Source organism: Odocoileus virginianus, chromosome 3 (genome assembly GCF_023699985.2).
Source record: "Odocoileus virginianus isolate 20LAN1187 ecotype Illinois chromosome 3, Ovbor_1.2, whole genome shotgun sequence".
Taxonomy (NCBI): Eukaryota; Metazoa; Chordata; class Mammalia; order Artiodactyla; family Cervidae; genus Odocoileus; species Odocoileus virginianus.
The window spans coordinates 21,387,816-21,459,904 of record NC_069676.1 but is presented as its reverse complement, the minus strand read 5'-3'; the positions used below and the strand labels follow the sequence as shown (position 1 = coordinate 21,459,904).

The 72,089-nt window shown below is 37.0% G+C and overlaps 1 pseudogene; it reads right to left on the bottom strand.

The window, feature by feature from the left end:
- Positions 1–26,805: 26,805 nt before the first annotated feature.
- Positions 26,806–70,779, bottom strand: LOC110133194 (PR domain zinc finger protein 14-like; annotated as a pseudogene).
- Positions 70,780–72,089: the final 1,310 nt, after the last annotated feature.

The window sequence follows — 72,089 nt, the reverse complement described above, 5'->3', positions numbered from 1 at the left end:
TCTATTCCTTGATGCAGGATTAAGCAGCACTAATACTTGGCTAAATTTTTGGAAGGCAGTGTCAAACCTTGAATATCTGTGATGTGATGAAAGCAAAAATGATATTGGGATAACTCTTGAAGATTTAGTCATTCATTTGTGCATGCACAGCATGCATTTATTTTAAAAATATGTATGAAGTGCTTTCTGTTGTTATCTAAAAAGCACTGGACAGTTGTTAGAAATAAACAGGAATAATAATAAACTGATTCTTATTTAACCCTGCTAGTGCCAAGATATGATTCAAGTATTTGTGTTTTAAAAATCCATTTACTCCTTAATACTTCTCATGAAGTAAATGTTATTGCTGTCCTCTGTTATAGATGAGGACATTGAGACAAAAGTTAAATAACTTATGCATCGTAACATAAAGTGGGGAAGTCGGGTAGTTTGGCTCCAAAACCCACGCTTTTGAGTACCACTCCATCCTGTTCTTCTCAAGTAACAGTAAGCAAAGTGGACATGGTGCTTGGCCTTCACTAGTGATAGAGAAAGAAATTAATTAAACAATCGCAGTAAATATATGATTATAAAATATTATAATTGGGTAAGTCCAGGAGTAGGAACTGTAGAAACATAAATAATATGAAAAATTGAATGAAGGCCAGCATGACTGGAACATGAAGAACTAGGGGAGAAATGATGCACAGTATTGCTAGAGAGATAAGATTTTTAGATCCCCTAAGCCTTATCTTTGCTATCCTAAAGGCAGACCTGTGTTCTGGTTCCATTTTGTCATTTTTTGGCTGTATGCTTTGGGCTAACTACTTAATTTCTCTGAGTGTTTCTTTATTTTACAAATAGAGATAATATTAGAATCTAACTTACAATGTTGCTGAAAACAACAAATGAAATATTTTATCTGTGTTACTTAGCATAGTACCTGGCATGTTTAAAAACTCCATAACATTTAGTTATCTACTTGTCTCAAAAACTAAAAATATTTACAACTTCCACTTCCTTGTACTTATTTCTTTTTCTTACCTTGAATTTATGTTCTATAATTTATACTCTTAATATCCGTAGAGCAAAATGTTTTCTCTTAAACAGAGCTTGATCTTGAAAAACATTTTAAAAGTTTAAAATTTTAAAATGTCCTGGTTTCTTGAGACAACTGAATTTCCCAACTACATAACCTGTAGGTGTGCACACATGCACACACTTGTATATGTGTGTGTGTGCAAACTTTTCATATCCCAGTGGGAACAAAACCTGTAAGTCTGACGTAGTCCAGGTCACCCATGCTATTCCCTAGAGAACAATTATGTTTAAGTCCCAATTCGCTATCTTTACTGCTCCAGAGTTGTTAAAACAATCCAAGGAGAACCAGGCAGATGAATGAATTTCCAAATTTAGCTTTAGTGATTGTTGAGAGAAGTGACTAGCATTCTCAGGAATGCTGTGGTTTAGTGCAGTAGATTGCCAAAGTAGGTGGCACATTTTATCCTTACACAGGACTAAGGCTGTTAGTGGGATCATACAAACTCATTGATAATACAATTCTTCATTTAGTTTGTTCCATGTAAGTAGCAGAAAGGAGTGTTTATCTTTTGTGATCAAGGGAAAAGTAGCAACTATACTAAAATCACTTCTCAAAAAGACAAGTGGCCTGAGCTAACCCGGTAGCAGAGGCAGTGGAAGTCTACCAGGCAACCCTGAACAAAAGGCTTTTTCAGTGGATGGAAAAATCAGATGACTTCCTGTACAGGTTATTGCCTTACTGGGTCCACTGTAATAAACACCGTAGGAAACATTTATTGATAGTCAGCACAAAGTTAAAATAGGCAGAGGCAGCCAACTAAGTAGGTGAGGAGGGGGAGTCTGAGGAAATACTACACTCATAGATAAGGGAGGAGTGCTAGCAAATTGGGCACCTGGGAAGATGCCGTAACAAGATTTGGCCCAGGGCTGTAGCATTTAAAAAAAAAAATTAGATGCCTCACTTGGGAAAAGTTCTCCCTTTCCTGATCCCTGCTATTGAGGGAGGCCTCTCATGAGGCTATTGTCATATGTAGTCACTTCATCTCAGGAGCCACTAGCGGCACTATGAAAAGCCCCACCAAAAGGTAAGTATTAATTGTTTCTGACTGGGTATATGGTCTAAGCAATAAGCTGTGCAAGTTCGAGAACTTGACGGTGCCTCCAGGAAGATTTGCTGATGCCTTCTCTCCCTTTCTAGTCTCTAAATCTTGAGTTCTGCATGCACCTGTCCACTCAGTGTCACTGGACGCGTTGTGGGAGAGACCATGGAGTGCAGCTGAGTACCAGATTCCTCAGTAACTGTTCCAAATCCAAGTATGACAAAATTTGTGTTTGGAATAACAGACCAGAAACTCCTAGTATCAACTTTAAGTAGTAAACATTTATGGAATGTTGGCACAGTTCCAATTAAAGTGTTCTATCTTTTACTTCGTTAAAGAAAACTTTTATCTGATGTTTTTTTGGAAATTTCTGATCCTTATGTTTACCTGTCCAAATTGTCTATATAGAGTCAAACAGATCAGTCTTTTGCTACAGTTAGTAGTAGTAGTGTACTAAATGTTTAAATATCGAATGGCTTTCTAAATGCAAGCATGCATGCTCAGTCGCTTCAGTCGTGTCTGACTCTGCAACCCTATGTCGTCTCCAGGCAAGAATACTGGAGTGGATTGCCATACCCTCCTCCAGGGGATCTTTCCAACCAGGGTGTCTTCTGCACTATACTTTAAAAGTGAATATGATTTTAACAGAAATATTCTGCTATTGGTAATATTTGATGTTCCACTAAATTGAAAATAATGGATATTCTTGCCTTTAAAAAGGGCTGTAAGTCTATTGAGGATTTGAACTTCATTCTTTCTGAAATGTGTACTTACTGATTAATTCAATTTTGAATTGAAGTAATTTATCACTTTTATAAATTAAGTGACTTTCCCCTTTCCTCTCTCACAATGAAGTTGTTAATCTAATGGTACTGCAATGTAATGGTCTCTCTAGAAAGAACACTTTAGTCAGTTTTATTCTGATATGCTCCTAGTGCCCAGGAAATTTGATTAATTTACAGTGCTCATATAAGTGACCTGTAAAATTATGAAAAGAAAAAAAACCACTCTAATTTGCCCTTTGATTGGTTTTTTATTATTCTGTCCAAAAATTCATTTGAACATTCCTGATAATATTTTAAAATGAAAAAATCTTTCTTGACTCTTATCATGATTCAGTATTTATGATTTGTCTGTGATTTTTTTGAATATTATTAGTGACAATAATAGTGACCATTTTTGAGGAATTGCTATATGACAGATACTATATTTAGTAATTGATGCAGAGCAGCATTTAAGTTCATTGGTTTTAAGTCATAAAAATGCTATTTTTCATTGCAGCTTCAAGAAGTATGTCTTCATCACAGTACATAGTTTTAAGAGTGTAGCATATTCATGTTTCAGGTGAAGCCTGTGTAATCCTTTGCAACTCAGTTTCTTTATCTGAAAAATGGAGATGATGACACCTACTGTATAGGTTGTTTCTTTGGTAGGGAATTTATGCACAGCAATAAGCAGAGTTTTTAGGAAATGAAATAAATGAAAGACAGACCAAGTCTCCTTTTTTTTAAAGGTGAAATTGAGTTCAAAAGCCATTTGCTTATGAAAGAGACAAAAGTAGTGTTTTGGTTTCAGTTGTTCAAATAATGACAGTACTCTTGCATTTCAGTTCTTTTACACAGCATGGCATTTGGCAAGTAGGCAATTTCAAAGTGTTAAATTACTTGCTGGAATTCACTTGTGTCTAATGACATGCTGAAAACTTGTCCAGCTCAGTAGTATTAAGTTGGTTAACCATATACCTGCTGTCTGGAGTAATTATTTTATATTTTGGGCAAAAATTTATATCGCCACTCTATATATAGGCAGTGTTAAAATACTGAAATAATTATTAATAAGCTTCTTCATGCTGAAACTGAATACTAAGCAAAGAAGATAATACTGCTATGCTTTTTCAGTATAATTGTACTAAACCTAATTTTATTGAGACTCAAAATCACAAGAAGTACACAGACAATATTACCCCTTTTTTAGATTAAGCGTCTGAGGTTCAGAAAAATAACAACTGGTCTGTGTTGTTTAAGAACTAAGCAGAGCTGACCAGTTGGCTCCATGTCCAGAGCTTCTTAGCCCCATTGTTTGTTTCTTCATTCTTGGAAGACAACTAAACAAGACAGTGACAGAAAGAAACAGAGAAACAACGAAAAACAGGGAATGGGCAGTTTTTTGTGTAAAATTGTAATCATTAAAACTATGAGCCACACTGCCTTCACAGTGTATACAGAACAGATATGTCCTTTGGTTCTGTTCATAGGCTTTTTAATGAGGGCAGTACTTTTCCTCTTCCCTTCCCTTTTCATAATTTGCTCAAAAATTATAGATGGCTGATCTAGAGATCAGAGGCCATCAATGCAACATCCAAATCATGAGAAAATGTATGATGGCGTCTAAAACAAGTTACACTTTATGTTTGCACTTTTGGTTTCCCTTTGACTTTATAATTTTTGACTTCCATGATGACTGCAGACTTTCAAATGTTGAAATACTGATTATATATAAGCAAGACTAGGATTGTCATTAAGCAAATAAGAACAGGTACATCAATCAGTCACATTTGTTTTCATCCTCCTGTTAGACTGTTTTGGTTTTGGTATTTAATGATATGTAAATAGAACTTGTATGAAAAGAAAATTTCCTCATTTTTAAAACAAATTTTAATGAGCTTTGAAATATTTTCACCTGAGCTTTGGAACAGACCAAGAAGAGGCAGTCATTGTTTTCTGAACTCTTATTGAAACTAAGCATAGAAGGACTAAGAAAATTTAGACACACTTTAAAAATTATTAATATTTAGGTGTGTATTAGAACTGTGAGCCACATCTTAATTTGCATAATTAAGAAAAATAAAATTCATGACTCTTAGTACAAAATGTAAGGAATGCAGTAGATCTGTACACTCCAGCTGTGTTAACTATACTAGACTCCTTACTATTTGTATGCGTAAAAAATAGTAGATATAGATAATATTATTGTATTGTGATTACCTTTATTTTATTACTTACATAAGGAAAAACTCTCAATTAAAATAATTATGTAAAAACCGAGGAGAGCTAACCAAACCTTCCAAGTGAGATGATGATACCTGACAAAATTTACGAAGAAGGGAGCAAGCTCATTTCCAGGGATAGATTGTTTTGGTATTGTTTCAGTTGTCAGTAGCCTAAAAAACTGCATTTGAGTGTTGTGGAGTTTTTTGTGAGCTGACACATGCATGACACTCTTTTGCCTCTCTTGTATTTGATGGTAGTATACTTAACTTTACCTCGATTTAAGAGTATACAAAAAATATGGAGTATAGCTATTGGGGGAAGCAATGTAATGTCAAATAATTCAATTAATTAAAGAAAAAGATCTGATCTGTAACTTGGGAAAATAGCAGAATGATTATTTGTTATTCATTATTGATCAACTGAATGTATTTGATTCATTTAAATCCAGGCTAAAGAGGAAGCAAGTGAGATAGAAGCTGAGGGGACTATAAAATAATCTGTCTTGAGAAGAGATAAGTAAATGCAGGAATGTTAGATAGTATCTGGAAAGGAAATTAAAGGGATACTTTTACATAGCCTAAGTGAGCCTAAAGAAAACCTTACATTTTATACAAATAAAATATGCTGTAAGATAAATTATAAATAATTTTTAAGATACAGGAAAATATAAAGAAAAGAACTATATCATTGGTGTCAGCTCCTAAAGAAAACTTCAGTAACTGTGTTGATGTGTTTCTATGCATAGATTGTGGCTTACTTTACATAGTTATGATCAAGCTTTACATGTAAAATTTTTTGAGGTAATTTTTCTTGGTTTATCATTAGAAAAGTTTAAGATTTTCGAATTACCCCAAGTTTAATAAGCATTTTTAATTCCTATACCATATTTCTTTGAGGATATCCACAAAGATAATTTGGTCATTCCCATATTATTTAGATTTATTTCTCTTTTCAGAAAGATAAATAAGGATATACAGATATACCAGTTGAATTCATTGGGGGAAATACTGAAAATTTTCCTCATACTCTGGTTCTTGACACTATTATAAGCTGTGCACTATAATCACTAGTAAGAGAAAGTACTTCTAGTGATATACCATTGAATAGTATGACTTTTTATTCTTGCTCATTTGTACAGTGATTAATTTCATCACTATATTGCCAGTGGCATTTTCTGTCCTTATACATTTCTTATCTTGCTCTATTTTATTATTTATCTGTAGTCTGTTTTGTGTTTTCTCTATCTGTCTATGTGGGAGCACTCTTTACTTGCACCTTTATATTTCCCACTCATATTCTGAGACTTTTCTTTGGAAAACCTGAATTTATCAAATTTGACAAGTTTTGACTTGAAATTTCTTTTCCAGATTATAACAATACTTGGTGCTTACTGAGCTTCCAGTTCTGCCAGAGGTTTAGAAAATCCATCTAGGTAAATTCTTAATTAACATGAACCAGAACTTCTATATGTTCTGATGTATGTAGTCAGATTTTCTTCTTTTCTTGCATTAAGATGGAAAAAAAGGGAAACTATCTGTTTTGATATTCATCTCATTTTAGGTTTGTGTTGTTTCATTCAGCCCTCTTTGGAAAACATCCACCTACAATTACTAGTTTAAAAAAAATACTCTGCTTGAATTTCTATTTAAAATTTTAATTTTTTCATAATCATCTTTGGAAACTTTAGTTTGATCCTAGTGTATGTATATATTAATTCATACACATCGCCAGGAAGCATTGTGAAGAATCTCTAAAAAGTCATGTGTTTTTGCAAAGATAGTGTTTATAGTGCTTTTGAAATGTACATTCTTGTGACATAGAAGGATCTCCAACAAATGGCAGCAACCAGCTCAAATTTGGGGAGATAAAACAGGGGTCAAAGTCTTAGTCAGTCCAGTTCAGTTCAGTTGCTCAGTCATGTCTGACTCTTTGTGACCCCATGAATCGCAGCACACCAGGCCTCCCTATCCATCACCAACTCCCAGAGCTTACTCAAACTCATGTCCATCGAGTCGGTAATGCCATCCAGCCATCTCATCCTCTGTCGTCCCCTTCTCCCCCTGCCCCTAATCCCTCCCAGTATCAGGGTCTTTTCCAGTGAGTCAACTCTTTGCATGAGGTGGCCAAAGTACTGGAGTTTCAGCTTCAGCATCAGTCCTTCCAATGAACACCCAGGACTGATCTCCTTTAGGATGGACTGGTTGGATCTCCTTGCAGTCCAAGTGACTCTCAAGAGTCTTCTCCAACACCACAGTTCAAAAGCATCAATTTTTCGGCACTCAGCTTTCTTCACAGTCCAACTATCACATCCATACAAGACCACTGGAAAAACCATAGCCTTGACCAGACGGACCTTTGTTGGCAAAGTAATGTCTCTGCTTTTTAATGCTATCTAGGTTGGTCATCACTTTCCTCCCAAGGAGTAAGCGTCTTTTAATTTCATGGCTGCAGTCACCATCCACAGTGATTTTGGAGCCCAAAAAAATAAAGTCTGACACTATTTCCACTGTCTCGCCATCTATTTCCCATGAGGTGATGGGACCAGATGCCATGATCTTAGTTTTCTGGATGTTAAGCTTTAAGCCAACTTTTTCACTCTCCTCTTTCACTTTCATCAAGAGGGTCAAAGTCTAATTGTATCTAAATTTAAATTGTATCAGTGGCACCAGTGACATTTCTTGGCCTATTCTGAAGGGCAGTGAGTGTCTGTTGCAGATTGTTAGTTTTAATATGTTCAAATGTGTTTTCATTACCAATTGGTACACAGGTGGCGAAGGGAAATAGTCTCTGGAGGCAGAACAAATGGACAAATGTGTTTTTTAGTTCCTTCTACTGGCAGCTAGTTTGATATCCCTAAGGAAATGTTTCTTGACAATAATTGTATGAAAAATACCAACATTTGATTTCCAGATATTTGACAGAATGGAAACTCTTATATTTGCCAGGAGAATGACTAATGGACCTTCTAATCTCCATATTTAATAGAGGTTTTAAGAAAAGGCTATAAAGGAGATAATACATGAATTGTGTCCCAAATAGTTTGTAAATTTACTGTAATAGATCCTCTGGATTTGTCAAGACCTATTTGTGGGTTTTCTTTGAACTTTGGGGGGTTTTTTTGGTTTGTTTTATTTATTTTTCCTTTATTACTCTAACTCATTGAGTCTTCTTTGTTCTTTTCTCTTTAGTAACTTGGAAATTATGCATTTAAAAAATCTCCTAGTAGTTACTGAAGACAAAATTTAAATATACTAATTTTGGTATCAAGCTAGCCTTAAATTCTGAAATTTAGTAACAGTTCAATAAAATAAATTTAACACATGGAATTAAAATTACTGTCACCCTTTCTTGGAGTCTTTTTCTTTTTTCCAAGTAAATGTTAATGAGAAGAGTGGCAGGAATAAAAGTAACCACAACAGTTGGCAGATCTAGTTATTTTTCTAGCTTTTTAAATAGGAAAGGCAAAAATATAGTTCAAATAAGTACCACACACCTAATGAAGCACATTTGAAAAAATCACAGTGACCTCAAGTCTTCTGTCACTTGATTTTGTTAGACTTTGCTCCTTTTTCTTTCTTTCTATTACATTTGATAATACAAATAAAAAAGATACACAAGTTGAATGTGACTCAAGATTAAGTTTTTTTCCATAAATCAGAAATCACATCACTTTCTGCAGAACTCCTTCACTGGCTGTATATAATGAACATCTCCCTGTGTGTGTTAGGTGTTCAGTCGTGTCTGACTCTTTGCAGCCCCATGGACTGTGGCCCACCAGGCTCCTCTGTCCATGAAATTTTCCAGGCAGGAATATTGGAGTGGGTATCCATTGCCTTGTCCAGGGATCTTCCCAACCCAGGGATCAAACCCAGGTCTCCTTCATTGAGGGCAGATTCTGAGCCAGGGAAGTCCAACTGAGCCACCAGGGAAGTCCAACATCTCACTGGAAAGTCCTAATTTTTATAAGTTTGATAAATTCTTGGGATCAATAGAAAACTATTAAGTTTGCAGTTTGATTGTATGAAAAATTAGCAGTGAATGGATATTAATTTATTCAGCCAGTTCATAATTATTTAGTTCATTTCTTGTTAGAAATATTGTCTGAGTAAACATAAATTTTACTGGTTTTCCCAAAATACTTGATAAGACGTGAAGCCTTGAAAGTGGGTTATTCAGAGCTTGTCACCTGGGTGATCTCACAGCTGTTCCTTTTCTACTGTCAATGTAATATAAAATCCAACGATGGCCATCCTTTGTTTTTAATACCACATTGGGTGATGGCTCTTTGTGGTAAAGAGAGGCCATTAAAAAAAAATGTACATCTCAAGATACTATACTAATTCCACATGATGAATATTTACTGCATTTGCTATTTAGATGTCTCAGAGGGTTTTCAGATTCATTTCATGCAACATAGGGAGATTAGCAAACAGCATCATTCAGCTTGGAGAAAACACTGATTAAAATAACGAAAATCAAAGACAAGCCAAAAAAGGGGACAAGAAGGGTAATGCTTTCTCACAAACTTGTTTTGGAAATTTCTACAAAAACATTCTGACCATTAGTCAGCATAGCAATGTTTTTCAGATTTTTTTGGATCCTTATATATTTACCCAATAAAATCATGCTTTTATTTTTAAAAATTGGTACATGATGATAGACTTGTGCTTAAAGCAGGAAGAGTAATTTCCCGGTGTCCATGATCATTCACATTTTGTTACAGACATTTACAATTATCAGGGAAGTACAAGGTAAATGAATGTGACTTAAAAAAATGGTAAGTTCTGTAGAACTATACTTGGACATTTTGAAAATATGCCTTAATTGGTAGGAATGCCAAATTGATAGAAATATGGAATCAATGCAAAAAAGTAAACAAAATTGTGTTCCAGCTGCTTAAGAATTCATTGCAAATGTTAGAAATGTTAAGCTTTATTTTCAGTCATTCTACAAATATTCTCTGAATATGTAGAAAGATCTTAACACTGTGCATGCATTAGGACTAGAGAAACGAATAAGTTATGGCTTCTGTTCTTTAAGAGTTCAGTATAAATGTAGGGAAATATCAATCTCACTTAGTTTTAGTCTAAGTTGGAAATTTGGTACCACATTTTAAAAGATTTTTTTCCTTTGCATAGCTTCAATTTTACTTTCCATAGAGTATCACAAATTAAGCTAATTTCACCAAATGTTCTTCGGACAAATAATTGTGTAATGGTCTGCTGCCAAACCCATCACCGGTGGTTCATTTTCTCTTCTTTTTTTGTCACACAGTTTTATTTAGCAAATTAAATCCATTTCACCAAAACAAGTTCTACCCCGTCCATGATAATAATTCATAATTAGGTAATAAGGAATTATGGTCCTAAAATGGAACAGCTTAAGAGCTGCTGCCAAAGTCATAACAAACGCTTAATACATGCAAGATCTACTGACAAATATTAGTAAATTGTGTATATTATTTAGAGGCTTGAGTATGGAATGGTTTAAGGAATACAAAGCTAAAAGCAAAAGAATTAAAATAAGTTAAAAAAAAAAGCCTCTAGTATCTTGTTCCTATGTATGACTTTTGAAATTGTGCCAGTCTACTTCAGTCCAGAGCAGAGATGGTTCGTTTTCTTTTAATATATAGTGGGAATCACTCAGATTGTACTTAATCATTGTCTGATCAAGAAGTCATATTGAATATATGGTATTAGCTTTTCCCTCTGTCTCTAAATTACTTTTGAAATTATAAAACACTGCTAAAAAAAATGAGTGGTAGAAATCCATGACCAAAAAATTAAGAGGAAAATAGGAATAACTGTATTTTGAAGAACTTTTGGAAAATAATAAAAATATGGTTTGGGATTGATAGGGAAATTGAAAATTTATCATTATGAAATGATCTTTTTCCCAGGTAATATTTTGCTCTAAAATCTAATTTATGGTAAAATATCCTCTCTAGTCTACTTTGATTACTGTTAACTGAGCATTACATGTATTTTCCCATCAATTTTCACCTAACTTCTTTGTAGCTTTTTAATTAGAGAGTATTAAATTAATGTAGTGGGCAGCATGTAGTTGAGTGTCACCTTTCTACTCAAACTGACTGTCCTTGCCTTGTAATTAAAAAGGGCTTCCCTGATGGCTCAAGCAGTAAAGAATCCACTTGCAATGCTGAAGACCCAGGAGATGCAGGTTTGATCCCTGGGTCAGGAAGATCCCCTGGAGGAGGAAATGGCCACCTACTCCAGTATTCTTGCCTGGGAAATCTCAGACAGAGGAGCCTGGTGGGCTACAGTCCATGGTTATTGGAGTGATGAGACTATTCCCATTTAATATGATTACTGGTATGTTTTGATTTAAATCTATCATCATGCTATAAATTTCCTGTTTCCCTTCTGTTCTTGTTCCTTTTTGTTCTTCTTTGTCCTCTTTGAATTACTTTTTATTCTATTTATCTCTTTTCTTATCTTACTATAACTTTTTGGGATTATGCTAGTGGTTCTTTTGAGGTTATATGATATACATAGTTAATGTATCACAATCGACCTTTAATTGGTATTATGCCATTTCACAGATAATATAAGGACCTTATAGTTACATTCATTTCTCCTTGCCTGATTTTGCACTGTTATTGCTATATATTTTATTTCTTCATGTATTAATGCATTGTTATCCCTTTTGCTTTAAATTCTCAATTATCTTTCAAAAATATTTAAATAATAATAAAAATAAATTTCACTTAAACCTTCAAGATACCATTTCCAGTGTTCATTCTTTCTTTGTATAGATTTGTATTTCCATCTGATACATTTTCTTTCTGCCGGAAGAGCATCTTTAAACATTTCTTGAAGTGCAGCTCTAGTGGTAATATTTCTTTCAGATTTTGTATAATGAAAAACATTTAGTCTTCCTTAGTTTTAAAAAATATTTGCTAGAAATAAAAGTCTTATTGAAATCCTCCCCAGACCCCTCACCTCAACCACCCCAGTACTTAAAGATGTTGCTCTTATTTGCATTGTGTCCAGTGAGAAATACACTATCATCTGTATTTATTTTCATCTGTACATTTTGTATGTTTTTCCTCTGGTTGATTTTAAGGTTATTTCTATACCACTAGTTTTAAGTAGTTTGATTAGTATGTGCCTTGATGTAGTTTTGTTTTTTTTGTGATTGCAGTTATTTGAGCTCTATGGGTCTGCGGGGGTTGTAATTTTCATCAAATTGGAAAATTTTTCAATCATTATTTCTTCAACTACGGGTCTTTTCTCCTCATCAACTATGTTATTTCTCATCTCTTCTTCTTGAACCATGTATATTAAGCAACTTGAAGTTGTTTATTAAGTCACTCATGCACTGTTACAATTCTTTTTAAGTCATTTTTTTCATGTGTTTCATTTTGTAGTTTCTGTTGGTTTTCAAGTTCAGGAATCTTATTTGGCTTCCTTATCTCATCTGCCATTAATTGCAGTATGTTTATTTTTGATACTATTTTCATTCTAAAAGAACAATTTGGGTCTTTTTTTTCTATATCCTCTTTTTTTATCTAGTTTTTTGAAAATATGAATTACAGTTATAAAACTATTTTAATGTCCTTGTTTACTGGTTCTGTCATCTTTATTATTCTGTCAGTTTCTTTTGATTGATTTTTCTCCGTATTGTGTTCCTTATTTTCTTTCTTCTTTGCCTCTCTGGTAATTTCTTACTGGAAAGTGAAAGTTGCTCAGTCGTGTCCGACTCTGCAACCCCATGAACTATACAATCCATGGAATTCTCCAGACCAGAATACTGGAGTGGGTAGCCTTTCCCTTCTGCAGGGGATCTTCCCAACCCAGGAATCAAACCCAGGTCTCCTGCATTGCAGGCAGATTCTTTACCAGCTGAGCCATGAGGGAAGCCCCTTCTTACTGGATGTGAGATATAAATTTTACCTATTTAATGCTGCATATTTTTGTATTTTGTTTATTTTTGTTTGTTAAGCTTATCACTTTGTCTGGAATAAGCTCAGTACTTACTCTCTACTTATTTTCTGGTGGTTCTTTTCTCTGTCTGCAGACAGTTTCTTTGCACAAATATGCTGATCAGTCCTCAGCTAAAGACTTGAGGGGAACCTCTGCAGATCTTCAGAGTCTCTTGTTAGTGCAGTCCTCTTGTTTCTGGGATACTGCCCTATATATACAGTTGTCTAGGATTCCCTGGGCTCACAGCTGTGTCTTCTCACCTTGGGGAACCAAGATCTAACTGAATGCCTAATCTGTGTTCTTGGCCTGGTAAACTCTATCCAGGAAGTAAACTCTTGAGTCAGGGGCCTCAGCTCATTTATTTCCTGCTTTAGGGAAACATTGTCTTTCATTTCTTAATGTTTAATATACTGAAAACCATTCTTTCATGTATTGTGTCCAACTTTAACTTATTTCACACTGTGTGTTGAATCTGCCTAGACAAGGAAATCTAGTTTTATGTTTATTGTTTGATTTAACCTGTTGAGTACATATTGCTCTCTGAAACCGTCACCTGATTTTTTTAATGCATTTTAATTTTCCACCATTTATTTTCCAATCTTCTTCCTACCCATCTTCTATCTCCTCTCTTTCTGCCACTCCAGTTACACATATACATATATTATACTTTTCCTTTGAGTCCTGTAGGAGTTTTACTCTTCTTTCTAGATTTATCATTTGTTAATTCTTTTTCTTTTGAAAAGTGCCTCTCCATACTTTCTTCTGGAAGTTTTCTTCTGACATATCTTACAGTGAGTAATTATTTTTCTAATATGCTATTAAACCCATATTTACAGTTCTTACTTTTGAGTTTATAGTTTGCAGTTATAAAAATTAGATTTTTTTTGTTTTGTTTTCTTCCATGTCTTGTTTTGTTTCCTTGTTATTTCCTTGAAGATAGTAGATACGTTTATTTTAATTATGTTTCTTGTTCCCTCACTATTTGTATTCCCTGATTATGCACTTTTATTGTATGTTGTTTCTCTTGCTTTATTTTATTCTTGAATGATGTTCTTCCTTTAGAGAGGAATTTATTTGCTTCTGTCAAATGGCTAGCAGTAACAGCAAGTCAAAATTAGAGAGCCAGTATGCTGTCACATTTATTGTTTCAAGATACTGTCGGGACACCAGCATAGAGAATGGAAAGATTCCCAGTGCCACCTCCTGGTACCTTCTGACTCTGTTTTTTTCCCCCACTAGCACAAGTGTATGAAAATCACAGTTCAGCTCTTGAACTTCTCAACCTCCTCCTTTCAGTTCAACAAACACATTTGGATAAATGCTTCCAATATTGGATTTACTTCTCTGATGTTCAGCCTTCTTTTCGATCTTGGCTTCATAATTCTGCACTGATTTCTTAGCTTTCCAATACCTTCTAGCAGATATTTTTAATATTTGGTCCAGCTACTAATTGTTCTCCCTGGAATTGTTCATATTGCCTTGCTTGTGATTGTTGGAAAAGAAAGTTCGATTGTCATTCTTACCTTTTATAAGTACATGTGACCCTTTCATAAAAATAAATTTATAATAAAATACTTTCAGAAATAAGTAAATTTTACTTGACCTAGAAGTAGAAAACCACTCTAAGTTCTAGGTAGAGAGATGAAGAAAATATTATCGGTTTAGTAGGAAAGCAAGTTCCCATTCATTTCAGTTCAGTTCGGTTGCTCATTCATGTCCGACTCTTTGCAACCCCATGGACTGCAGCACGCCAGGCCTCCCTGTCCTTCGCCAACACCTGGAGTTTACCTAAACTCATGTCCATTGAGTCAGTGATGCCATCCAACCATCCAATCCTCTGTCGTCCTCTTCTCCTCCTGCCCTCAATCTTTCACAGCATCAGGGTCTTTTCCAATGAGTCAGTTCTTTGCATCAAGTGGCCAAAGTTTTGGAGTTTCAGCTTCAGCATCAGTCCTTCCAATGAGCACTCAGGACTGATCTCCTTTAGGATGGACTGGTTGGATCTCCTTGCAGTCCAAGGGACTCTCAAGAGTCTTCTCCAACACCACAGTTTAAAAGCATCAATTCTTCGGCACTCAACTTCCTTTATAGTTCAATTCTCACATCCATACATGACTACTGGAAAAACCATAGCCTTGACTAGATGGACCTTTGTTGGCAAAGTAATGTCTCTGCTTTTTAATATGCCGTCTAGGTTGGTCACAGCTTTTCTTCCAAGGAACAGGTGCCTTTTAATTTCATGGCTGCAGTCACCATGTGCAATGATTTTGGAGCCAAAAAAACTAAAGTTTGCCACTTTCCACTGTTTCCCCATCTATTTGCCATGAAGTGATGGGACTGGTTGCCATGATGTTAGTTTTCTGAATGTTGAACCGTAAGCCAACGTTTTCACTCTCCTCTCTCACTTTCATCAAAAGGCTCTTAAGTTCTTCTCTTTTTGCCATCTGCATATCTGAGGTTATTGATATTTCTCCCGGCAATCTTGATTCCAGCTTGTGCTTCATCCAGCCTGGCGTTTCTCATGATGTACTCTGCATATAAGTTAAATAAGTAGGGTGACTGTATACAGCTTTGATGTACTCCTTTTCCTATTTGGAACCAGTCTGTTGTTCCATGTCCAGTTCTAACTGTTGTTTCATGATCTGCATACAGATTTCTCAAGAGGCAGGTCAGGTGGTCTGGTATTCCCATCTCTTTCAAAATTTTCCACAGATTGTTGTGATCCACACAGTCAAAGGCTTTGGCATAGTCAATAAAACAGAAATAGATGTTTCTCTGGAACTCTGTTGCTTTTTCTTTGATCCAGCAGATGTTGGCAATTTGATCTCTGGTTCCTCTGCCTTTTCTAAAACAAGCTTGAACATCTGGATGTTCACGGTTCACATACTGTTGAAGCCTGGCTTGGAGAATTTTAAGCATTACTTTGCTAGCGTGTGAGATGCGTGCAATTGTGTGGTAGTTTGAGCATTCTTTGGCATTGCCTTTCTTTGGGATTGGAATGAAAACTGACTTTTTCCCATCCTATTGGCCACTGCTGAGTTTTCCAAATTTGCTGGTATATTGAGTGCAGCACTTTCACAGTGTCATGTTTTAGGATTTGAAATAGCTAAACTGGAATTCCATCCCCTCCACTAGTTCCCATTAGTCATGATGAAAATGCACCTACCCATAACAAATTCTGAAGACATAAAATTGTACAACTTTTGTTGAGGGGATATTCTGGCTATACAGTATTTAAATATAGTTTTTTGATACTGAACATTTTAAATTATTTAGTTTGAATATTTCTTCTATATTTATATGAAATAGCTTTCTAAAATGTTATAACAATATATGGTGAAAATCATTTTACTGCCATAGCCAAACACATTTCATTAATAATTTCATATAAATTTCATGTAAATAATTTCATATAAATGTGTTGGGAATATAAATTGCTGTTAGTTATGTTCAAAACACATCTGTCCCATAACAAAAGAGTGTTTTGTAAGATTTTATTAGTCATATATTTTGTCCCTATTCTAACTGCTCAACATAAAGCAGTGAGCAGGAAAGACAATGTGCTTCCATAGAGAGCTGCATTCCAGGGAAAAAGAAGTATCCAAAAAAGAAACAAAAAAAATAACTCATTATTAGGGATTGTACTTTTACTTTCTTAGAAAGTGAATGTCACATACAAGAAATTTCAAGGACATTGTTTATAATAGTGATTATGCAATTTATTTTCTAAACCAGGGCACTTTAGAGAATAAAAAGAGATGCTAAAATAATTTATGTAATTAAAATCTAATTAATTAAATATAGCTGATTTATAATATTGTTAGTTTCTGGTGTACAACATAGTGATTCAACAGTTTTCTAGATTTTACTCCATTTAAAGTTACTGTAAAATATTTGCTGTATCCCCTGTGCTGTAAAATATAGCCTTATAGCTTATTTATTTTATCCTTAGTGATTTATTCCCTGGTGACTCAGATGTTAAAACATCTGTCTACAATGCGGGGGACCCGGGTTCAGTCCTTGGGTGGGGGAGATCTGCTGGAGAAGGAAATGGCAACCCACTCCAGTATTCTTGCCTGGAAGATCCCATGGACAGAGGAGCCTGGTAGGCTACAGTCCACGGGGTCGCAAAGAGTCGGACACGACTAAGAGACTTGACTTTCACTTTTACTTTAGTGGTTTATACCTCTTAATTCCTTACTCCTATCTTGCCCTCCCCAGTTCCTCTCCTCACTGGTAGCCGCTAGTTTGTTCTCTATATCTGTGAGCCTATTTCTGATTTGTTATATTCATTCATTTTAATTTTTTTAGATTCCACATTTAAGTGGTAACATACAGTATTTGTCTATCTGTCTGACTTATTTCACTAAGCATAATACCCACTAAGTCCATCTGTGTTATTTCAAATGGAAAAATTTCATTCTCTTTATGTCTAATATTCTATTGTGTGTGTATATATTTATACCACATCTTTATCCATTCATCTGTTCATAGACACATTGGTGGCTTCCATATCTTGACTATAGTAAATAGTGCTACTGTGAACATTAGAGTGCATGGATCTTTTCAAAATGTTTTATTCAGATAAATACTGAGGAGTGGAATTGTTGGATTGTATAGGAGTTCTACTTTTAGTTTTTTTGAGGAATCTTCATAAAGTTTTCTATATTGGCTGTACCAATTCACATCCCACCAACAGTGTACTAAGTTTCCCTTTTCTCTACATCCTTGTCAGTATTTGTTATTTGTAGACTTTTTGATGATAGCCATTCTGACAGCTATGAGATGTTACCTCAGTTTTCTTTTGATTTGCATTTCTCTGATGATTAGTGATGTTGAGCATGTTTTCATGTACCTGTTGGCCATTTGTATGTCTTCTTTGGAAAAATGTCTATTCAGGTCTTCTGCCCATTCTTTAACCAGGTTTTTTTGTTTTTTTAATTTTGACTTGATTTATATTTTTTGGATATTAACCCGTTATTGGTCATATCATTTGCAAATATTTTTCCTTCAGTATATATTTTTTGGTATGGGGAGTGGCTTTCTTTGCTGTGCAAATACTTATAAGTTTAATTAGTTCTCATTTATTTACTTTTGCTTATGTTTCCTTTGCCTTAGAAGGTAGATCCAGAAATAATTGCTGCAATTTATGTCAAAGAGTGCTCTGCCTAAGTTTTCTTCTAGGAGTTTTATTGTTTCTGGTCTTACATTTAAGTCTTTAATCCATTCTGAGTTAATTTTTTTTATATAATATGAGATAATGTTCCTATTCATTCTTTTACATGTAGTTGTTCAGTTTTCAGAGCAACATTCATTGAAGAGACTATTTTTCCTCTACTCTGTATCCTTTTTAATCATAATTTACCTAAGTGTGTGGGTTTACTTATGGATTTTTCCATTGATCTATATGCCTGTTTTTGTGTCAGCACCATATTGTTCTGTTTACTGTAGTTTTATAGTATGGTCTAAAGTCAGGTAGCATGATACTTCCACCTTTATTCTTTGGTTATATGGGTCTTTCATGGTTCCATATAAATTTTAGGAATATTTGTTTTAGTTCTGTGAAAACTGTCATGAGTATTTTGATAGAGATTACATTAAATCTATAGATTTCTTTTGGTAGTGTGGCTATTTTAGCAGTATTAATACTTCCAATTCATGAATATGAGTTATCTTTCCATTTTTTGTATCATCTTCAGTTTCCTTCATCAGTGTTATAAAGTCTTTGGAGTACAGGTCTTTCTCTTATTGTTTAAGTTTATTAAGTATTTTATAATTTTTATGTGATTTTAAATGGGATGGTTTTCTTGCTTTCTCTTTCATTGTTAGCAGTATAAAAAGCAACATATTTCTGAATATTAGACTTGTATCTGCCATCTTTACTGAACTCAATTTACTCTATTAATTTTTTGGTGGAGATTTTAGGGTTTTCTCTTTCTAGTATCATATCAGCAATAACAGTTTTATTCTTTTTTTTTTAAATTTGAATACCTTTTCTTTCTCATGTCTGATTGCTGTGGCTGAGACTTCCAGTGTTATGTAAGATAGAAGTGGTGACAGTGTGCATCCTTCTTCATGATTTAAGAGGAAGAACTTTGAACTTTCTCCACTGAGTATATTATCTGTGGCCATAAAATACCTTTATTATGTTGAGATATGTTCCCTTTCTTTCAACTTTGATGAGAGTTTTTATCACAAATGGATGTTGAATTTATCAGATGCCTTTTCTGCATCTGTTGAGATAATCCTGTGATCTTATCCTTTCTTTTGTTGGTGTGGTGTATCACATTGGTTGATTTGTAGGTATTGAACCATCCTTGCATCCCTGGAATACAGCTCACGAGATCATAGTGTATGATCCTTTTTGTGTTGAATTTGGCTTGCTGATATTTTGATGAGGATTTTGACATCAATATTTAATAGAAATATTGACAAGTAATTTTCTTTTTTTGTAATTTCGTTGTCTGGTTTTGGTATCAGGGTAATGTTGGCTTCATAAAATGAATTTGGGGGTGTTCCATCCTTTTCAGCTGTTTGGAATTGTTTGAGAAAAGGAAAAAATTAATTTTTAACTATTTATTTATTGACTACAAAATTAGTTTTATTATATGTGTGGATCTATAAGATATGTTTTCTCAACAATTGTTTTTAAATATAATTTTCTTAAAATGAAACTAACATGCATTTATGTACATAAAACCATTTTTAAAAAATCATTGATTATCCAACATTAAAAACAGCATAATTTAAATACTTATTCTTGACACATATTTATCTACTTTAATTAGTTTGAAAACTTTATTAATCTCTGTTATCACTGTTATTTAGCTGGTCTTATTTTTCCAGATAATTCAAATACTTTAAAAGTTTAAATTTATTGTTAGTAGTTTTGAAGATATTTGACATTTTTAATGAGCTCTTCTTTGAATACCATAGTATTTTTAATGGAGAAAATATTCTCTCTGTATATGGTTTTTGTTTAACATCCAAGCAATATTTTTTCTAAATGGCTGATATTCTCAATTTGTATTATTTCCATATTAAAATTTACATATATTCCAACCCATGTATTTCTCCCAGTACTGCATTTTTGCTTCCTTCGGAATATCTTTTTTCAATAAAAAATTTTTTTTCAAGACTGCTCTCATAAATTCTATTTATAATCCTTCTGAAATTTTACCAAATGCATATACAAATCATAGGCCTTCTCATGTAAATTTTTCCAATTAAAAATAGAAATTCTGTTAAAGATTCTTCCAACAAGTCAAGATATCACACAAAATACAGTTATAAGAATTTCAGAATTAAATCTTATAAACTACATGACTTTTCATCAGTTTTTTCACTTCCTCACTTATTCCTGTATAAATAATTTTTATTTTCTGATTTGAAAATTTGTCAATAAGTGTTGATAGAAATCAAAATAATAGCTGAGTGTTGAGTAAAGGAGTGAACAGGAAAATTTCTGTAGTTTGTATTTCATTGGGATAATCATTATAGAAATGAATCTTTTTATCAAAACTCATCGGTGGACACTTAAAATCTGTGTATTTTTCTGCATGTAAATTTTACCATGATCAAAATATTCAACCAAAAAAAAAAAAAAACAAACCAAACTATGTGCTTATATGAGAAAAGTTAGAAAACACACCAGAATAATTCATATATCCTAATATATCTTGTAGAGATTAAAAATGCATCACCTTAAAGTAAGAATACATGTTTTATAAAATAATACTGGACATGGAACAACAGACTGGTTCCAAATAGGAGAAGGAGTACAATAAGGCTGTATATTATTACCCTGCTTATTTAACTTATATGCAGAGTACATCATGAGAAACGCCAGGCTGGATGAAGCGCAAGGTGGAATCAAGATTGCCAGGAGAAATATCAATAACCTCAGATATGCAGATGTCACCACCCTTATGGCAAAAAGCAAAGAACTAAAGAGCCTCTTGCTGAAAGTGAAAGAGGAGAGTGAAAACATTGGCTTACAGTTCAACATTCAGAAAACTAACATCGTGGCATCCATTCCCATCACTTCACGGCAAATAGATGGGGAAACAGTGGCAAACTAGTTTTTTGTGCTCCAAAATCACTGCACATGGTGACTGCAGCCATGAAATTAAAAGGCGCTTGTTCCTTGGAAGAAAAGCTGTGACCAACCTAGATGGCATATTAAAAAGCAGAGACATTACTTTGCCAACAAAGGTCCATCTAGTCAAGGCTATGGTTTTTCCAGTAGTCATGTATGGATGTGAGAGTTGGACTATAAAGGAAGCTGAGTGCCGAAGAATTGATGCTTTTAAACTGTGGTGTTGGAGAAGACTCTTGAGAGTCCCTTGGACTGCAAGGAGATCCAACCAGTCCATCCTAAAGGAGATCAGTCCTGAGTGCTCATTGGAAGGACTGATGCTGAAGCTGAAACTCCAATACTTTGGCCACTTGATGCGAAGAACTGACTCATTGGAAAAGACCTTGATGCTGGGAAAGATAGAAGGCAGGAGAAGAAGGGGATGACAAAGGATGAGATGGTTGGATGGCATCACTGACTCAATGGACATGAGTTTGAGTAAACTCCAGGAGTTGGCAATGGAGAGGGAGGCCTGGCGTGCTGCAGTCCATGGGGTCGCAAAGAGTCAGATATGGCTGAGCGACTGAACTGAACAAGAAAAACACAACACTCAATGATATAGAATGCTTGCTTGGTTGGGAGGTTTGGGTTGGAATGACATACAGGGGAAAACAATTAAACAATTGAAATAGAAGTTTTCTTACATTTTTCTTTAAGATACAACCTTCTGTACAGAAGTCCAATGTTTAAAGAAAATATATTATTAGAACTGTATGAACAATTTTAAAAGGAAATTTCAGAAACATATTGAGAATTTGTCTGTTATTCCAATCTACTTGAGAGTAAAATTTCATGAAACTTGGACTGTGAACATTCTTCTCAATGTAATCAAAAGTCACAGTAGATCAATAGAGTAACTCTTAGAAGATTCTAAAATACAAATGACTAATCTTTTTTAATAAGAAAACAGAATGAGGAAAAATCTGTCAAACTATAACATGAAAATGTGGAATATCTAAATGACAGTTTTGTTTAAGCTTTCAGGCACTACTGAAGCACATTTCAACCTTAAGTGTTGATCCAGGCAGAGACCTTTGAAGTAAATTGTTTACATTGATTTGCAATCCAATAAGCCTTTGTAGTAAGCTATCCTCTTTGAATTTACAACCTTGCTTAATTCAGCAGAAAATTGCTCTGCCTGTTTCAGAGACTCAAGTAGATGACTTGAGCACGATTAAAAGAATTAAACTTGTGATGTTGGTGAAGGAAGGCCTGAGAATCCCTTTGATGACTAGCTGGACATACAGACAGTCATTGCTTGTGAAGAACTGAGTCTGACTGGAGGAGTTGAGAGATCAGAAAGTATTTACTTCAGCACCTGGCACAGGATAGGCACCCAAACTCTCATTCCTGTAAAACAGCAGCAAGGAAGCTTACCTCCACAAAAATTCATCTCTAGTGAATGGATACAGGACTTAGATTCTTCTGGTGTTTAGGCACTTCTTAAGTGGCAATTTGTGTACTTTCAAAAGATCCATTATGTCAGAGTAGCTTATAACATGTAGAATTTAAAAAGAGTTACAAGCAATATCCTAAGAATACCTAGAAGATAAGAAGCACAGCTTTTATGAAACCAAATGTGCTACTGGAATCATTTTTTAAGAGTATTAAAATTTTCTTCAAATTTACCGTCCAAAAGATATGAAAGTGAAAGTTGCTCAGTCATGTCGGACTCTTTGCCACCCCATGGACTATATAGTCCATGGAATTCTCCAGGCTAGCATACTGTTAAGGGTAGCCTTTGCCTTCTCCAGGAGATCTTTCCAACCTAGGGATCAAACCCAGGTCTCCCACATTGCAGGCAGATTCTTTACCAGCTGAGCCACCAGAGAAGCCCAACTGTCTAGTATATTTCAAGATTAAGAAAATATACAAGGTCCTTCTTTTATCATTCCTGCAGTCCTTGGTGTACTTTTCATTCTTTTCATTCTGAAAAAGTCATATTGAGAACCTTCTATGTACTAAAAGAAAGGCAGTTTGTAGAGAGGTGAATATACCCACTCAGCAGCAGACAGCCCTGAGTCTAAACTCCAGGTCTTCTATTTACTAACCTCTTAAACAGGAATGCTAATAATAGTTGCCTCATAATTGTTGTTACGAGGATTAATAAACCAGTGTATGGAAAATACTTAGAACAGAATCTGGCATGTGACAAACACTGAATAAATGTCAACTATTATTAGTATTTTGTTATTAATTCACAAATTTTCCACAATTCAGGAATATAAGAGCAAAGCAAAGAATCTTTGATTTTTTAAGCAGGTACATACTTGAGTTTATCCATTGGAATTTCCTTCAAATGTAAGAGATTCAGGGATTGAGAGATTAGGTTCATCTGCTTTTTAACGTACAAAATTTCGGCTTAAAGAAAACTGTTTTTTATCAGGTGATGTCAATCCTTGATGCCGTCACTTTCAAGGCTTTTCTTTTTGTTTTTTGTCCCATCAAGAACATTTACTATTTTATCTGACAAAGATAGTTTCTACCTTCTTGTGAGTTAGAGCCTTTGAAATTGTCCCTCCCTGACAAAGAGACCAGTCGTCATCCACCAAACTTGACAAAGGTAATGTGATCTATGACTGGCGAGGCAGCCAATGTATTAGCTGAATGTTAAAAAAATAAATAAAGGTTAAGTGATGTTTTATGTGAGAGTTAATATATAAATAATGTATGATAAAGGTATATTTTACTCTGAGATCAGAAGCTGGCATCAGGTAAACCTGAGGCTGTCTGCAGTATGGCCTAAAGCTCAACAACAAACTAACACAAGAACGCAAAACCCCCAAGCAATCTGATTTTAAAAGGGCAGAAGAACTGGAGAAACTTTTTTTCAAAGAACAAATACAGTAGGCCAACAGATACATGAAAAGGTGCTCAATGTTACTAATCATCAAGGAAATGCAAATCAAATCCACAGTGACCTATCGCCTCCCACTTATTAGACTGGCACATTTGTTATCACAAAAGCAAGAAATAAGTGGTGGGGAGGATGTGGAAGGAAAGGGACTAACTCTTGTCCCCTCTTGGTGGAAATGCAGATTGGTGCAGCCACCATGGATAGCAATATAGAGAATCCTCAAAGACTAAAAATAGAACTAAATAACTAGATGGCAGTTCCACTTGTGGGTATATGTCAAAAGATTTGAAAACAGGATATCAAGCAAATACCTGCACTCCATACTCATTGCCGTGTTATTATTCACAACCACCTGATGCTCTACAGTCCTCTGGGCTGCGTTACACAAGAAGTAATTTTCTTCATTAATTGTGCTTTTCGCTCGGATGAAGTTTGGGGCAGATTAGCTCTCTTTCACCATCACAGTTTGTAATTTTATATTGTCATTATGCAAAAGCCAACACGACCTTTTAGGTTAGTAATTGGGGACAAGGATAAAATCTGCATGCCAATTGCTAAGGAACAGAAAATACTCAGATGATGCCTGGATTTAAAGTTCTGACTAACAAAAATTCTGGTCTTGGTTGTTAGGTAGCAGAGTTTGTAAGAGCAAAATTGGTAGAGAACCAATAGAGTTTCAGGAGTTGAATTGTCAGAGAAATCTGAGGCAGGCATCCAAGGCCCTCTGATTGCTCAATACCTCTGCTGATTTTTAGGCCATAAACCTGGCAGCAACAACATCTGGACTGCTGAACTGGCATGGTCACCAGCAGTGTTAGTCTTTGTAGTATACCTCTCAAGTGTCAGAAAGAGATATTTACAGTAAGCAGAGCAAGAGGCAGCCAGTTAGGCAGAATAAGTAACTTGTACTACATCCAGAGTAGGAAACCTCTGCTTCTTGGGCCCATCTGGATATGATGTAAATCCTGGACCCAAATCACTACTACCTGGACCTATTCCTCCATTTCTAAATGAGAACTTCTCAATCTTTCCTCCCATTGTGGTTTGAATTAATGGGATCCCAAGAAACCATTTCTGAATCTGTTCAATTAGAGATCCTGAATTTGGAACTGGGCAGAGGAACATATTGGATAACTAGATACTACTGGATAGAGAAACTGGTTGTTACCCTTTGATGAGGGAATAACTGTACTTTCATTTATACACTGAAGTTAGTTGGGACATTTTTGAAATTACAGGTATGCCTGTAAGGTTCAAGGAGGAAAGAGAAATTGAAAAGACACAATTTAGATAGTTCAACAGCATTTCCAGAAACAATCAGAACACACACACAAATTAAGAAAATGAAATCAAAATCACAGGTATATCAGTTCTTTCTCATATACATCAGTGGAATTCAAATTTAAATTCCATTAGGGATTACAATGAAACTTGCCCAACTGATTTTAAAAAAGAAAATCGTAAACTATGTAAGAATGCCAAATTTTTCTCCATTAAAAAAGTTAATAGCTTTATTTAAATATTGACATATGATAAATTTAAGTGCATATTTTGATACATTTTGACATAGATACATACCTGTGAAATAACCACCATCAAGACAATGAACATATTCATTATCCACAAAGGTTTCTTCCTTTCTGTAGTTTTGTCTCCCTTCTGAATCTCCCTGCCCCTTGCTAAATATAGATTTCTATTAATAAGTTGATTTTTTAAAATACTTTAAAGATGTTGCTCCAGTATGACCAGGTTCCTATTGCTGCTGATAAGAAATATTTTGTCATCCTTATCTCTGTTTGTTTGTATGTAATGTGTCTTTTTTCTCTGGCTGATTTTAATATTTTTGCCTTTATCACTGGTTTTGAGCAGTTTGATCATGATATGCTTTGGTGCAGTTTTACAAATGTTTCTTTTGCCTTTTGCTTTTGTAAAACTTCACGCTGTGCACTATACTTTTCATCAAATTAGTAAAAAATTTAGCCATTATTCTTCATATGTTTTTTCTGTACCCCCTGTTTCTTCTCTACTTCTGGGACTTTAATTACACATATGTTAGGTTGCTTGAAGTTGTCACATAGCTCGCTTATTCTCCTCATCATTATTTTAGACTTTCTGCTCTCTTTTTCATACTCTATAATCTCTGTTGCTATGTTTTAAAGTTCATCAGTTTTTGTGCTGCAATATCCAGTCAGCCATCAATCTCATCCAGAGGATTTTTCATTTCTGACATAATAATTTTAAGCTCTGGGATTTGGGTGTGGAGTTTTTTGGATCTTTTTTATATTTTCCATGTCTCTATTCAACATGCTCAGTTTTTTTCTTTAATGTATTAACCATGTGGAATATAGTTATGACAGCCAACTTAATATCACTGTTAATTTTAATATCTGTGTTTGTATTTGCTTTTTTTTTTTTAAGGCAGAGGTTGCATCCATTTGTTTCACTTTTATTTTATTCTCTGTGAGCAGGTGAAGGGATACAAGAAAAAGTATCCTGGTGAACAGAAGTAGGTTCAGCAGCTTTGGAAAGATGAGGACATCTTCCTCCATCTGAGTAATGGCCATCTGATTAGACATGCCCTCAGCTTTGTGTTCTGTGTTAGAGTTGGAAGGGAGAAGCTCCATAGGCAAGTGGAGAAGCTGCAGGAAGGTGCTGTGTTGGGGAAAGAGCCCATCCTTCCAATAAGAGGGCCTCCCTGGGCACGGCAAAGATGTGTCATCACCTTTGGAGGACCCGGATGCCTACTTCCCCTGCTTTACAGGCTCACCAGAGTATCCAAAAACTTCTCATAGCAATCTCCATACCACAGGAGGAGCTCTTGTTTCTGGTAGGTCTCCTTACAGCTTTCATAAAAGATCTGCCCTTGACATAGTATGGCCACAAGGTTCTGCTCCAGCGGGAAATGGGCACAGCTGACATAGGACGTCCAGTTCCCTGCACCTCCTTTTCCATGAATAAAGTGGCTCAAATGACCATATTCAAAGATCTCCTATGTATTAAGAAATTGTCTCCGTGTGTCTTGACTTCGCTGGTGTTGACCACTTTAGGCTGAAAGGTCCCAAACCTGACTCCTTTGGCCACAAAGCTGCTGTAGAACACCCCTAAACTTGTGACTTCACCGAACTTCACCTGTTGGAGGTGGAGACCTTCTGGTAGTTGAAGGGAGTCATTATTCAGAGTCTGAGGAAGAAAATCAGACCTTGAGCTGTTGATGGGGATCAGGAGGCTGGAAACTGCATGGTGCAGGTGGGCTGAAAGCTGTGGGCTGGGGATGACCCAGTATAGAACTAAGTGCAGGTCTTTCTGGATAAAGTGGTAGCAGTGAGATGCCTTCCCCTCTTAGTTCATGAGTTTGGGACTGGAGAATTCCATGAACAGAGGAGCCTGGTGGGCTACAGTCCATGTGATCACAGAGCTAGACACAACAACTGAGCAGCTGACACTTTGACTTTCCAGAGCTCACTGGGGGACTCAGATGCAGGGAGGGCTTTGGCCCCTCAGGTAATAGCAGAGCATCCGTGGGCGGCAGCGAAATGAAAATTTCAGGTTCCTAGCACTGTCCACCATCACAATGGCCGCCAGTGTGTTCCAAGTCTTCGCTGGTGGTGACTGCCATTCTGGAAGTGTCCTACCTCCTTGGGGAGGTGGGGAATTGGGTATCAAGTTGGCAGCTTGCTGAACCAGGGCAAGTCATAGAGTGGCTCCCTTGGCAAGGCCGGGCCAGGGCACACAGCAAGGGAGGTGCTGTCCAGAAGCCTATGTGGACAGGGCCTGCAACTGCTAGAAAGGTTGGAAACCTTCCTCCTTGGGGGTCAGGGCGTTCTGTAGTGGCCATAGTCGTGGGTGGAGAGTAAAAGTGCGTAGTAGGCAGCTAGGTGTTGGGAGCTGCTCTGGAGCCAGTCAGGCAGGTAGCACCCCTTGTCCTAGGGTCCAGCCTCCCCTGGAGGCCACAGGGTCATCCCAGGCCACGCCAACATGTCGAGTCTCCCAGAAGGCTTGCCACCTCAGGTGTGCTGGGCTTTTCAGACCTTCCTGTTTGCTCTTGATTGGTGTTCCCCCCACTCCCAATTTGGGGCTGTCTTTTCCTGGGTTTTCCCAATGTCAGACATAGTGAATTTTGCATTAATTGCTGGACGTTTTTGCATTGATAACGTGTATGATTGAGCTTTGTTCTGAGATGAAATTAAGTTACTTGGAATAGTTCCTACTTTTGAGACTGTTTGATAGTAACAGAGCAGCGTTTGGGCTAACTATAGCCACTCAGTTTCCATTTCCATCATCTCAGGTCAGGAAACCTTCCAGGCTCTGCCTGGGTTTCCCCTCCCTGTTCTGTTGCCTGGAGCATTCAAGGTCATAAACCTGTGAAAAGTTGTAAGCCTAAATTTGTTTCCTTTCTCTCAGTTATCATTTTCCTTTTTTGCCTGATGTTCAGTGTCTTGAAGACTATTATTTGTGTACCTTTTGTCCAGTATTTCTTCTGGGAGAATAAATCCAGTCTCTATTCTAGCTCAGTTGAAAATAGAAAGCAACTGAGATGAGCAAAACGTTTGAGAGCATTTGCTCTAATATAAAATAATTAAAACACTGGTTATTTGGTACAGATGTAAAAAAATGATCACTTTGACAGAAAGTGGCCTATCTATATGGAAAGTTAGTTATAAAAATTATTTTAACTCTTTTGAATTGGCAGAGAACCTTTAAGCTACTTAAAGATAGTGCTGGAAATTCTGATAAGTATTTGGCAAAATCACAGTTAAAGATCTTCTTCATTTGAGTCATAAAAATAAATTCTAGTTGGATTAAAGTTCTGAAACATAATAAAGTTATTACTTTTAAAGAAAATAAATCAAAATAATCTGGGAACTGTGGGTTATGGAAGTGCTCTGTAAACCAAAATTAGAAGCCATAAAGTTAAATTGCTAAATATGACTATATAACAGTTTTTAAGCCTCTGCAACAATACACTTCACTATAAGCAGTGTTAGAAAGCAAATGACAGATGGAAAAGAATATACAAATAGCGAACACTGAATTAATAGCAAAATATGTAAATAGATAGCCAAATAATGAAAATCACAGGCTAATGGAAAACAGGGAAGAAAATATAAACACAGTTTATACAATTTCTTGTTATATGCCCAGTTTTAATATTGTACTTCAGAAGAAGGAATAAATGAGTATTTTCACTGTGGTATTGTATATTACTGTAAAATTAGAAGCAGCCTATATTTCCATTAGTGGGAAAATAAACTGCAAATAGATTATGGTATATACAGCCATGACATACCATGTATCAGGTTTGAAAATGACATGGCAGACTCTCCAAGGGACTTAATGTAGTGGGCGAGAGGGAGAGGGATGGAAGCAATTTTTATATTACATGTAGTATGACTTTTCTGTGAAAAACACAAAGATATGTGTGCATACATCAACACTGTATGTTTCTCTTAGAACTTAAGTGTATATGCGTATGTATATTTAAGGAAAAAAAAGAGCCTATAAATCTGATAAACTGGGATAAAAGCAGGGGTTGCTTGTGGTAGTTGAAGTAGGTTTTTACTTTCATCTATAATATTTCACCTCTTAACACTGAGAATGCATTCTTCATTCCTTGTAATAATTGTGTTAATAGTGCTGAACCAACACTTAAATGAACTATGTATTGGAAGGAAGGATGTATTTAGCAGTTTGTGTGAGCATGCAAGGGGGCCAGTCAGTAGAATGCAGTGGGTACCGCTGTTACTGTAGCACAGTATCCCTTCTTCTTTTCCAGTTTATAGAGTCTTTAGTTCCTTTTTTGTTTTATTTTGTTTTGCTTAAACTAGTTGAAATTGAGTTTGTATCACTTGCAACTGAACAAATTTTTAATTTCCTCACAAGGACATTTTTTTGTTCTGTTCATTTGTTTTTAAAAAAATACATAAAAACAGCATGTTACTCTTCAAGAAATGAGTCACTAACCAAGTATGGGGCATAATTTTAATATCATGGAATTAGAAGGGTAGATTGGGGAAGGAATGGTGCTTTGGAAATTTTCTTTTAGAAATGTCTTCGTGATTAAATAAGAACAAAGTTTTTTGTTTCTATATTATGTTGGTGAGGCTACAGATCTGAGGCATATGGAATTAAAATGATAGACTAATAAACTTAAAGGTATTAGGTAGTTAGAATAGGAAAAAGGAGTCCAAAATGGTGGTGACTAAAAGACAAAGAGGGAGAAGCCTGCAAAAATGGAACAAAGGAAGGTTCGAGGACCAGAGTGAGAACTTCAGGTGAAACGAACATACCTGTTTCTTGGCCAGCCCAATTTGCATAGGGCAGGCTCAAGGTGGGGGGTGTGGGGTTGTAGGGAGGAGACAAACATGTAAAAAGAAGGAAGCCAAGATGGATTGAGGCCTCTTCTTTTGGGTCCATCCGCCCTCATGCCTGAGGTTGTATTTTCCTTGCTTGCCAAATAAAACCGAGCTGTAACACTGGTCCATTGCTTCAAATTTTTGCTGCAGCGAGACAGAACCAAAGATATTACACACTCCCCCAACATAATCTGGTGCCGTGACTCAGATTTAACCTGGCTGAAATAACCTCAGTTTGACCCCCACGAGGCAGGGGCCAAGCACAGCAGAAGCCCAACTCGGCAAAAGCTCCCACAGTGGAAGCTGAACGCAAAGAACATCCAGTTCAGTGAAAGTGACAAGAAGCCCAGCATGCCAGAAACCAGGACCGCAATAACAAATTTGACATCAAGCTCACGCGGCTCAGTCTCAGATTCCAGTAATCCTCCAGTTAAGATAGGAGGTCCTTGCTCATATGGCTGGAAAGACGTGAAGCTAGCAAAATCTTAATTCCTTTACAATCTCTCGGTTCTTGTTTCTCGAACCCCCTGCAAACAGGCGAGTGGCAGTGGGTGCAGTTGAGGGACTCTGGCAGGGGTTACTCCCCAACGTGTCCCAAAAGCTCTACTATCTGCTGTGCCTTAGTAGCTGTTGCCCAAGTGGATGAGGGTTGCTCTGTCCTTAATCTTCTTTGTGCCAAGGATCAGGCCAATCAAAACTGTGAGCACAGGTCCGGTACTTAGCAGATTTTCTGGCAGATTATGAAGGGGATTCCTTGGCACGTTTTTCTCACTGTTTTTCCTCCCGTCCTTGTCCTTCAGCTCCTCTCTCCATCTGTGCCACTGCTTACAAAATATTGGGCAGGTCATCATCTTTCCTGAAGGGGAAAAGTTGTGTTTGAAACTGTTTACCTAAGATTAGGACCCAAACCCACGTGGCAGGGACTCTGTGCTATGCTTAGTCACTTAGTCGGATTCTACTAGGTCTTAAGCCCAGCCGAAAGCCTCGGTGCCTGATTTTAGGACCTAATGAAGCTCAGGTTCTTGATGTCTCATTGCAAAAAACATTCAGTGAGAAACACAGCGATAGGTAAGAGGTGGATTTGTTCGGATTCAGAGAGAAGCACACTCCAAGAGTGTGGACCATCACAGAGGGCCAGTGTCACGGCCTGGAATGTGGTGTGGTTAGTTTTTTATGGGCTGGGTGATTTCATATGCTAATGAGTGGGAGGTTCATTCCAGCTCCTTTTGACAGTGTCTTAGAACTTTCCTGGAACCTCTGGTTGTGTCATTTAGCTTGCAGATTGAGAATCAAGGTTTAGTTGAATTTGACTGGTCATCTTGGACCCATTTGATTTTAATCAGTTTATGTTATGCCCTCGGGCTGTGTCATTCTTTCAAAAGTTGTGCCCTGCCCTCTTTGCTCCTATTTCATGCTCTTTTCCTGAGCCCCTTCCGGGCCCACAGTGTTTCCTCTACAATCTTCTGGAGGGACAGCCGTGATATAGCTGACCCTTGGGAGGGAAATATTGTATAATATCCAATCCCTCTAGATATTCAGGCCTTCATCTTCTATGTTTCCTAAATGTGCAACAACGGCATCTCTCAGTGAACCCTCTAGGGCGGGTGCCAGGCACACAGTGCCTGCTAGATGTCCCATCTGTTGGTGACATCCCTTCAAGGGCAATTGGGCTTCCAAGGATAATGTTTGCCACTTGGGAATTAGCCCTGCAGGCCATTTGGGCCCAAACCCTTACCACTCTTCTCCTAAAGTTACAAACATAATCCCCGGATCAAATCTCCACTCCAGTTTTATGGAATATCTGGTCTGTTGTCTCTTATCAATTTGTTCTTAAGCCACTTCCTAACTCTACAACCAGGACCCTGCCCCCTTGTAGACAACATCCCTCCACCCCACTTATTATTAAAATACTCTTAATGCCCCCAACAGGACCAGATAACCCACTCCTTTGTCATTACTTCTGTTATTACCTAAAGTGGGTCTATGACAATAAAATGTTTACCATTGGAAACACCCTAAACTGCTCTTGTGGAGGACTAGGGAAGAAATCAGTTACCTACATTTCCTCAGAACAATAAGAGGATAAGGCTTCTGGCTGTTGCACCAGGTTCCCAGTCTCAGGGCACAGGCTTGGATTGCTTTACATCATGGTATCTATTCCTATCCATGGTGGACAAACTAGCAATGAGTAAGGTTGCTGCTGCTGCTGCTGCTAAGTCACTTCAGTCATGTCTGACTCTGTGCGATCCCATAGACAGCAGCCCACCAAGCTCCCCCATCCCTGGTATCCTCCAGGCAAGAACACTGGGGTGGGTTGCCATTTCCTTCTCCAATGCATGAAAATGAAAAGTGAAAGTGAAGTCGCTCAGTCATGTCCAACTCTTAGCGACCCCATGGACTGCAGCCTACCAGGCTCCTCCGTCCATGGGATTTTCCAAGCAAGAGTATTGGAGTGGGGTGCCATTGCCTTCTCTGATGAGTAAGGTTACAACCCCTTAATTCTGCCCAGCACTAGTCATACTGGAGACCTTGGGGATGCCCAACTCCAGCTTGGGGGTCCCAGGAGGTTAACTTGCCCTGACCTGTCTAGGGATCTAGTCCTCAGGACATTGTCATGCCTCAACTTGCTCATCAACAGGGGATCTGCCTGTCCAGGAGGAAATCAACATGCCTCGACCTGCCTAGGGACCCAATTCTCGGAGGCTATAATCAAGATAGTTTTAATTTAGTGGTTAAAAATCTGTGATAATCACTTATGCCTATATAGAAAGTGATGTAATCATCCTTAGAATATAAAAGATGAGCTATTAAGAAACATTAGTAGCAGTTTTGTGGTCTGTATAAGCATTGAAGTATTAATCATTTCTGCCTTTCTAATTGACTTTATTTAATAAGCTGATCCCAAACTTCCAAAAATGTGCATTTCTCCTACAGTTAATACTGAGTAACTCTAAGGTACTATGCAGAAACAAAAGTAAAAGCAGTTCTGATATGTACACTCTGCAAACAGAAAACTTGGCCCTTTTTCCAGGCTAAAATTTAAAATATATTATTATAAGGTTGATATGTGAGCAATTGAGAAAGGAAAAAGGATCATTAAAGCCAGCATGGCCTCATTAGAAAAGTTATGTCAGAGTAACTACAGTTTTTTTCTTTCTATTTCCTGACAAGGTTACAATTGGTTATAGAACTGCTAAGGACAATAATAATAGAAATAATAATTTGAAGGAAAATAACAAAAATTGCAATGTTCAGTTTTCTTTGAGTTCTTATCACATAAATTAATAGATTTAAGCTCCGGAAAAATGCTGCCTCATACATAATAACATCTGGAATAAAATAAGCTATTTTATGACTGTTGCCATTGTTTTAAAAGAAGCTTTAGATAAAATATACTGGGTGCTTCCCAGGTGGCACAGTGGTAAAAGAATCCATCTGCCAATGCAGGAGATGTAAGAGACTCGAATTTGATTCCTGGGTCGGGAAGATCCCCTGGAGTGGAAAATGACAACCCGCTCCAGTATTCTTGCCTGGAAAATTCCACGGACAGAGGAGCCTGGGAGACTACAGTACATGGGATTGCAGAGTCGGACATGAACTGAGCAACTGAGCACATATACATAGGGCGCTACAGGCAGAGATAAATTTCTGTTGTTTATATAAGTTACCCGGTTTATGGTATTTTGTTATAGCTGCCAAAACTATAGCATTTTGGAAAGTTTTCAGTATTATCTAAACTGATTAAATGGTGAACTTGTAACTGAGTTGATATCAGAAGAATTTAGTGTAAAGAAATGTTTTCAGTGACATAGAAAATGTCTGTGATCTAGATTTTTTTTTAATTAAACATTTTCATTAATGATTTTCTGAAGACACATCTATTCATTACTAGATGAAGTAAAACAGAAGGGTAGCAAATCAGGACCTCAAAGATTTTGTCATTCTAGAATAGGCTAAATAGAATGAAATCAAATACAATAGGTAGATTGAAGAATGGTGTGCTCAAGTGAAAAAGACACACAGAGAACTCTGTCCATGTGCGTTAAGTGGGGAAGCATTAGTTAGCATCAGTGTTAGAGGCTTAGATACTAGATGAAAAGAGAGCTCATTATGAGTCAAAGTGTCAGATGACTTGTCAATAAAACAAAGCAACCCTGTGTTTCACTAAATTCTAATTTGTTATGTATGTTAGACATACCGAATGAACATCAGTTGAAAGAGGTTGAGGGAAAACCAATTTTTGCTCAGTCATTGAAATTGACCTTTCTAATGATCAGCTGGAGCTAGCAAAAGGGGGATGCTCAGCCTTGAGAAATAGTTTCATCTCAATCTTTGGAGTATTTTCAGCAATAGCTTGAGATCCTGTAGAGTCAGAGTTTCATAATCAAAGGTAACAAACAGAAGGGGAGGTTGTTTAGAAAATATGAATAGCTAGAACCCGCTTCTTTATATTCTGATCCAAGAAGCCTGGGATGAACCCAGGCATCTCATCTGGATTTTCTTTTTTTATTTTCTTACTTTTCTTCTTTTTTCAACAGTGTTCCTGCTGATAACCCAGGCTTGAGCATTTGATCTTGACTACGGGTCAGACCAGACTTTCCTAAAGCACTTAGCACTCTTGACTGAGATCTGAAACATAAGTGTTAAAGAGGAGTAAGATGACTGTCCCAGGCTGATGGAGTAGCATGCACTAAGGCTTCGTGATGCAGAAAGCAGAATAGGATAAGTAATTCAGTGAAAGCCAGGGTGGCCAGAAATTGGAGCATGAAGGAGAAAATAGTGAGATGAGACTGAAGAAGTATATAGGAATAAGACCACCTATGGCCTTGTAGCTCTTAATAATTTTGATATTTGTCTAGGAACAGTGGGAAGGCACTGAACAGTACCAAATAGCAGAGTGACATGATTCTATTATAGTTTTGAATGGATTATTCATATCTTCAGGGTGGTAAGAAGATGAGAGAGGGACAAAAGATGATACCAGAAATTCAGGTAGGAGGCTATCTCAGAATCAGAGGCTCTTAATCTCAATTAAGAGATTAATGTTATCTGGCAAGGTAATAGAGGAGATGGAAAGAAGTAGATATATTCAAAAGATATTTATAAATTAATGCCAACTGGATTACTCAACATTAAAACAGTAAACAACAATATTCAACAGTAAAAGGTTGAATACAGGATTGGAATAGTAGGAAATTTTAAGAATGTGTTCATTTATTTATGGAGTCACTACCATTTGCTGGGCATTCTTCAGTAGCTGAGGATATACCAGTGAACAGGATCAACAAGGTCTCTGCTCTTGTGAAGCTTACAGTTTAGTGGAAGAGACAAATAGTTAAATAAGAAATGAATAAAATATATGAAAATGATATTCATTTTGAGGAAAATAAAATGCAATGATAATAGTGGCTAAAGAAATATTTACTTAGAATATTTTAATTAGAAATGTCTAGGTAGTAGGTAAGAGTTAAGTTGACATCTTAATGACAAAAATGACCCAGTCACAAGAAATAGAGTTGGAGTATTCCAGATCACAATAAAAAAGCCAGTGAAGATGCTCTAACTAAAAAAAAAGAAAGAAAAAACCTAGTATCATCAAGTAAATAAAGGTTACTTTGTCTGGAAACTAGTGAACAAAAGAGTAATAGAAGAAATGCAGTTGGAGAGGCAGGCATGGCTAAATTGTGTCAGACCTGGTGTACCAAGTTCAAGAGTTTAAATTTTATTCAGTGCCTAGGAAAAGGCGTAAAATTGTTTTGAAAAGCAAGGTGATCAGATTCCATTTGCAGATGGGAGATGATGGTGGTGACTAGTATGTCATTGGTGAAGATGGAGAAAACAAATATACTTTTAGGGTTATTTTTGAGGTAAACAAGGAAGGATTTACTGTTGGATGTTGATGATCAAAAAAGTTATCCCTCTCTGTTTTTGGTTGAACAACTGCATAGGTCATGTTCTTAGATGGAAGGAATAGACCTGGGGAGGAATAGATTTTCCAAGGATGGAAGGGAGAGAAAAGAATTTTTGATCATCCAAATTATTTTTGTTTGCTTGTTTTAAGATACCTATTAAATATCCATGTGTACTGCAATTTTGATGAGGGTTGGGAATATTCTCTTGTTTGCACATCTACCTAGATAGTGGTTCCATTTATTAAGAGAAGAACTTCTGTATAAAGTTTAACTGAATGACAGATTGTGGTCCATTGGGGTGAAAGTGAAACTGTTAGTGGGCTCAGTCGTGTCTGACTCTTAGTGACCCCATGGACTGTAGCTCACCAGACTCCTCTGTCCATGGAATTCTCCAGGCAAGAAGACTGGAATGGGTTGCCATTCCCTTCTGCAGGGGTCTTTCTGACCCAGGGATCGAACTCTGTTCTCCTGCATTGCAGGGAGATTCTTTACCATCTGAGCCACTGGGGAAGCCTAGTCCAATGTGACACTAAGTAACAAAAGCAAAGTATTATAAACTACTGAATTCATTAGCCACAGCCCTCCTATAGTGCTTTTGTCATTCCTGGAGAAAGAAGGCTACTGTTCCTTTGGAGATGTTAACATACCCTTTCTATTCATTAATTTCTCCTCTAACCTTTATTAGGGCTTCCCAAGTGGCACAATTGATAAAGGATCCACCTGCCAATGCAGGAGACACAAGAAATGCAGATTTGATCCATGGGTTGGGAAGATACCCAGAGGAGGAAGTGGCAACACTCTCCAGTGTTCTTGCCTGAAAATTCCATGGACAGAGGTGGGCTACAGTCCATGGGATCTCAAAGTCAGACATGGTGGAGTGTGCACGCACACACACACACAACCTTTATTATTTCTTTCCTTCTGCTTACTTTAGTCTCTTTGGTTTCTAGTGTCTTATGTAGAAGTTTAGGTTATTGATTTGGATCTTTCTTAACATAGGCATATAGCTGTACATTTCTTTCTAAGCAATATGTTTGTTGTGTATTTGTTGTACACAAATATACAATGTATTTGTTGTGTCTTGTTTTCGTTTATCTCAGTGTATTTTCTGATTTCCCTTTTGAGTTCTTTTTTAACCCATTGGTTATTTAGGAGTGTGTTGTTTAAACATATTAATGAGTTTTCCAAATTTTCTCTTACTGATTTCTAATTCCATTCTTTTGTGGTAGGAGAACACACTTTGTATTGTTTCTAGCCTTTTAAGTTTATTGAGTCTTGGTTTATGGCCTAGCATATAGATTATCCTGGAGAATATTTAATCTGCATATATCCTCTTGCTGTTGTGTGGAGTGCTCAATAGATACGTTAGATCTAGCTGGCTTAGAGTTGCTGAAGTCTTTTATTTTCTTGTGGGATCTTCTGTCTAGTTGTTTTGGTGTAGTTGTCTGTAGTTATTCTCTCTTATAAATTACCCAGCCTACTGGTTTGAAAGTGAAAGTTGCTCAGTCGTTTTTGACTCTTTGTTACCCCATGGACTATACAGTTCATGGAATTCTCTGGGCCAGAATACTGGAGTGGGTAGCCTTTCCCTTCTCCAAGGGATCTTCCCAACCCAGGGATCGAACCCAGGTCTCCCGCATTGCAGACGGATTCTTTACCAACTGAGCCGCAAAGGAAGCCCAAGGATACTGGAGTGGGTAACCTATACTTTCTCCAGTAGATCTTCCTGACCCAGGAATCGAACCGGAGTCTCCTGCATTCCATGTGGATTCTTCATCAACCGAGCTGTCTTGTCTTAAATTTCCTCCCAGTTAGTTGCCTTTCACTGCAACTTCCAGTTTTTGAGAATGCCCTTAGGCTTGACTTTCTCCAGCGAAATCAGTTCAGGAAGTAATTCGGAGCTGTTTTACAGTTTGTCCACCCCAGGCAAAATCTCTAACCTGGGGCTCAGGAGTTAAACTGGGGACAGTGGTATGCTTCTCTTTGAGTGACGCTTCTCCCTCTAGGATTGGAATCCTAAGAAGTCAGGGTAGAGGAGCCAGAAGTCCTCAGGTACTTACCTCACCTAACATGGGGCTCTACTGCTTCATGAACCAGGACAAAGATAAAAAGAGCCTCCGTCCTCCGGCTGACAGTGTCATGTAGTAAAGTCTCTGTGCCACGAGTGAGGGCCTGGCAGCAGCCCCTCAGTGTCTCATCCAGGAGATAGCCTCAACCACAGGTGCCTCGGGGGTGGGGTGAAACATCTCACTCTACCCTAGGGGGAATTGCCTTGTGACAGGAGCTGGGGACAAGGAGGCCTGTGTTCGAAGCTGCAGCAGTTTGGAATGGCGTCCCCACTTTGCTCGTTTGGGAGGTGTAGTGAGTGAAACAGTGTCAGACTTTATTTTTGAGGGCTCTAAAATCACTGCAGATGGTGACTGCAGTCATGAAATTAAAAGACGCTTACTCTTTGAAAGAAAAGTGATGACCAACCACTTGTCTCATGCACCCAACCTGGGCTGGTGATCTGTTTCACCCTAGATAATATACATGTTTCAATGCTGTTCTTTTGAAATATGACCCAGCAATCCCACTTCTGGGCATACACACCAAGGAAACCAGATCTGAAAGAGACACGTGCACCCCAATGTTCATCACAGCACTGTTTATAATAGCCAGGACATGGAAGCAACCCAGATGCCCATCAGCAGACGAATGGATGAGGAAGCTGTGGTACATATACACCATGGAATATTACTCAGCCATTAAAAAGAATTCATTTGAATCAGTTCTAATGAGATGGATGAAACTGGAGCCCATTATACAGAGCGAAGTAAGCCAGAAAGATAAAGACCATTACAGTATACTAACACATATATATGGACTTTAGAAAGATGGTAACGATAACCCTATATGCAAAACAGAAAAAGAGAGTCAGATGTATAGAACAGACTTGTGGACTCTGGGAGATAGCATATTAAAAAGCAGAGACATTACTTGGCTAACAAAGGTCCATCTGGTCAAGGCTATGGTTTTTCCAATGGTCATGTATGGATGTGAGAGTTGGACTGTGAAGAAAGCTAAGCGCTGAAAAATTGATGCTCTTGAACTGTGGTGTTGGAGAAGACTCTTGAGAGTTCCTTGGACTGCAAGGAGATCCAACCAGTCCATCCTAAAGGAGATCAGTCCTGGGTGTTCATTGGAAGGACTGATGCTGAAGCTCTAATACTTTGGCCACCTGATGCCAAGTACTGACTCATTGGAAAAGACCCTGATGCTGGGAGGGATTGGGAGCAGGAGGAGAAGGGGACGACAGAGGATGAAATGGCTGGATGGCATCACCAACTCAATGGGCATGAGTTTGAGTAAACTCCGGGAGTTGGTGATGGACAGGGAGTCCTGGCGTGCTGCGATTCATGGGGTTGCAAAGAGTTGGACACGACTGAGCGACTGAACTGAACTGAGTGAGTAAATACTCTTTGTCGAATACCACAGACTCTTGCCCTTTTATTTAAACCAAAATTTCAAAATTTTCTTTAGTTGATGTTTCTTCATTTACTGTTTGTCTTTAGGTCCATTTCCATAGTTTGATTTTTTTAAAAAACTGTTTTTGCTCAATGTAGTTTTCACCAGTTTTAATGGGGGAGAGCAGGTCAGCACAGCTTCTCAGTTGTCATGTAGACAGTCAATCTCCAATAATCTCCAAAGTTTTAAGCCCTATAACTCTGGTGTTCAATGTTTATGGCTAAAATTCTGTCGGAGTTGTCTGAATAAATGTTGCTTGGCCCTCAGATGAAATAAGAATTATCTTCTGGGTTAAAAAATTTAAATTGAATTTGTTTTCAGTCACTTAGCTTAAGTCTGGGGTGGTTCATATTATGAATTTCTGCCTCATCAGCTTAATGGAACTGACACGTTTGTGCTTTCTTTCAGTCTTGGTATATTGGCTGGTAAGAGGTTTGCAAATTGCAGCCAAAACAGACCTTTCCTTCCTTGTTCTAAAATTCTTGCTGAAATTGACTTCTCTTTCTAGATTTTTGTGGTAGATTCTTGCCAAGTGTTTTATTGAGAAAATGATGCTAAAGTAGCCAAGTTTCAACTTTAGTCCTTGACCATAAACCCGAGGAGTCAGTTAAGAATATGTTTAGCTTATTGATAATCAGTTGCCCCTACCAAAAATGTGGCTGAATTGCAACCTCTTCTTGCAGTGAGTTAATAGCAGTGTCTTCACAAAAGAAGCCAGCATCACAGTGTCAGAGTCATCATGGATCACCTGTCCTCTGTCAGGGAGAACCTCCTCCATACAAGGACCATTGTCATGAATACATGAGAATGACATCCTGGCTTCAGAGATTGTACAACATAGTAGAGAGAATACTAGAAATCTTGTGTTTTCACTCTAAATTTGAAATTAACTCTGTGACCTCTAGAAAGTCATTCAAACTTGTAGATCTGTTTCTTCATCTTTGATGTGAAGGTGTTGAATGAGAGGATCCTGTCAGCCCTAGTAGTTTATGACTACATGTAATGTTAGTTGCTATGGTGGAACACTGGAAAATAGTACCAATGGTCCCTAAGCACAGACTGGAAAGATAGAATATGATAACAAAAAGAATATTTAAACATACAAGGGAGTATGGTGCATGTTAAATAAACATTATAGAAAATAATTCTCTCATGGACAATTAATTATGGCCTGGGTGTAAATCAACTATAAGCTACACTTCTCTGTTTAGCTTTCATTACTACCAACTAGTTAAATTATCAGAGAAGTCACTTTCCCAATTACAAAATGTGAGATCTGAGAAGATCACCAGGATAGGGGGACAGATTCCTAACAAGTCATAACATTTCAAAATATGCCAGTAAATTGAGGTATATAATTGTAGTGACTTAGAAGCAGAATTTTAATTCAAGAATCTAAATGCAGTGAAACATCTAGCTGCAGTGTAATTCAGTACTGACACCTTAGCCAATAACACATTTAAAATGAAGCGGCAAAAAAATTGATTTCTAACTGCAACTACCTTGGGTTTCTCTTTTATTGGCTTAGTGATGCAGGTACAACAGAATCAAACAAATAATTGCCAACGTCCTCAGTGAGCAGCGTCCTGTACCTCCAAGCTGTCAGAAGTGGAAATAGTTGCTCTTATGGCTAATGGCATATATGGAACCATTTGTTTGCTTTGAAAGCTTTATGAATCATTTCAAGTGATTTCCCTTGATACTTTGTAATACCAGCTATTCCAGCTCTTCTCTCCTCGTTGACTTCCTCTCCTGTGCTCATTTTAACATGCGGCTACGTGTACCAGCTATGCCATAGTAAGTCACTTTTCATAATTAGGTCAAGAGAATACCACTTCAGTGGCTTTTCCTGCAATTTATTTTCTGAATAATATGAGAGAGAGATTTGAATGTGGTACAGATTTTTTAGATGCTAAAAGCCAGTGTAGTTGACTCATGCAGTTAAAGGAATTTGGTGCTAGGATCTAATATAAAACTTTTTATTGCATGTATACTCTAATTTACATAACAAAAACATTTTTGTGAAACTGTTATCTATATTATAATACCCTAAGGACTTATAAGCAATTAAACAAGGACAGAAATAAATGAGCTAGAAACAATGAGTAAAACCTATCTTTTAAAATAGAAACTTGCCAGCATCTATATTTTACTATGAGTATCTGCCCTATATGCTGCAGGAAAAATACCCCACTCATTTGGAAGTAAAACCCTGAGTCAAGTTGATTATTCACTGTGTATGTTTTTTTAATAGTACTTTTTTTTTTTAAGTTAATGGGTTGAATTCAGTTAAGTTAGTATGTTCCGAGTATGAAAAAAGAAAGAAAATGAAAGTGAAGTCACTCCGTTGTGTCCAGCTCTTTTGAGACCCCATGGACTGTAGCCTGGCGAGCTCCTCCGTCCATGGGATTTTCCAGGCAAGAATACTGGAGTGGGTTGCCATTTCCTTCTCCAGGGGATCTTCCCAAACAAGAGATCAAACCCAGGTCTCCAGCATTGGAGGCAGACTACCATCTGAACCACCAGGGAATCCCATTAGGAGAATGCAGGCACACTTTTTTGTGTCTGCAGAAATTCAAAATATATAGACTAATGTAAAGATACAGTTCCATTGGCCTATAAGGTCAAATGTCTAAAAATGGAGTTTTGACATGTTTTATAATAAAGCTCTAGGCCTTACTGCAGGCAACTCATTATGGATGTTTTCAGGAAATTCAGTTCATTTCAAAGATGTCCTGGCCAAATTTAAATTCTTTCCTTCTTCTGTTAAATTTATTCGTATGTCTTTTACTGTTTCTGATGCTGTTGTAAGTAGAATCATTTCCTTAATTGTTATTTTTATTATTCTGGGAGTCATTCTTGGTGATCTTAGATCCAACTCATTCAGTTCTTTGAATGTTAGTTTGATTATTTTCATTAGACCCCTTCCTTTTTAAATACCTTGAGTGACATCTATTCCCTGCAGTGAATTCTAAATGATAAATGATGGCATTGTGTTGTAATTCATGAGTGATATTAGATTAATCTGTAATATTGAGAAGATGTTGACTTGTAGGAATTTGGATTCTATATCACTTAAGACAATGGGAAAATAACAACCCATTAATTCCATGCATATGTGTTAAGTATTGCCTGGAAGATGTGATGTGAAGAAACTTATTTCAAGATGAAGACAGTATCATACCATATCAAACCAGTGGTAAAATTCATTTAAATGTTTTAAAATGGACCTATTTAGGTTGGAAGAATTTAGCCATGTGGCAACTGTTCTCGTATGTCCTGTGAATACAAGGAATGTTTATACTCTTTGATGTTTAGGAAGAGACTGGGTGCTGTAAATTGAAGACACTTGATCTTATAAATAAGCTTAGTAAAGCTGAGCTTACTTGAAGATGAAACAGCTGTTTGACTATATAGGATAATTCCAAATCTTTCACTTTATACTAAGAGAAAAATACAGAATGAAAGATTAGAAATCCCAAGCTATATTTTATTTAGTTAAAACATTTTACAGACCAGATAATTTTAAACTAAAAGTTGGATCACATTGTGCTCAGCAGCTTTCCCTACCATGCTTCAGGAGTTTTTATAAGATATCTAGTAGATTAAATAACAGGCTTCCCTTGCAGCTCAGATAGTAAAGAATCTGCCTGCAATGCAGGAGAACTGAGTTCAATCCCTGGGTCAGGAAAATCGCCTGGAGAAGGGCATGGCAATGTACACTTCAGTATTCTTGCCTGGAGAATTCCATGGACAGAGGAGCCTGACAGGATACAGTCCACGCGGTCCCAAAGAATCAGACATGACTGACTATCACCTACACACTTAACTCTCGTTAAATGGTGTTTATCCTTAAATTGTGGAAACGGTCAGATTTCATTTTCTTGGGCTGCAACATCAATGCAGATGGTGACTGTAGCCACAAAATTAAATGATGCTTGCTCCTTGGAATAATAGCTATGACAAACCTAGAAAGTGTATTAAAATGCACAGACATCACTTTGCCAACAAAGGTCCATCTAGTCAAAGCTATGGTTTTTCCGTAGCCGTGTATGGATGTGAGAGTTGGACCATAAAGAAGGCTGAACACCAAAGAATTGATCCTTTTGAACTGTGGTGTTGGAGAAGACTCTTGAGAGTCCCTTGGACTGCAAGATCAAACTGTCAGTCTTAAAGGAAATCAACCCTGAATATTCATTGGAAGGACTGATGTTGAAGCTGAAGCTCCTATACTGTGGCCACCTGATGTGAAGAGCCAGCTCATTGGAAAAGATCCTGATGCTGGGGAAGATTGGGTGCAAGAGAGGGGAGGACAGAGGATGAGATGGTTGGATGGCATCACCGACTCAATGGACGTGAATGTGAGCAAACTGCGGGAGATGGTGAAGGACAGGGAAGCCTGGCGTGCTGCAGTTCATGGAGTCGCAGTCAGACATGACTTAACAACTGAACAACAACCAGTTATCCTGTCTTCTTTTTTGTTTTAATCCTATCTTCTTATTCATGTACACGTGTTGATAAGGTTGGTGAGGTTATCATTTATGTTGCATACTAAAGTTTCTGTTAACATACTTTTTAAAACAAAAAATAACAGTCAAATATCAGCTTTAGGATGGCAGATGTTTCTCAAAGGGAAAGACTGTTATTAAATCTTAAAACAATTTTTAAAAAGTACTAACTAAAATGGTATGAATATTAGCTTGATTTTTATACCACTTATGACCTGTGAAAGATTTTATTAACCTGCCTTTTTTAACGTGAATCAGAAAAGTAGAGAAAGTGAAGAGTTCGCTGTATTCATTTTTTTTTTTTTTTTTACTTTCTGGGTTTTTTAAAATCAATTTGTTTTATTGAAGTATAGTTGATTTACAATGCTGTGTTAGTTTTAGATGTATAGCAAAGTGATTCAGTTTTCATATTCTTTTCCCTTATTGCTTATTTCAGAATATTGAGTATGGTTCCCTATGCTCTGTAGTAGACCCTTGTTTGTTATCTATTTTATATATAGTAGTGTGTATATATTAATCCCAAACTCCTAATTTATTCATCCCCTCTTCTCTCTTTTGTAACTATAAGTTTGTTTTCTATATCTGTGGTCTATTTCTGTTTTGTATGTAAGGTCACTTTTATCATGTTTTTTAATATTCCACATGGAAAAGATTTCATGGTATTTGTCTTTGGCTTACTTCACTTGATATGATAATCTCTAGGTTCATCCATGCTGCAAATGGCATTATTTCCTTCCATTTAATGGCTGGGTAATCTTCCGTTGTGTAAATATACCACATCTACTTGATTCGCCTCTCGATGGTCATTTAGGTTGTTTCCACACCCTGGCTGTTGTAAATAGTGCTGCAGTGAACTCTGAGGTGCATGTATCTTTTCAAATTACAGTTTCCTCCAGATGCATGCTTGAAGGATCACAGGGCAGCTCTAATTTTAGTTTTTAAGGAACCTCCATACTGTTCTCCATAGTGGCTGTACCAACTTATACTCCCATGAACAGCGTGAGGAGAGTTTCTTCTGAGACATGCTGTGAGATCCTGGTTAAGGACCTGGAGGTAAAACTTGCAAAAATGTGGACCCCCCCCCCCCCAAATACTGAGCCTTCCTGGACTTCTAAACTATAAGACTTGTCCACTCTGAGTCTCTTGCAGTTTGTCAGCTACAGTTATTTTCCTGTCAGAAACTGGTTCCCAGAGCGGTTTCAGCTCATGAGTTCTACTCACCTGAGTTGTGATTCTCTGTATGTTCTTGTTAGTCTCTCCAGTTTTGAGAGCAGCAGTTTGCCTGGTGACCTCACCTCTCTTATGGCTCTAAGAAGAATTTTTGAATTTTCAGTGTTCATCTTTTTGCTTCTTATAATGCAGTGGCAACTTCCAAACTAATTACATGAGAAATGAGAGCCTGTATTGTATTTGAAATCCTCAGATTTGAGATCTTTTTGTAAAGATTTGATTGATAGAGTGAGCTCCTGATAAGGTAGTTTTGTTAACCATAGCCTAAGGTTCCAGAAAAAAAAAAAGGAAAAAGAAGCCAAGAATCAGTGAACAATTGTGTCAAGCAGGAAAGGAGTTGCTGGTTTTCAGAATGGCAGAAGGAGTGTGAAGTTTGGGGTTCTCTGAGTAATCCCAATACACCTGCATGTCTCCATTTTAACACCGAGGATGCCGTTCTTCCAACCCTTGTTCTGATTTCCCATAAGATCCCAGGTGATATTTCAAATTAAATTGATGTAATTTAGCAGTTTACAAAAAAATATATGATTTTGTTTTTGTTTTTAGTTACTGAAGCACTGTGACAGAAAGAAATTCGGAAGTTTGTTTCTAATCAGTCTGTTTGTCAGTGTGTTTCTTTAATCTCTCCAGTATAGAGAGGAAGAGCCTTGTTCCTTTTTTACTGTTCATAGGTAGCAATTACAAGGTCTAGAAGTCTTATTATGGGTTGCCGGAGTTGCATGACCAAGTGTTAATTCTCATTTCCTTCACGTTCTGCTTTCTTCTGAAACTGTTGGTACCAATTACTACATTAGTGAATTTTCTTAATTTCAAATGGCACAACCTGTTATAGGTAGTTCAAACAGAAGATAATGTCATTTTCAGATCAGACTATATGTCAGGACTGAACAGTCAGATTTGGAGGCATTGTAAGGAGCAGCATGGGCAAATTATTTCATGGAGGCAATCCTGCTATCACATTGAACACAATGTGATATCAACTGGAGCCTTCCTGCTCTCACATAGGAGCACAGTCAGCAGAGTGTGTCTCTGTATTCTCAGCTCTTGGCGTTTAAACTTCTGGTCTCTTCTCTCACTGAAGACTGGTGAAGACTGGACATCGCTGCCAGTCCCTTATTAGAAGCTTTTGACTGCTTCTGCACATTATCTATTTTCAGGTCTTATAAGGCTGTGTCTGTATGGCAGAGCTTGCATCACATACCTGGCCGAAAGGGAAGCTGGAGAAGTGAGTTGGGGATTTCTGCTTTGGGGATACAGATTCAGAGACAAAAAACTCTCCAAGCATAAAAAGGATGTACAAAAGGTATAAAGCAGTTGAAAAGCATAATACTTGTCTCCTGTATGTACCATTTTCTAATGTAAAATTAACTACTCTGAGTATTATTTTTCATCATGACTTGCTTGTACAGCTCTCCCCATTCTGCACCCCTGTAGTTTGTAGATAATGAGAAGAGGAAGATAAGAGTTATCCTCTTTTTTTCCTTGATGAGAAGAAGAGGATAAGAATTTATCCTCTAAGAATTTATCCTAAGATTGTTCACCATATACATCTTATTATTTGTTGCAGTGTCTACTTTCTTTTTAAAGTACTCTTAAAATTTTAAGACTTCCCTCATCCATTTTGAACCAGTTATTTTTCAGGCTTATTGCCCAGCTATCTTTCCTCACATTTCTTCGATTTGCTCTTGTGGTCCTGTTTCTGTCCTGTTTGTTTCTGTCCTGTCCTGTATCTGGCCTGTTTCTTGGATTTTATATACGTTCTATCTTGGATATCTGTTTTTATAGAATGTACTCAATAAATTTCCTCAAAGAGTGCATGGGAGGGAAACTTTCTGAATTCTTAATATGTCTTGAAATCATTTCATTTTTCCCTTTAACTTGATTAAAAATTTGTCTTTTTATAAAATTCTAGGTACAAAATTCTTTTCCCTCAGAGCTTCTAGAGAAGAGAGACAGTGTAAATTAGATACATTTATATGCACATACATACCTATGTATACATATACATATTTATCACAGGTAATTGGCTTACATAATCAGACTGGTTAAGTAGTCTTTTGAAAACTGTATCTGTCTCCACATCTGTTACTGGAGCTTGAAGTTCATAAGCAGTTAGGAAGGGAAAATCACAAGTCTGAGGGGGAACCCGGTGAGAATGTGCTGAAACCCCTGGAAGATGAACTGAAACTCATGTCCATTCTTGTTGTCTCTGATGTTGGTGAAAATGGTATCCTGCAGAAGGGATTATAGAGCTAAATACACACCTGGCCAAAAACCAGAAAAAACTGAAGGTGAATCCAGAAAAAGTAGAGAATGGCAGGTTAACTTCCTGCCTTGTACCTTTGGGATGAATCAGCCAATCAGCTATATAAGTCAGTGACAAAATAGCTGCCTTATGTTCCCTAGTTCTTTGCAGTTTTGAAAGAGTCTTCTCCTGGTTTGCTCTAATTGGAAACTTACAAAAGGGGGAATTCTGGGTAATACAGTTTTCAGCTTAGCCAAGTGACCCATTACATAGCCATCACAGTTTTGCCCAAATGATAAATAATTAATCCACCACGGGTAGAAAAAAGAACTTAGCAAAAGGCCATTAATATGATTTATCTACATGTCTATCAGAATAGTTAATGGGAAAATTTTCTATATGGATTTGTTTAATTCTGGCTTTTCTTTTCCATTTATTTTTATAAGTTGGAGGCTAATTACTTTACAATATTGTAGTGGTTTTTGTCATACATTGACATGAATCAGCCATGGATTTACATCTATTTCCCATCCCGATCCCCCACCCACCTTTCTCTCTACCCGATCCCTCTGGGTCTTCCCAGTGCACCAGGCCCGAGCACTTGTCTCATGCATCCAACCTGGGCTGGTGATCTGTTTCACCCTAGATAATATACATGTTTTGATACCGTTCTCTTGAAACATCCCACCCTCGCCTTCTCCCAGAGTCCAAAAGTCTGTTCTGTACATCTGTGTCTCTTTTTCTGTTTTGCATATAGGGTTATGGTTACCATCTTTCTAAATTCCATATATATGTGTTAGTATACTGTATTGGTCTTTATCTCTCTGGCTTACTTCACTCTGTATAATGGGCTCCAGTTTCATCCATTTCATTAGAACTGATTCAAATGAATTCTTTTTAATGGCTGAGTAATATTCCATGGTGTATATGTACCACAGCTTCCTTATCCATTCGTCTGCTGATGGGCATCTAGGTTGCTTCCATGTCCTGGCTATTAAAAACAGTGCTACGATGAACATTGGGGTGCACGTGTCTCTTTCAGATCTGGTTTCCTCAGTGTGTATGCCCAGAAGTGGGATTGCTGGGTCGTATGGCAGTTCTATTTCCAGTTTTTTAGGAATCTCCACACTGTTCTCCATAGTGGCTGTACTAGTTTCCATACCCACCAACAGTGTAAGAGGGTTCCCTTTTCTCCACACCCTCTCCAGCATTTATTGCTTGTAGACTTTTGGATAGCAGCCATCCTGACTGGTGTGTAATGGTACCTCATTGTGGTTTTGATTTGCATTTCTCTGATAATGAGAGATATTGAGCATCTTTTCATGTGTTTGTTAGCCATCTGTATGTCTTCTTTGGAGAAATGTCTGTTTAGTTCTTTGGCCCATTTTTTGTTTGGGTCATTTATTTTTCTGGAATTGAGCTACAGGAGTTGCTTGTATATTTTTAAATTAATCTTTTGTCTGTTGCTACGTTTGCTATTATTTTCTCCCAATCTGAGGGCTGTCTTTTCACCTTGCTTATAGTTTCCTTTGCTGTACAAAAGCTTTTAAGTTTCATTAGGTCCCAGGGATGGGGGAGCCTGGTGGGCTGCCGTCTATGGGGTCGCACAGAGTCAGACACAACTGAAGCGACTTAGCAGCAGCAGCAGCATCAGGTCCCATTTGTTTATTTTTGCTTTTATTTCCAATATTCTGGGAGGTGGGTCGTAGAGGATCCTGCTGTGGTTTATGTCGGAGAGTGTTTTGCCTATGTTCTCCTCTAGGAGTTTTATGGTTTCTGGTCTTACAGTTAGATCTTTAATCCATTTTGAGTTTATTTTTGTGTATGGTGTTAGAAAGTGTTCTAGTTTCATTCTTTTACAGGTGGTTGACCAGTTTTCCCAGCACCACTTGTTAAAGAGGTTGTCTTTTTTCCATTGTATATTCTTGCCTCCTTTGTCGAAGATAAGGTGTCCATAGGTTTGTGGATTTATCTCTAGGCTTTCTATTCTGTTCCATTGATCTATATTTCTGTCTTTGTGCCAGTACCATACTGTCTTGATGACTGTGGCTTTGTAGTAGAGCCTGAAGTCAGGCAGGTTGATTCCTCCAGTTCCATTCTTCTTTCTCAAGATTGCTTTGGCTATTCCAGGTTTTTTGTACTTCCATACAAATTGTGAAATTATTTGTTCTAGTTCTGTGAAAAATACCGTTGATAGCTTGATAGGGATTGCATTGAATCTATAGATTGCTTTGGGTAGAATAGCCATTTTGACAATATTGATTCTTCCAATCCATGAACATGGTATATTTCTCCATCTATTTGTGTCCTCTTTGATTTCTTTCATCAGTGTTTTATAGTTTTTTATGTATAGGTCTTTTGTTTATTTAGGTAGGTATACTCCTAAGTATTTTACTCTTTTTGTTGTAATGGTGAATGGTATTGTTTCCTTAATTTCTCTTTCTGTTTTCTCATTGTTAGTGTATAGGAATGCAAGAGATTTCTGTGTGTTAATTTTATATCCTGCAACTTTACTATATTCATTGATTAGCTCCAGTAATTTTCTGGTAGAGTCTTTAGGGTTTTCTGTGTAGAGGATCATGTCATCTGCAAACAGTGAGAGTTCATTTCTTATTTTCCTATCTGGATTCCTTTTATTTCTTTTTCTGCTCTGATTGCTGTGGCCAAAACTTCCAACACTATGTTGAATAGCAGTGGAGAGAGTGGGCACCCTTGTCTTGTTCCTGATTTTAGGGGAAATGCTTTCAGTTTTTCACCATTGACGGTAATGCTTGGTGCGGGTTTGTCATATATAGCTTTTATTATGTTGAGGTATGTTCCTTGTCTTCCTGCTTTCTGGAGAGTTGTAATCATAAATGGATGTTGAATTTTGTTAAAGGCTTTTTCTGCATCTATTGAGATAATCTATGGTTTTTATCTTTCAATTTTTAATGTGGTGTATTACATTGATTGATTTGTGGATATTAAAGAATCCTTGCATTCCTGGGAAAAGCCCACTTGGTCATGATGTATGATTTTTTTAATATGTTGTTGGATTCTGTTTGCTAGAGTTTTGTTAAGGATTTTTGCATCTATGTTCAGCAGTGAACATAGATGGCCTGTAGTTTTCTTTTTTTGTGGCATCTTTGTCTGGTTTTGGAATTAGGGTGATGGTGGCCTCATAGAATGAGTTTGGAAGTTTACCTTCTTCTGCAATTTTCTGGAAGAGTTTAAGTAAGATAGGTGTTAGCTCTTCTCTAAATTTTTGGTAGAATTCAGCTGTGAAGCCATCTGGTCCTAGGCTTTTGTTTCCTGGAAGATTTCTGATTACAGTTTCGATTTCCTTGCTTGTGATGGGTCTGTTATCATCTATTTCTTTCTGGTTCAGTTTTGGAATGTTATACTTTCCTCAGAATTTGTCCATTTCTTCCAAGTTGTCCATTTTATTGGCATAGAGCTGCTGGTAGTAGTCTCTTATGATCCTTTGTGTTTCTGTGTTGTCTGTTGTGATCTCTCCATATTCATTTCTAATTTTGTTGATTTGGTTCTTCTCCGTTTGTTTCTTAATGAGTCTTGCTAACGGTTTGTCAATTTTTTTTTTTTTTTTCCAAAAAACCAGCTTTTAGCTTTGTTGATTTTTGCTATGGTCTCTTTAGTTTCTTTTGCATTTATTTCTGCCCTAATTTTTAAGATTTCTTTCCATCTACTAACCCTGGGGTTCTTCATTTCTTCCTTCTCTAGTTGCTTTAGGTGTAGAGTTAGGTTATTTATTTGACTTTTTTCTTGTTTCTTGAGGTAAGCCTGTAATGCTATGAATCTTCCCCTTAGCACTGCTTTTACAGTGTCCCATAGGTTTGGGTTGTTGTGTTTTCATTTTCATTCATTTCTATGCATATTATGATTTCTTTTTTGATTTCTTCTATGCTTTGTTGGTTATTCAGAAGCATGTTATTTAGCCTCCATATGTTTGAAGTTTTAATAATTTTTTTCCTGTAATTGAGATCTAATCTTACTGCACTGTGGTCAGAAAAGATGACTGGAATGATTTTAATTTTTTTGAATTTACCAAGGCTAGATTTATGACCCAGGATGTGATCTATTCTGGAGAAGGTTCCGTGTGCACTTGAGAAAAAGGTGAAGTTGATTGTTTTGGTGTGAAACGTCTTGTAGATGTCCATTAGGTCTAGCTGGTCCATGTGTCATTTAAAGTTTGTGTTTCCTTGTTAATTTTCTGTTTAGTTGATCTATCCATAGTTGTGAGTGGGGTATTAAAGTCTCCCACTATTATTGTGTTATTATTAATTTCCTCTTTCATAGTCATTAGCGTTTGCCTTACATGTTGCGGTGCTCCTATGTTGGGTGCATATATATTTATAATTGTCTTCTTCTTGGATTGATCCTTTGATCCTTATGTAGTGTCCTTCTTTGTCTCTTTTCACAGCCTTTATTTTAAACTCTATTTTATCTGATATGAGTATTGCGACTCCTGCTTTATTTTGGTCTCCGTTTGCGTGAAATATTTTTTTCTAGCCCTTCGCTTTTAGTCTGTATGTGTCCCTTGGTTTGAGGTGGGTCTCTTGTAGACAGCATATATAGGGGTCTTGTTTTTGTGTCCATTCAGCCAGTCTTTGTCTTTTGGTTGGGGCATTCAACCCATTTACATTTAAGATAATTATTGATAGGTATGGTCCCGTTGCCATTTACTTTGTTGTTTTGGGTTCGCATTTATACCACCTTTCTGTGTTTCCTGTCTGGAGAAGATCCTTTAGCATTTGTTGAAGAGCTGGTTTGGTGGTGCTGAATTCTCTCTGCTTTTGCTTGTCTGTAAAGCTTTTGAGTTCTCCTTCATATCTGAATGAGATCCTTGCTGGGTACAGTAATCTAGGTTGTAGGTTATTCTCTTTCATTACTCTAAGTATGTCCTGCCATTCCCTTCTGGCCTGAAGGGTTTCTATTGATAGATCAGCTGTTATCCTTATGGGAATCCCTTTGTGTGTTATTTGTTGTTTCTCCCTTGCTGCTTTTAATATTTGTTCTTTGTGTTTGATCTTTGTTAATTTGATTAATATGTGTGTTGGGGTGTTTCGCCTTGGGTTTATCCTGTTTGGGGCTCTCTGGGTTTCTTGGACCTGTGTAACTATTTCCTTCCCCATTTTAGGGAAGTTTTCAGCTATTATCTCCTCGAGTATTTTCTCATGGCCTTTCTTTTTGTCTTCTTCTTCTGGGACTCCTGTGATTCGAATGTTGGGGCGTTTCACATTGTCCCAGAGGTCCCTGAGGTTGTCCTCATTTCTTTTGATTCTTTTTTCTTTTTTCCTCTCTGCTTCATTTATATCCACCATTTTATCTTCTACCCCACTTATCCTATCTTCTGTCTCTGTTATTCTACTCATGGTTCCCTCCAGAGTGTTTTTGATCTCATTTATTGCATTATTCAGTTTTAATTGACTCTTTTTTATTTCTTCTAGGTCCTTATTAAATATTTCTTGCATCTTCTCAATCTTTGTCTCCAGGCTATTTATCTGTAACTCCATTTTGTTTTCAAGATTTTGGACCATTTTTATTATCATTATTCTAAATTCTTTTTCAGGTAGATTCCCTATCTCCTCCTCTTTTGTTTGACTTGGTGGGCATTTTTCATGTTCCTTTACCTGTTGGGTATTTCTCTGCCTTTTCATCTTGTTTAGATTGCTGTGTCTGGAGTGGGCTTTCTGTATTCTGGTGGTCTGTGGTTCCTTTTTATTGTGGAGGTTTCACCCAGTGGGTGGGGTTGGACGATTGGTTTGTGAAGGTTTCCTTGTTAGGGAAGCTTGCGTCGGTGTTCTGGTGCATGGAACTTGATTTCTTCTCTCTGGAGTGCAATGGAGTGTCCAGTAATGAGTTTTGAGATGGGTCTATGTGTTAGATGTGACTTAATTCTGGCTTTTAAAATATTCATCAGTGAACATCTTTTTTGTTGAATCCTTTTTTGTATCAGTAACTTTTGAATCATACAGCTTTCATTGGTTCAAAACCTTGAGCACAACCAGGTTGTTAGCATACAAAATTTTTCTGCTTTTTATTTGCTGTAGTAGAAGAGCCATCTTTTGATTTATCTGAAAGTGTCATCACATTATCAGATAATTTAAAATCACATTAAATTATAATCTCTTTAGTTAAGATACTAGTCCTAATTTCTCCTGCTCTGATGGTGTCATAAGCAGCAATACTTTATAGAAGTATTGATAAGTAGACTCACAGCTGGGTCTTGTCAACACAATCAAAGACTAATAAAAGTGAATTAAAGCTGAAAGCAATGGTTGGAATGGTTCTGGAATCATTCTGCTACTGCTCATATAGCCAAAACCATTACATGGTGCTCCAAATGTGTAGTCCAAAATGGAAGAGAAATGTGATTCAGCTGGTTTTCAAGAGACACAGGGGGCTTGATGAAAGCATTGTAAACAAACCAGTGGACTAGTGGAGTCTATCATAATTTGTAAGACATTTTTTACTAAAACAAAGGACCTGGCAGAGGAAGTGCCAAAATGCTGTTCTTTAATAATGAGATGGAGCTGATAGTTTGTTCAATTTACACATCAATTTGTTCAAAAGCTTTTTCTGAAAGGCAAGAACGTTTGAATACTAATCACTTATATTTGGAAGGTGCCTAAATCTTCAGTCAGAGTGTATTGTGAAGAGATTAAAATGTTCTTAATTTGGTAAAGGATGAATTTACATTAGTGGATTTGGAAAATAAAATGTAATCTCCTATGGATAAGACTGTCATTGAAATATCAACATGATTATTTTAAGACCTTGACTTGTCACCTCTTGTGTTGGTTTTGATGCCAAAAAAAAATTAAAAAAACAAAATTTGAGAGTTATACAAGCATATCTTGTATGCTTTTATGAAAGTGATTATATGGCTCATTCTCTCAAGAGATAACTATTTTAGTTGGTATTATGAAGCTAAATTTCTTGGAAAGCCTCTTTGAATACCCTAACATAGTAACTAATACATTTGTTTAGGGGAAAATGAGAGAGCAAACCAGGTGTTGAGCCACATTCAAAATAGCTAGTGAAGAATGAGAGTATTTTTACTCTCACCAGACTAATTAGAAACTATATTTTATTTATTTCAGTATTTTTATGGGTAACTCTTTCTTATAAATTTATGATTCATATGTATGGCAGGTCTCTAAAGGGGGTTCAGGAATGTCACCAGATTAATTTGAATTTTATAGATACATTTATACTATTAAAGGTATAATTTAAAACATAAATGTGCTATGTAGCATGGTTTAGCATATTAAAGATGATCAGTATGCTAATTTTATGTTGGATTTATTCATATTTATGCAGTTTTCAAGGAGAAAAATCTTTTCTTGCCAATTCTTCTTAACTGAAGAATAGCCTAAGATTTCAAGATAGACGATTAAAAACATTCTACCATAACCACCCATTTACCCATGTGAGTAAGTCCAAATTTTAAATGCCTGTGTTCATCAAAAACTCACCTTGTCGTTTCATTTACTTTCTAAATAAGTAAATATTATCGATATATCCTATATTGTTAAATAATATTAATAAAATTCTGCTTTTTTCTCTTGATTTTTGGGATCCCACTCAACACTTTTTCTAAAAAAGGATTTATGCTGCTGAGGACTGAAAATTTATGTTTCAAACTTTGTTAATGTTGAGTAAGTCACTTATTCCTTTTTATGCTCCGGACAAGAAAAAGCCTCTCTTCCTGATTCCTTATGCCTTCATGGCACTGGTTATAACCTCCATAATAAGCTATAGCCCTTTACATCCTTTATAGCTATACAGTAGTAGGCCAACTAACCAGAGCTAGTGAATCAGTTTTGAATAACTGAGAGCTTTAGTGAAGAGGGAAGGCCATATTAACCTAAGAGCTCTTTTGCATAGGCATAGGCCTCCACCCAGTGCCCACAGAAAAGGCAGGAGATTGGAAATTGCCCTCTCCACCATGCAGGTGTGCAAATGATTATCCGCTGCCCCTTGAGTCACACAAAATACTAACTGCTTTTCTAAGTACTACTTTCACATAAATGAAACCATAAGGGCCTTGAGAGAGAATTTCCTCACACCTTTCCAACCCCAGGACCTAGATTAAAAAAAATACTGCTTCCAGGGAAGGGCAGATCAGAAGACTTCTGCCTTGAGGGAGAAGGAGGAAAGTCACTTGGTTCCAGGCTCTGCCACAAACAAAAAAGAAGTCTGCTCAATTAAAGCAGGAAATCTTGTGTCCAAGGCCCAGCACAAATACAAGAGCTTAGTTGTTAAATAAAAAAGGATAAGAAATGCTTAAAAGGTTTCATTTCCAAGACCCAGCACAGGTCTACACAATACTGAAACTGAACAACTTCAATAGAACTGAGTACTTCCTTGCTGCACCATCACGAGCCCAGAAGTCTATTAAAGAAGAATTAGAAAATGCCCTCTCTGTGGCACAGATATTTAGGACCTATTAAAAGTCATGGGTGAAGAAAAAAGCACAAGGTGATAGAAGACACATAATGATCAAGGGATCAATCCAAAAAGAAGGTATAGCAATTGTAAATGTATATGCAGCCAACATAGGAGAACCTCAATATATGGCAGATGCTGACAGCTGTAAAAGGAGAAATGGACAGAAAAACAGTAATAGTGAGGGACTTTAACACACCACTTATGTCAGTGGTCAGATCATTGAGACAGAAACTCAGGAAACACAGGCCTTAATGACTCATTAGAGCAGATGAATTTAATTGACATTTACAGAGCATTCCATCCAAAAGCAGCAGAATACATATTCTTTTCAAGTGCATGTGAAACATTCTTTAGGATAGATCACATTTTGAGCCATAAAGCAAGCTTAAGTAAATTTAAGAAAACTGAAATCACATCAAGTATCGTTACTGACCACAATGCTATGAGGTCAGAAATTAAACTGTATTGTAAAAAAAACAAAAAACAGAAACACATGGAGGCTAAACAGTATGCTACTAAAACAACAACAAATGAATCGCTGAAGAAATCAAAAAATAACCTAGAGACAAATGAAAATGAAAACATGATGATCCAAAATCTATGGGATGCAGCAAAAGCAGTTCTAAGAAGGGAGTTTATAGCAATATGGTCTTACCTCAGGAAATAAGAAAAAATTCCAAATAAATTAACCTTACACCTAAAACAACTAGAGAAAGAAGACCAAACAAAACATACAGTTAACAGAAGGAAAGAAATCATAAAGATCAGAGCAAGCAGAAATAAATAAGAGAAAAAACAGTAGAAAAAGATGAATGAAACTAAAAGCTAGTTCATTGAAAAGATAAACAAAATAGATAAAACTTCAGCAGATTCATCAAGAAAGAACTAGGAAAGATAAAATCAGGGTAAATATAAAAGACATTTTTCTTCTGATTACTCTGAAATATAATTAACAATTTAAAGAGAACAATGTAAGGGTTATGTAATACCAGTGATGGGTATTTTGTTTAGTAGCAAGATTATTAATATGTTTGCTGGTTGCTCCATCCCATGTAATTGCCCCAGATTTCAAATCCTCGGTGAGGCCTTGAATTTTTAAATTTTTATTGGATTTTAATTGATTTACAATGTTATGTTAGTTTTGGGTGTACAGCAGGTGAATCGGTTACACATACATACATCCATTCTTTTTGATTCTGTTCCCATATAGCTCATTTTAGAGTATCGGGTACAGTTTCCTGTGCTCTGTCAGTTCTTATCAGTTATCTGTTTTATATATAGTAGTGGGTAGGTTTATCAACCAGCCTTTATTTGTCATGTGAATAATTACAGCCTTAACTACTCTTTATAGCACTTCTTCCCCTAAAAATTTTGTCATTAAGACATCGTCAATATAGTGTGTTGAATTGTTTTGGATAATTATCAATTACAAATTGTTGCATACTTGATTATGACAACAAACTGATAAAGCCAAATAACCCTGTGGCAAAAACATACATGTATATTGAATACCATTTAATAAAAATCCATATTATGTTTGGTGGGACTCTGAGATAGAAATGGAAAAAAAAGATAATTGTCAAACCCACTATAGTGTATCTACCAACTTGCCCTGTTGTTATTTTGTAGTCTTATTATGTGACTACAACTGAATTAATAGGAACCACTATAATTCATCCCTGTAGTCTACTTTCTGTCTCCAGAAGGTGCCTTGAGTTCTGACAATACAGGACTGTTAGAGAGTTTTTGAAATCAGTACTCCACTTTCAGGCATTTTCCCAGTTAGGGCAGTTATCTGTTGTTCTCTCCTGGAAATGCATATTTCTTATACAAGGAAATTGGAATAAAGTTATTAGCATGTTTCTAAGGAGATCAAGTGCCCCTTCTCCATTTGCCAGTGTGGAGTAATGTACATATCTCTGCTTTATCCTTGCTTCCTTCCTCCATGCCTCCCCTCTTTACCCCTTTTTTGCCTTCATCTTTCCTTTTCTCTCTCTGCTCTCTCTCTCACTCACTCGCTCTTCCCGCTCTGTGCCTCATCATTCTAGTACAGTGGATAAACGTTGAGATACCAGTCTGAAGATCCCTGCCAGACACAGGGAAATCTTGCCAGTTTTTTTTTTTCCCTTTCCATATCCAGCTGATGTACATGCATGAAGCTATGGCTTTGTCCTTCATTCTCTGCTTTTCATCTGTAACTAGGATTAAAACAAATAATGTATTTTTCATATAACAAGGGTACAGGTGTTTTTCTTTTTTTTTCCTTTTTCTTTCTCTTTGCCAAACATTAACATCTTTCCTACATGCTAGTGTATTTTCTTTGGCAAGTTTAAGCTCTTGTTTGCACTTAGTCACACACTTTCAGATGCATTTTTGTCACGGAAATGTGGTTTCACTTTAGAGAGACCATCTGTCCTAGTGATCAGGAGCTGAGGTCGGGACCCCATTTTTCTATTCCAACTCTTTCTGGTGTATTTTCAGCAGTTTTATTCCTCACTTATTATTTGTCTGCAATCTGCCAAGAATTGTAGAAACTGTTTTCAAAAATTTATTTAACTCCCAGAACACCGTAGATCATAGTCTGTGTTGTGATCTCCATTTTATACTTGGATGAGTTAAGTAAGTTGCCTGAGATCACACAGTTAATAGAATATTTTAGGGGAAATGACATTTTTGTCACCAAAAATCCATTTACCTCTCTCTAGTAATCGAATTTAGTTTTCAGATCATGTATTTTTTAAACTCTGTAAGCCTGTCATCTTCATGGCTGGATTTTACTCTTGAGAGAATATGGAGCTTTAACCATTTTCTACCAAATAAATAAAATCATAGAGGGAAAGAGAGAGAAACATGCCAAATGGTGAAGAAAATTCAGTCCTGTTAGCTCTATTTGATCTCTGAATTCAGCTGAGCCTAACTCCTCCCCTGGACTTGTTTTTAGCTTTTTGAATATAATTGCCAAATGAAAATTGTTTATATTTAGCATGTGTAAACATGATGTTTTGATACACATATCCATTACCTCACATAGGTACCTTTTGTTGTTTTTGTGTGAGCATTTAAAGTGTCTTAGGAAAAAAAAAAGTGTCTTGGGAAATTTCAAGTATATAATACAGTACAGTTGACTATGGTCACTATGCTATACATTAGATCACCTAAATTTATTCATTTTGCAGCTGAAACTGAAAATATGGTAAATATGCAATGGAATATTATTCAACTTAAAAAAAGAAGAAAATCCTACCATTTGTAAAAATATGGGTGAACCTGAAGGACATTATGCCTAGTAAAATAAGACTGAGGAAGAAAAATACTGTATGACTTCATTTGTAGAATCTTAAAAAAATCAAATTCATAGAAACAGAAAGTAGAACATGCATGCCAGGGCCTAGGGGAGGGGGTCGGGGTGGAATAAATGTTTACCAAAGGGAATAATGTTGAAGCTGAAACTACAATACTTTGGCCATCTGATGCGAAGAGCTGACTCATTTGAAAAGACCCTGATGCTGGGAAAGATTGAGGGCAAGAGGAGAAGGGGACGACAGAGGATGAGATGGTTGGATGGCGTCACTGACTCAGTGGACATGGGTTTGGGTGGACTCCGGGAGTTGGTGATGGACAGGGAGACCTGGCATGCTGTGGTTCATGGGGTTGCAAAGAGTCGGACATGACTGAGTGACTGAACTGAACTGAACTGAAAAGGAATAAAGTTTCAGCTGTGCTGAATTTTTTAAAATTATTTGCACAAAGAGATTTTAAAAAATTGCTTAGTCTAGTTTAGACTGTTTTCTGTCATTTGTAATGATCCACTATTGGAGCCAGAATTTGAACCCAGATCTGCATGGCTCCAAACTTTTACTATAATCCATATGCATTAGAGAAGGAAATGGCAACCCACTCCAGTGTTCTTGCCTGGAGAATCAAAGGGATGGGGGAGCCTGGTGGGCTGCCGTCTGTGGGGTCGCACAGAGTCGGACACGACTGAAGCGACTTAGCAGCAGCAACAGCATATGCTATAATACCTCTCAATGAGTGTTATACTGAGGATGCTGGAAGCTCATGGGAATCTTCGCCAATATCTAATGACTTAAAAGTGAAAGATACTCTATAATTTCCTTCACTATTAAAATAATGAGAATTTTGTCTTATACAAATTCAAACGCATCCAATGTGACAATTTGTTGAGGAAGTGCAAAATAAGATATCTTTCTCAGAGAGATATATTATGAGTGAGTTTTTCATTATGAAGGCCATTATAAATTTTCTGTAGATTTGAGGTATATTTTACTTTAAAAGTCTTCCGTGGGGAGAGATCTCAGTGTTCTCGTCTTTTCCCCAAAGGAATCCTCTGAAATGTCACCATTTTTTCCCTAGATTGAATTATGTAAGTGTTTCTTAAAGAGAGTTACATGTATGGCCCATTTATTTTACTTCTCTTTTTTGTAGTGCCAAATCAATATATTCTAGTGATGGGACAAATGACTCTAGTATATCTAGGAAGGTCATCTTTGTTTACAACCAATAAAAACACACGCCATGACCATTCAGCAATTATAAAGTCTAAGTAATTTCAAATAAAATTACTGCTTAGCTGAATGCTTAGGCAATTTCGGATTGCTGGAGTGAATCAAAGAATACTTACAATGTAAGCTCATTGGTTCACAAGAGAAGTGTGCTGATTTAATTCAAGTGTTCTCCAATTCATTTAAACCTCATTCTCTCTTTCCTACTTTGGATTACTAGATGCTATTGCTAATTCCATTTGGTAAACTGCATCTAGTCTTGTAAATTAACTTTTTTGTGAACTGTATTTTCTATTAAAAAATCTGTTAACTATAAATCCACTTGAATCATGGGAAATCATTAAAAATGTTTGGTCCTTAAAAGTACTTCTTATCTCTATCTACAGTATCTCACAATCTACAAAAGAAGTTAGAAGCTTCTATATTATTTTAACCATTATGATGGTTTATATATGATAGCTTCCATGTGATTTTTATATTTATTATAAAATATGATAAAATTCATTGCAGGGTTAGTAGATACCATGACTGAGTTTTAATTTTATAGTTTGGGATTTTTAAGGGAAACAGAAAAAACTTTAATTTCTTATTCTGCCATATAACATTTCCCTTATTGTGACAAAATATATTATGTTACAAACATTGCTCTAAGAAGGAGTTTCTCTTTTTTCTATAAAATATATGTAAGTTTGCATAAGGAATGTTGGTTATTACATATGTATCTCCTGTCTTTAAGATTCTGAGTTCCAGAATCCCATGATTACTCTATCTAAACCCATTTGGGAAAAATACCTATATCTCCATTTAAGAAATTACTTAGAACTTTACACTCAATGACATGACGGCAGTATATTAATTTTACCACTTATCTTACTTCTGTTCTCTTAGATCATAGTTGTAAATGTAGAATGGAACATTGAGCTCATTGTTTAGGCAGATAGAAGTTATGATCCACCCTCTCCTCATTTTGTCTGCCCCTACCATATTGAAATAGTGACCAGGTGGTGCAGTGGTAAAGAATCTGCCTGCCAGTGGAGGAGATAAAGAAAATGCAAGTTCAGTCCCTGATTCAGGGAGGAGTCCCTGGAGGAGGAAATGGCAAGCCACTTTAATATTCTTGCCTAGAGAATCCCATGGACAGAGGAGCCTGGCAGACTGCAGTCCATGGGGTCTCAAAGAGTCCGATATTACTAAGTGAGCACACATACACACACACACCGCAAGAGCTTGGTGGCCAAGACTTCATGGGTCATTGAATGTGCTACTGCTAAGCAGAGATGCTCTAGAGTGTCATGAATAGTTACTGAGCATGGTTTACATGTTCTTTTTAATATAGAGTAATAAGAAATATATTATTTGGTTGCCTGAAGTTTTTGATTCATAGCAAGTAGAAAAATTACAATGAGGTTTGTCCCAGAATGAGGAACAGTTTTGAATCAGAACGATTAAAATCCAAAATGCCTTTCTATAATGTAATTCTTTGACAGCATCATTTTTAGGATTTGAACTAGCTCAACTGGAATTCCATCATCTCCACTAGCTTTGTTCACTGTGATGCTGCCTAAGGCCCACTTGACTTCCCATTCCAGGATGTCTGGCTCTAGGTGAATGATCACACCATCGTGATTATCTGGGTCATGAAGTTCTTTTTTGTACAGTTCTTCTGTGTATTCTTTCCACCTCTTCTTAATATCTTCTGCTTCTTTCAGGTCCATACCATTTCTGTCCTTTATTGAGCCCAGCTTTCCATGAAATGTTTCCTTGGTATCTCTAATTTTCTTGAAGAGATGTCTAGTCTTTCCCATTCTATTCTTTTCCTCTATTTCTTTGCACTGATCACTGAGGAAGGCTTTCTTATCTCTCCTTGCTATTCTTTGAAACTCTGCATTCAGATGGGTATATCTTTCCTTTTCTCCTTTGCTTTTCACTTCTCTTCTTTTCACAGCAATTTGTAAGACCTCCGCAGACAACCATTTTGCTTTTTTGCATTTCTTTTTCTTGGGGATGGTCTTGATCCCTGTCTCCTGTACAATGTCACGAACCTGCAACCGTAGTTCATCTGGTCTATCAGATCTAGTCCCTTAAATCTATTTCTCACTTCTACTGTATAATCGTTAGGGATTTGATTTAGGTCATACCTGAATGGTCTAGTAGTTTTCCCTACTTTCTTCAATTTAAGTCTGAATTTGGCAATAAGGAGTTCATGATCTGAGCCACAGTCAGCTCCCAGTCTTGTTTATGCTGACTGTATAGAGCTTCTCCATCTTTGGCTGCAAAGAATATAATCAGTCTGATTTTGGTGCTGACCATCTGGTGATGTCCATGTGTAGAGTCTTCTCTTGTGTTGTTGGAAGAGGGTGTTTTCTATGACCAGTACATTCTCTTGGCAGAAATCTGTTAGCCCTTGCCCTGCTTCATTCCATACTCCAAGGCCAAATTTGCCTGTTACTCCAGGTGTTTCTTCCTACTTTTGCATTCCAGTCCCCTGTAATGAAAAGGACATCTTTTGGGGGTGTTAGTTCTAGAAAGTCTTGTAAGTCTTCATAGAACCGTTCAACTTCAGCTTCTTCAGCATTACTGGTCGAGACATAGTCTTGGATTACTGTGATACTGAATGGTTTCCATTCAAAATGAACAGAGATCATTCTGTCATTTTTGAGATTGCATCGAAGTACTGCATTTTGGACTCTTGCTGACTATGAGGGCTATTCCATGTCTTCTAAGGGATTCTTGCCCACAGTAGTAGATATAATGGTCATCTGAGTTAAATTCACCCATTCCAGTCCATTTTAGTTCACTGATTCCTAAAATATCGATGTTCTTTCTTGCCATATCCTGTTTGACCACTTCCAATTTGCCTTGATTCATGGACCTAACATTCCGGGTTCCTATGCAGTATTGCTCTTTACAGCATCGGACCTTGCTTCCATCACCAGTCGCATCCACAGCCGGGTGTTTTTGCTTTGGCTCCGTCCCTTCATTCTTTCTGGAGTTACTTCCCCACTGATCTCCAGCAGAGTATTGGGCACCTACTGACCTGGGGAGTTTATCTTACGTTGTCCTATCTTTTTACCTTTTCATACTGTTCATGGGGTTCTCAAGGCAGGAATACTTCAGTGGTTTTCCATTCCCTTCTCCAGTGGACCACATTTTGTCAGATCTCTCCACCATGACCCATTCGTCTTGGGTGACCCTACATGGAATGGCTCATAGTTTCATTGAGTTAGACAAGGCTGTGGTCCATGTGATTAGATTGATTACTTTTCTGGGATTGTGGTTTTCAAACGGACTGAAGGGATACTGGGTCTTGTTCTGATGGGTGAGGCCATGTTCAGTAAATCTTTAATCCAATTTTCTATTGATGGGTGGAGCTGTGTTCCCTCCCTGCTATTTACCTGATGCCAAACTATGGTGTAGGTAATGAAGATAATGATGACCACCCTCAAAAGATCCCATACATGTACTGCTAGAGTCTGTGCCCCCAACCCTGCAGCAGGCCACCACCGACCCACGCCTTCACTGGAGACTCCCGGACACCCACAGGCAAGTCTGGGACAGTCTCCTGTGGGGTCACTGTTCCTTTCTCCTGGGTCCTGGTGCACAGGGTTCTGTTGTGCCCTCCAAGAGTCTATTCCCAGTCCTCTGTAAGTTCTGGCAGCTCTGTGATGGGGTTAATGGTGACCTGCTCCAAGAGGACTTGTGCCATACCCACACCCAGAGGCCCTGTCCCTGCGGCAGACCACTGCCGACCCGTACCTCCACAGGAGATGATCAAACAGTTCTGTCTCAGTCTGTGGGGTCCCTGGGTCCTGGTGCACACAAGATTTGTTTGATCCCTCTGAGTGTCCCTGATGGGAAAGGGGTTTGATTCTAAATGTGAATTCGCTCCTCCTACCATTTTGCTGGAGCTTCTCCGTTGCTCTTGGATCTGGGCTGTGTCCTCACAGCCACTCCAGTGCCTACCATCTTATTGGGGTTTCTCTAACCTTGGACATGGGGTATCTCCACATGGCCGGTCCAGTGAAGTGCAGCCGCCCGCTCCTGACCTTGGACGAGGGATATCTATTCACGGCTGCTCCAGTGACGTGTAGGCACTGCTCCTGACCTTGGATGTGGGGTATCTCCTCATAGCCACTGCTCCTGACCTTGGACATGGGGTATCTCCTCTCGGCCACTCGTCGCTCCAGTGCCACGCAGCTGCTGCTCGCCACTCCAGGTCGGGAAGCAACAGTGAGAACTGGACATGGAACAACAGACTGGTTCCAAATGGGAAAAGGAGTACGTCAAGGCTGCATATTGTCACCCTTCTTATTTAACTTATGTGCAGAGTACATCATGAGAAACGCTGGGCTGGAAGAAGCACAAGCTGGAATCAAGATTGCCAGGAGAAATATCAATAACCTCAGATATGCAGATGACACCACCCTTATGGCAGAAAGTGAAGAAGAACTAAAGAGCCTCTTGATGAAAGGGAAAGAGGAGAGTGAAAAAGTTGGTTTAGAGGTCAGCATTCAAAAACAAAGATCATGGCATCCGGTCCCATCACTTCATGGCAAATAGATGAAGAAACAGTGGAAACAGTGGCAGACTTTATCTTTTTGGGCTCCAAAATCACTGCAGATTGTGACTGCAGCTGTGAAATTAAAAGACGCTTGTTCCTTGAAAGAAACGTTGTGACCAACTTAGACAGTATATTAGAAAGCAGAGACATTACTTTGCCAGTCTTCTCAAGAGAAGACTCTTGAGAGTCCCCTGGACTGCAAGGAAATCCAACCAGTCCATCCTAAAGGAAATCAGTCCTGAATGTTCATTGGAAGAACTGATGTTGAAGTTGAGACTCCAATACTTTGGCCACCTGATATGAAGAACAGACACATAGGAAAAGACCCTGATGCTGGGAAAGATTGTAGGCGGGAGGAGAAGGGGACAACAGAGGCTGAGATGGTTGGATGGCATCACCGACTCAATGGACATGAGTTTGCGCAAGCTCCAGGAGTTGATGATCGACAGGGAGGCCTGGTGTGCTGCAGTCCATGGGGTTGCGAAGAGTTGGACATGGCTGAGCAACTGAACTGAATGTAATTTTTTTGTATTAAAAACACTACTTTGCCTCATAATAATACAATTGTTTGGTAGGTTGTATAGAAGAGAGAAAAATAAATGTGTAAATGGTAAGATTTATCCCGTTTCATACCTCGTCTAGAATGGTTTGTTCTCAAATTACTACTAGTGTTTTTGCTAGCACTCTTTCCCCAAGAGATTTAATTGTAGAGGTAACACTGATGGGAATGAATTTCCATTTTAACTTAAGGACAGATTCTTCGATCTTATAGTTAATAACTGCCCAATATACACCGAGTCGACCCCAAAACAAAGGAAAAAATGGATTTAGACTTAAAATTTTTTCTGTTTCTATCACCTGAAATTTTTAGCCAGAAGAAAAATCTTATTAAGACCTGAGTTATATTTGATCTATTGTGTTCTTTAATTTAACCCAAAACCAAACTATGAAAAATAAGCTTGTCTAGAGTAGCTTTTACTTTTCTCAGAAATCTTGACTATTCTTTCATGAGATTGGAAAAATTTAAAATACTCTTTCACACCTCATTTCAAAAATGAGCAAATGGTATTTACAAACATATTTTTGATCAATAATCCACTGGCAAATAGAAGACACTTTTAAATTATGAGGTTAAATGTGAAATATGTAGATGAAATTTGATATTTTAAGCAGTTCATTTTTCTGAAATTAATTGTAAAGATCAGCATAGTTTGAAAGTAGCAAGTGTCTTTTAATCCTAAGGATTGACATTTTGGAAACCTTTGTTCTTATCTGGTATATCAGAGATTACTAAGGTCTGCAGAGTAGTGTTATATTGAATTATATATTACCTTCACCATTTTCCAGCATTATTGAGATATGATTGACAAGTAAAAATATGTATTTGAATTATACAACTTGATGTTTTGGTATATATAAACATTGTAAAATAATTCCCACAATCAAGTTAATTAGTATATCCATCACATCAAATAGTTACCATTTTTTTGTGGTGAGAATACGTAAGACCAATTTTCTTAGCAGGTGGTGCTAGTGATAAAGAACCTGCCTGCCAGTGCAGGAGACATAAGAAACGCAGGTTCAGTCTCTGAGTCAGGAAGATGCTCTGGAGAAGGAAATGGCAACCCACTCAAGTATTCTTGCCTAGAGAATCCCATGGACAGAGGAACCTGGCAGGCTATAGTCCATAGGATGGCAAAGAGTCAGACACAACTGAAGTGACTTAGCACAGCACAGATTTTCTTAGCAAATTTCAAGTATACAATACAGTATTATTAATATTCACTGTAGTCACTATGCTGTATCTTAGATCCCCAGAATTTGCTCATCTTATATCTAAAAGTTTGTAGCTTTTGACCAGTATCTCCCCATTTCCAATACCCTGCAACCGCTGAGAATCACAATTCTATTCTTTGGTCTTGTAAATTCAACTTTTTAAGATTCCACATATAAATAAGATGATACAATGTTTGTCTTTCTATGGTTGGCTTATTTCACTTAATGTCTGCTGGGGTCATCTGTGTTGTCAAAAATGGCAAAATATTTCTCGGTCTGAATAATATTCCTGTGTGTGTGTGTGCATTCACACACATGCGCAAGCATGTGCCACATTTTCCTGTCCCTATTTTTTATTCATCTTTGCAGGGATGCTGATGTTTGCACATCTTGGCTATTGCAAATGGTGTTGAAATGAACATGGTTGTGTAGATATTCCTTTGATTATATACCTAGAAGTCGATTGCTAGATCATATGGTGGTTTTGTTTTCAAGTTTTTGAGGACTGCTCATACTGTTTTTCGTTATTGTCATTCCAATTTACCATCACCATTGAACCTAAAATTGTATTGATTGATTGTTTCTTTGTTTAAATACTAATACTTATTTTCCAACTTGTCTCAATAAAATTTTAAGAGGAAACATTTTTTTTTTCTTCAGCTAAGACAGCAAAAGAGATGATTTATTGTACACGTTACATTCAGCCACAACTGAGAAGAGAACTAGTCCATAGTTATCACAGGTCCAGGGCAAAGGACCAAAAGGGATGGCTTTGATACGAGCAAGGTAGGTCTCTCAAAGGTGGTCAAGGTGATCAGAATGGCCATAGATGTTCCAGATCCATTGAGAAGTTCTAGATAGTAGGCATACAGTCCACAATTTGTACCAGCATCTCTGGCCTCTGGCTTCCCTTGTTTCTGCTTCTGTGGCTTCCATGGGTGTACAAGTTTACTTGGACCTCTGCCTCATCTTTCTTCTTTTGCGCTTCAGCCTGCGCATTCGCTTCTTCCTCCACTTCGCTCTCATGGCGCAGAGGTTTCTCAAAAGATGGAGCTAAGGCCGAGAGCAAGAGGAAACATTAATAGCAGTATGATTTACTTTCAAGTATTTTTTCTAAGTACTTCAGAGGGTTATAAATTGGTAAATGTACCCAAAATCTGCTTATTTGATAGCAAATATTACTTGAATACCTATTATGCTCCAGGAACCATGCTAGTTGAAGTAAATGTAGTAGTGAATCAAAAAGGTGTGGTTCCTGTTCTCACAGAATATAAGAAAAAGTACAATAGCTAGCAAATGAAGGAGACTTTATAAATTGTGGTAAATACTATGAAAGCAATGAAAAAATGGGCATGGGGTGGAACAGTTACTTATATGAGAAAAAAAACTTATTTGAGAAGTGGATGTTTAAATTGAGAATTGAATAATTAGAAGGTGATAGCCATGTGAAAACTGGAGTGGATGACAACAAAAGAACTCAGGAAAGAAAAATGTGGCAGGAGCGTAATGATCAGTGAAGGTGTATTAAATGATAAGGATGGAGAAATAAATCAGGGTGAATGCAGGAAGTATCAGGAGGTGCAGGAAGTCATTGGAATTTTTATTCCAAGTGTGATGGAAGCCTTTAAGGGGTTTTAAGTAACAAATGAACAGGATCTTCTTTACATTTTAAGATACTATATAGGGAAAGATTAGTGGTCACAAAGGAAACAGTTGAGGGTGGCTGCAAAAATTCAGATTAGAAATATGATTGATAAATGCCATAAGTATGGACATAGGAAGGTAGAGTTACTCATATTTTCAAGGTAGATTAAAACTTGATGGCAAATTGAATGTTAAAGTAAGCAGGGGTTGGCAACCAACTAGACAAAAGTAGACTTCTGCCTTAAAAAACTAGGTATATGGTGGAACATTTACTGATATGTGGATATTTGAATGAAAATGAAGGGTTCTCTTTTACATATTGAGTTTGATGAATTTGAGGCATTAAATCATAAATGCTAAGAATTCATGTAGAAATGGCAATTTCAAACTCAGGAATGATTTGGGCTACAAATACATTGTTTGGTATAGTAGTAAGTAAGTTGCTTTTTCAGAATTACCTGTTTCCTTTATTTCCAATCAATATTATTGTCTCCTGTGTCCCACTGTCAACTGATTTACTTAAATAATTGGCTAATATTTGGTTCTCCTGAGTTAGAATGTCATCTTAAAGCAGGTATTTGCTTGTTCTGATCTGTATGGCTCCAGTTGTATTACCTCATATAAGCAACCATGACCCACTTCAAGCCCTGAGTTTTCCAAATTCTTCTCTCCCTTTTACTTATTTAAATCCAACTTTCAAGACCCACACAAGCATTTTCCCTTTTTGAAACCAAATTGAAACCAAATTGTACCGATGTCCTTCTTCCTAAATTTTCCAGGGCCCTTGCTGAGTACTTATTTAATTATTGCTCCTTTTTGTTTTCCTAAATGTGTTTTATTTAATTTTCTAGGAAATCTTTATGATTTGGATAATGACTTACAACTCATTATTTCTCTTGGAACCTGCATAATAAGTACAGTGCTGAGTTTAGAAAGATGTTCAACAAAGAGTTACTGAACAGAACTTTAACAGATGCTTATTACAAATATTAAATGGAGTGATTTAGGCAGAAATTTCACATTATTGTAATTGGTAGAAATAAATATTTAGCAGTTGATAGGCTTATTGACACTTTTTCATTAAAATTGTGTTTGTGGTTACTTAACATTTTCACAAGGACAGTTTTACACAGAATTATACAGAATAATGCAAGGCACCTTTTGACACAAAACAGTACAAGACACACAAAAATGGAGTTTTTCCATATTTTTTTATGGTAGGTAATGAAATTATGCTACCCAGTATAAAGTCTCTATAGAATAGCCTAAAAGATAAACTTCCATTATACCATTGCTTTTGTTTCTGTTATCAAATATCCTTTTGATTCTGAGGACTTGTTGAGCTCAATAATTAATCTGAATTTTTGAAATTATTAATTTTATCTTAATCTAGCCATATTTTTCTTTTCCCTTGTACTCATATGCCAGTTGAACAAATGGAGTATCATACCAACAAAACTCTCAATTATTCTGTAAGACGTATTTAGAATAGCAGCTTTCTGTAACAAGGATACTACACAATAAATTTATTTGGATCACCGACTAATCAGCTGAAATAAGAGTCTTAAATTTTGTTTAAATAGATAATTGTGATCACTATTTAGGTCGAAAGAAATCATTGACATATGTCACATGGTAATTTAGTATATGCACAGGGAAAGGCACTAGGGATACAAAAATGGAATAAAATATTTTATCAGCACTCAAGAGCTCAAAGGGAAAACAGATAAGCAAACAACTGTAGTAGCATATAAGTGCAGTAATAGAAGCATCTATAAATTGTTTAAGAAATAAGTAGTATGCCCAGGAAGTAGCCTTGAGAAGTAAGTCAGAATTCACCAGGAGAATAAGGAGAACTGCAGATAGGGAGAGTAGCATGAGCAAATGTGTAGATATGGCCACATAAGAAAAGCTGGTCCCGGATCTACTTTCCTTCTTTTCCCTCCCACACCTTATAAGGCTGGATACAGCCTTATCCAGCTCCATTCTTTCATACAGCGTCTCTTCCTTAGTCATTCCTATAACCTAGGCATGATCACACTGGAGATGTGATCTACATTCTGGAATGTGAGCCTGGGGAATGGTTGGTACAGGCCTTGGATATAGGCTTGGCAGCATCTGGGCAGGGAATTCCAGCGTCTCAGGCACCAAAAACATGGTGAAGAAGTGGGGAAACATATAGTATCACAGTGAACTTGTCCCTTGGCCTCCTAACTCCTTGCCCTTATGGCAAAATGAAAGGAAGACAAGGGAACGGCCTTCTCAAGTACTGTATCCAGGCCTGGGACCCCTCTTGCACTGGTTTAAGGATTGTACTGGCTGCAATCATCTATGTATTCTCTGCTTATGGGAAGTGTAGGTGTAAATGCAGATCGTCACTCCTGAAGACATTTTCCCAGGTTGTGTCATTGGTATTATTGTATTCTCCAAAACAGTATGGTCAATAATGGATAGCTTACTGAGACAGTGAATAATGAACAAAGTGATTTGAAATAAGTGAAGAAAATATAGCCCTGCCGTAGTTTATCTTCATTTTGTTGATTATGTTTAGTTTTCTCTTGTAACTTAATAGGACTAAATATAATAAGATGCTTTCCAAATTTCCAAATAGTGAGAGTGTGACACTTTTCTCTAAAAGTTCTGATAGTTAATAATACTGTCTGTGACCTTCTTTGCAGGATAGTAGTTCAATTAACTGCTGTATTAAAAAGTCATTTGTTGTGAAAAGATAGTACTCATCTTGATTCCATCCCATTTTCATAATTCTTTGTAACACCGTACACATAATGAAAAACAAATAAATACACCAGACAGTTTGCTGAACCAAACAGGAGTTCGTCCTCTTTCCTCTCATATATTTATCTTGCCATTCCTGCTTGAACATTTTATCCATTATTTTGAGGAAAGCTTAACAGAGATAGGAATAATCCAATTAAAATACTCTTGTTCCTGTAACTTTGTTACCTATTGTAGAAATGTAATTCTTGTATAACTTTGGTGGATAAACATGTTAATAAGAAATTTTACAGAGAAAAATGAAAGCTTATGAAAGAGATATTCCCTATACACAATTGCCTTCTCTATAAATGATAATTTTTTACAATTTGCTTCATGAAAATTCTAATATGTCCCCAATAATTAAATTCCATAGTTCTCTAATAAAATATTTTATCTTTGCTTTAATATGAATTACCAGAGAGGCTCAGCACATTTCTTACCCTGTCAGCTAACATTTAGTTTTCAGATAATGGCATCGGTTATTATTGGTTTTAAATATCTGAGCATTGTTACACATTGATGGTTAACTAACAATAATAATTAATTGA